The 52,202-nt window shown below is 37.9% G+C and overlaps 2 protein-coding genes and 1 pseudogene across 2 annotated transcripts; all 3 read right to left on the reverse strand.

Annotated features, from left to right (window-relative positions):
- Positions 1 to 644: 644 nt before the first annotated feature.
- On the reverse strand, positions 645 to 1,460 carry LOC144648754 (histamine H2 receptor-like; annotated as a pseudogene).
- Positions 1,461 to 5,491: 4,031 nt separating this feature from the next.
- Positions 5,492 to 8,402, reverse strand: LOC144647917 (uracil-DNA glycosylase-like). The gene has a single exon (XM_078507594.1). The coding sequence runs from the start codon at positions 8,400 to 8,402 to the stop codon at positions 7,437 to 7,439; it is 966 nt and encodes a 321-aa protein (XP_078363720.1). The 3' UTR covers positions 5,492 to 7,436.
- Positions 8,403 to 13,843: 5,441 nt separating this feature from the next.
- Positions 13,844 to 25,189, reverse strand: LOC144648755 (uracil-DNA glycosylase-like). Its single transcript, XM_078508218.1, has 3 exons — positions 25,135 to 25,189; positions 17,160 to 17,247; positions 13,844 to 15,478 (listed from the first exon to the last, which is right to left on the reverse strand). Exons 2-3 carry the CDS (start codon positions 17,218 to 17,220, stop codon positions 14,700 to 14,702), a joined length of 840 nt encoding a protein of 279 aa, XP_078364344.1. The 5' UTR covers positions 17,221 to 17,247; positions 25,135 to 25,189; the 3' UTR covers positions 13,844 to 14,699.
- Between the last annotated feature and the right edge of the window lie 27,013 nt (positions 25,190 to 52,202).

Consider the following 52,202-nt stretch of genomic DNA (forward strand, 5'->3'; position numbering starts at 1 on the left):
CAATGAAAAATAATATTTTAACACTTATGCTAACCATAAAGGAAAGAAATTAACCGTTAGCGTAAAAAAAAAGCCAAAATTCTATTAGTTTTCGGTAAAAGCACAAAAAATTTATTAAGCGCCCAGGGCACTTAATTGAATAAATACGGTATTCCCTTATCCACTTCTAAAATACTTACACCCAAAATTACACACTATATCTGTCAGGATAAGTGTTATCGGGAGTACACTCCCGACCAAACCGAACTTATAATGCTCTTGCAAAAGTTTCGTACTTTTTAAAGATGACACAAAAATTTCTAGTTCGATAATTTTATAACGTATCCGAATGTTATCCTGAAAAAAATTGAACACTTTCAACAGCATGACATGTTTAGATAACTTCCCTAAATCATTTCAAGTTATGACTTTTTTTAACTCGTCGAATTTAAGAATTAGAACTGCAACACTCTTATCATAAAGCGTACTTCGACGCAAGGTTTTAATCCAGATGAGTTCTTCAGTATATTTTTTCAACTGAAACTTGAACTGCGCATTCCTGGCCTGCTATACTAGCAGAATCTCTTAGAATGTTCTCTTAGTTCCCATGAGCGGAGAAACCGGGCCCTTGCATGATTATAAATTTCCCAATGTCTGGCACGGGTTCAGTTACAAGAATTGCAACTGAAAAATGTTTCTGAAACAGTTTTTCTGTAATCTCTCATTCTTGCGCAATAAATGATAAAATTAATGAACGAATTACTGTACTGAAGGAGCTTAATTATGTAAACAACTACAATGGGTACACTCCTACATGGCACGCACTTATTTAACACAATTATTAAAACTTGGAATGGCAGCCACGTCAGCACAAATGCTCCTGTCACTAAACACAATGTCTTCGCTAGCTTGGCCTCCCTCCTGGCTCTAGCTTCATGTTGTAGCTGAGAAGCTTGCTTCCTCCAAATAACGCTGTAAGCAGTGCAAGTCATCAGCAAAGGGGTCGATAGGCTGATAATGATAACGATTAAGAACTGGTGATCTTTCATGACAGAAAAGCCAAGAAACACTCGAGTCAAAGTCACAATAAGGGAGAGGATCCATGGCGTTACCATGGCAATGATGTAGCTATGTGAGGATATCTGCCGATGACGTAGTGGTCGAGCGATAGCGTGGAGTCTTTCGAGAGACATAACAGCCAAGGTGAAAATAGAGGCAAAACCTGTAAACATATCCACGCAATCAAGCACGAGTACTGGTACTAGTTTGTCTCCAGAAATGACATCGACCATATAAATCGGTATTGCAAATAAACCCACCAACAAATCAGCAATGGCCAAATCGATTAACAGGTAATGAGAACGTTTGCGTAGCCTTCGCTTGAGAAGGATTAAAATGGACATGGAGTTACTAATGATGATGATAACTGCTGTCACCCCAAAACACACACCCTAGAACACGTTCCAGCTGTTGAAGTTCATGGTGAGTGTAAAATATGATATTTACCTGCAAATAACAACATCATTTTTTTTTTTATTAATTTATTGACTCACGTGCATGCATGCGTTTCTTCCTTCCTTCCTTCCTTCCTTCCTTCCTTCCTTCCTTCCTTCCTTCCTTCCTTCCTTCCTTCCTTCCTTCCTTCCTTCCTTCCTTCTGTCTTTTGTTCATTTGCAAGTATGCCAAGTGCATCCATACTCCTTTTTTTATTTTTACTGGTCTTTTTGCAGCATAATAATCAGCTTTTTACTTAGCCCTGTACTTTAAACTGCAAGCTGACAGAATTTTGACATTAATGGCACTAGATGGCATACGCGTGTTAGACTGAAATAAACCGTTCGGGGACAAGTTAGCACGTTTTTGTCAGTCAGTAAGTCGATATTAATGCCACCTTTTTCGCATCCTCTATGTATTTACCTTTATTTTGAATGGACCCACGATGAAAAACAATAACATGGTAGTACACTCACCGTGCCAAAAAAATCATCGAATAACTTTGCTGGTTTCAAAATAGCCCACGCTATTAACCAAAGGCATTATTCCGAGCAATACTTTCACTGGTTCTGCTTTAACTTCCTTTTTAATGTGCAGATTTGTCACTCCTTTATCTATCTCTACCTCTAGCGCTGTTTCAACAAGCCGAAAACAGCTTTAAACTAGTCTTAAATTTTGTCTCATTTTAATCCATCGAAACCTTAAAAATTGCCCTGTTTAAGTAGAAAAACTCTCTTATTTAACCTTATGCCTGATATTTTCAAATGAGTTTCATTTCTATACCTTGTTTAAATTTTGCGAATTTTTTCAGTGTATCCCAAAACACAGGCATGGAGCATAAACAGAAAAATAAAAGGGTGGACCACCACGCAATTGTTTTTCATGCTATAAAATGATAACAGCTTGCACTGTCAGTGTAGTTGTTTCGAATTAAAATTTGAATCAAACTGAGCAGACACCGTTGCCTGGTCTGAAATTCACTAGTTGGAAGTAATTTCAAAAAAGGCACGTACGTTTCATTTAAAATAAAAATTTCGATACATCTTACCTTAACTTTTGTGAAGTCCCTGCTATGATCGAAAGAAAACTTGAGTCTTAGAGTAAAGAGACAGCCACAGACTTAAACACCCAAACACTTTTACGCCATCCGGTATTAAGCAACGACTTTATCAATTAATAATGTATGCTAATAATCTTATACACATCACGCAAGCATAATTATAATTATTTATTTAGCAGACAGTGGGCTGCCTTTTGAATTTTAAAAGCACTAGCGTCTTATTGGCTGTTCGCTTATAGAAACCTCGGGCTATAAGTCGTATTGTTAATTAGAGAATGATAATAATCCATAAAAAGAGATGCGTTATTGCAAACAGCATTTTTAAGTAGTATGATTCTCAGTTTCCTTTTCCTTCCTAAACTTGGAAAAGCCAAAAATAGAGTTCTGTGTGTGACTGGTTTATTTAACGAAGTAAAGGTGTAGAAAAGACAGTCTCTTATGCTGCTTCAAGTCATCAATATGGTGATATTTTTCAGTTTGCGTGTCATTCCCCGCTTGTTTTAATATTTTAAACAACTCTTAGTTGTAGTATAAATTAAACAATTCCATCTGCGCTTATTAATTTTATCTGATTATTTAGCTGTTATTCCAACAATTAGTCCACATATACACAGCTAGCATTGCATATAACACACAACGCTTCTAAAATTATTTTTCCATGCTTTCGACGCTAAAACTGTAAACCGTCTGGAAATTAATAAGCGGTCACTGAATTGAAGACGTCTTTCTTACTATAACGGAGGAAAAAGCGCATTTCGACTCCTGTAATTCGTACCCAACCCACCGAGTAGTTTTTAAGTTCTTAGCCTCAAAAGATAACTCAGAGATTCAAAGGACAGTGCAGAATGCATTATGGCCAATCAATCGACAGCATGATAATAATTTTCCAGGGTAATTTCGCTTGAGAATAAGTCAAATGAGTTCACCTTTCAGTTCAGTATTGAAGCAGCAAATGTGATATTTGTGCTTTTCGCGCAAAGGTTTGTAACATGATACCTTTGTTTTTCTCTTAGACTGCTATTATGCGTTTAAGTCTAATTAAATTAACTCCACGGATTCTACAAGAATCATACCGCATTGTCTCATTCAGCATTTTAGAAAACGACCTAAAAAATTACAAATTTTCAGAACAGTACACGAATGTAGAAATTGCGACTTTTTCGCCGAAATTGTCGCTAAAAATTGCGACTTTTTCCCCGCAATTGTCGCTATTTTCGTACGCCAGATCATGCTCTCGCCACGGTCTGGTGAACACGTCACACGCTCACTCAAGCATGAAGCCGAGAATCACGTAGTGTGAAGATTTCTTTCAAGAAATGTCGGAACCGTCACGAAAGCATGTTCAAACAACTTAAGAGGCAGAAGTTTTACAAAATAAAACGGAGATTAGTTCAACCGATGGAGAACAAATCAAAGGAAAGGAAGTGACGGATGTAATATGATACTGTTGTTTTTCTCGCAGATCGCTGTGATGCCTTTTAAGTTTAATTAAATTAACGCCACGGATTCTATAGGAATTCTACCGCATTGAAAAGCACACCACGTTAGGCTTTAATACAAAATTTCTAAACACGTCCCTGTTATTTTAATTTTCGATAGCTTGAATTTCAGTTTGATATTGAAACAGCAAACGAGATACTTTTGTTTTTGTCAAAAACATGTAACATTACACTTTTGTTTTTGTCGAAAACGGATGTAACATGATGATATGGTAACGTGATTTATTTTCTGCAAACAAGGCGACATTGATTAACACAGATATTATCATTGATTATGAGATGCTAGATCACCTTTTCTAAGAAAACAGCGTTGCCATATCAAGAATTATTTCACATGAACTACTATGACGCCTTAGTGTTTAATTCAATTAATTTGTGGTTTTAACTTGGCGCCACGGAGTCTACACGAATCCTTCTGCAGAAGAAACACGCAATGTTCGTGATGTAGACTGATCTGCGCATGCGTTTAGCACAAAGTATTTTGTTCCAGAAAGAGTTGTACCACAAGGAGAGCATAGTGCTTTCTGAAACAAATATATACCTTGAGTTCTTCAGTTGTATCGTAAATATACTCCCCGTTTTATCAAGGACACAAGGTCAGGCTCTCTCCATCCCCTGCCCCCTTAAAGTAATTAATTGATATTAATTAATTAATTGGTGATTAAAAGTTTACACCGCGTTAGCGGTTTAGTGGTTTAGTGGCTTAGTGGTTTAGGGGTTTAGCAGACGCCAACCCACCAAACCATCACAATAGTGCATTCCGCACTAAAAATGGTAACGTTGGCAATGCTACCTAAATTTGTTTATTAGTAAAATTATTAAAATTTGTTTCAAACGTTTTTCCTCAGCGTTAATGATGTAGCTGAGATAAAATTCCGAAGACAGTAATGTTAAAACCAATATGAGCCACCTTTAACTATCTTGCTTTCGTTTCCAAGATATCATTACATCTCAAAATAATCCACCTGAATTGCTTAACTCAAAATTTCCGGATTTATTTGTAAATGATTACCAAACAATATAGCACGACGATAACACCGAGCTATGGCAGCGATCTTTGCAAACTTCAGTGGAGGAAGCTATTCGGAGAAGAAAATGCATATGGCTAGGTCACACCTTACCGAAGCCTGGCTGTACCATTAAAAGGCAAGCTTTGACCTGGAATCCTCAAGGGAGTCGAACGAGAGGTCGACCACGGAACACTTGGAGACGTTCGCTAGAAGCAGAGATCAAGTCCAAGGGCAAGAGTTGGTATCAACTAGGGAGGGATGCACAGGACAGGAGGCTATGGCGAGAGACTTTTGATGGCCTATGCTTCTGAGAAGGAGTGAAGGGCTACTATAGCACGACGATATATGATAAATACCAACTTTCTAAATTGTAAAACGCCGAATAAACACAAGAAACAGCAAACGAAGGGAAAAATGAGTTCAAGGGGAACTTTATTAGACATTTGGTACATATCGAGCAAAAATCCCGAATACAATTTTAGTAACGACGCGTAAAATTATTAACTACAGCAATGTTTACTAATATAATACATATGCCGAACTACTTTCATCTTTTTTTTCGCTGTTGTTAGATAGTTAGAATATCAGTGGTATGGTTTGTAACGATTATTTTGATAATGTAGATGTTTTGTATATAAGTCAACACAGGCAACTATGTTGCTAAGAAAATACTACACTAAAGACTTCTGTAGATACATATTAATTTATCAAAACTGTAAAACTTACCGGATAGCAATAAAAATAGCACGTTATAAATAGATATCAACATCATCATTATCATCATCGCCATCATTATTATTTCACAATGTATAGCTCACTGGAGCTCGTTTGGAAGACGCTCAAACGTCGCTGTGAGTAAAAGAGCTAATCTCGAGGGGTTCACACGACCTTTGCAATTTTCTCAGTCAAGTCTATTGGGGGTTTATTGATCTGCAGACCAGTGCAGGCTGCAGACAATTCAATGCCTGGAACTATGAAAGACAAAATATTTGTCTTTTAATTACCATGTTTAAACTTGCTTTAGAGGAAAGCAAGAAAGAAAAGTAAGAAAAATATGCCGTGTAAGTTAAGTAACTAAGTAACTAGTTGGCAATTTGTCATTTCATATTTAACGCGTTTCTTGGAATAGTTGTTAAAGGTCACATGAACAGAAATTTCGATTTTTATTTTTTATTTTTTGCCCATGTGTTTATTAAGAGCCAAATAAACATATCCCGAAGTATCAAAGTAATCGGACATTGCATAGCAGAGATATTGTAAGTTGAAAAATACTTTTTTTAGGCCTTCATAACAGTAGAGTGCTCGGAAAAATTTTCGGAAAATTGTCCGAAAAAAAAACTTGTGATGTCATAATGGTTGTTTTTGAAGACGACCGCAGACCGATTCTGCAGACCGCACATTAGAATTTAAATGTTTCTAGTGACATTTCAAGCAGTTATTTCGTTCTGTTCGCCCTTTTTCAGTTGATTGATTGTTGGTTGTTGTTCAGAGACGCGCATTTTTTCAGTAAAATAGCTAAAGCTCAAAAATAGCTTAAAGTTTTGTTTGCTGTCGTTTTGCATAATCATGTGAGACAGATAGAATGTACGCTGGTATGAAAACAAATCAGGAATCTATATTGTTCTTCTCCTTAGCATTTTACGTTAATGAGCAGAAATATCTGCACGTGCGTTAACTATGCACGTGCGTTTTGAATCTTGGTACACTTCAAAGCCGTTCTCTGCCGAATAACAACGCGTAATGACAAAATTCTGCGTATGTTGTACAACGTCAGCCACGACGGCTAATATTTGGTTTTTCTATTTGGGGTTAAACGCTCTCTTTGAATATTCAGCGGGAGCTATTCTTATACCAATAAATAAGCAAAATACGCCAGGAAAGTTACGAGATTCTCAAGTAAAATATAAATTCATTTTCCACCATACAATTTCGTTGACGTTGCCGTCGGTGCGGTCTGTGGAATTGGTCTGCGGTTGTCTTCAAAAACACCAGTTATAACGTCAAAAACTCGTTCCATTACTTCCATTTCAGTGCGCAGTCATTCAAAAACGTTTTCGTGAAGCCTTCGGAAATCTTCGTATTTTTTTGCTGTTATTCACACTTTAAGGCTCGGAAAGCACAAATTTTTCTTAATTTTACCCAATAATGGATAATTTTAGCGTTTGGTTGGTTAAAATGGCATTTTGAAATTTATGTTCATTTGACCTTTAAATAGCTATATAGTTGGCGTTACTTGAGAAAAAGAAGCATATTAATTTTAGGACAAGGTTATTGACGGGCGTATCTGATTATCTTCTGACAACAGAAATAAATACATCTGTCAGCACATCAACAATTGCGTCATATCGGAGTACACCCCAACTCCAACGAAAATTCTAATGCTGTTTCATTGAGTTAATATTTTACTTTTTTTCCTAAACGCGGAAGTCCTTTGCCCTTGTAAGGATTCTTTCGTGCAAGTGGCTTAGGCTCAGGGGGACATGGCTTCATAACATTTTTCACCGGTAATCCAAAATGCTTCGCTGCCAGCCCCCAGTCTATTCTGCCACGAAGTCTATTGGACAAAAATTGGTTAGCGCATTGGAAGTATCTGCCACCAATGAATTCATTGGTACCAATTCCACCCAAAGCTGAGGGGTGGCCTCCCGTAATGACATAGTGCTTTTTGTTGTCAATGAGGGGTTTATAGCCCTTGGCCACGTTTCCCCAAAGTAACCAGACAGATGGTTTAGCATTTTCACTGATATATTCTATGAGCAATTGTGCAAATTCAGTCCACCAGTGCAACTTGATATGCGATCCTGCTTCATCTCGTTCAACTGTTAACGCTGTGTTTAACAGAAGAACGCCCTGTTTTGCCCACTTACTAAGATCGCCACTAAATATACTTACACTCCATCCTTCCAGAGCGACCTCTAGTAATACGTTCAATACTGTTCCAACGGACAACGGATCATTAACGCTGAACGCCAAGCCAGTTGCCTTGCCTGCTTGTGGGGTTGGGTCCTGGCCCAAAATAATCACTTTGACTTCGTCTGGGTCAACCATATCCAAGGCCCTGAACATCAATGGCATTGGGGGCTCAATGGTATATTCCTTGCCGTCTTTTAACATAATTGGGGTAAGCAGTTTGATGTGGTCTTTTACTCCGTCCAGTTCAAAAAAGTCTTCCCAGGCTTTTGGAGCACAGTTTCGCACAAATGTATCTAGTCTGTCTACACTATACTGTGCTTTACCGCATTTGTAACGCGGTCTGAATAGCGATGGCAGGACACAACCTATGATTAAGGAAAAATGCAAGATGGAATACCTCTCGATTTTAGCAGCATTAGCAAAAAATAAAGCTGGCGAGGGCGGCATCTGTAATGATATTCGATGTTATGGCGGGCGTTTGGGGATACAGTAATTTTTAAAAACACGGTTATTTTTGATATGCTGTCACAGGCAAGTCAAACCGGGTAACGTTGTTCACTGTTAAGTTATGGACACGGATCTTTTCCTATTGACAAAAGGCTGTGGCTTTGGCTCTATATGACTCATGTCAAATTTTCGCAGTTACAACATGCATATATTATCGTAGTCTAAGAATACCTTTTCAAAGTAAGTGAAACAAACCGAAGCTGTTAGTTTCAGAAGAGACTTTTGTGCTTCGTCGGGGAATGGTAATTGCGGGAAACACTTAGTATATTACCAACTATAGATAAAGCTAAATCAACTGCCGTAAGAAATTTGAAAATCCGACGTTTTGAGTATTAGCTATACCCCCACATTGTGGTTAAGTGTTCCGAGGAAGGGCTAAGGATCAGCCTAGTGAATAATGAGCACAAGCCATTGCCAGAAACTATTTTTGAGCTGTATACACTTGCAATTAGCTTCACGATAAAAGGAAATAATAAGCAGGGAAATGTTGGTAAATCCATCGTGTAACATCAAATCAATACCTATTTTAAATGTTGATCTTAACCTCTCACCCTCCCAAAAAACGCAAGTCATTCTTAAAATTCACATACCTATGTTGAAAGTCAAGAGTAGAAAAGCAAGCACATTTATCTGAGCCATGATGATGATATGATGTCCTTCTAGAGCTAACTCGCCAGTTACTAGGAGAACTAAAATATAGAAATTCTATTTTAATGAATATTTTTATTTATGGTAAATAATAACAGGTAAATCTTGCCCTCCATAGTGTCGCCGTAGAAGAAATTTAAGTGAAGAAAAGTTATTAGCTTCTGAAGAAACTGTCGTGCTGCGTCGGTAGACGAGCGAAATACTTACAAAGTTATTCACCAGAAGATGATAAAGGTAATATAACCGCCGAAGCGACGTCGCTAGAGACAACTAGAGACAGTTTAACTAGAGACAATTTCTGACCGATCAGACCATCTTTGCAATATTGGATTAAATGGGGTCAAAGCGCTGCGTCAGCTAAGTGTGTTTAAAGTGTCTAAATGGTTTTGCTCTGTGACAAAGGCTCAACAAAACCGATTTAACTACTGAACGTGGCACATAGTATGTAGAGAAAAACATATATCGACATATGTATATCCCTGCTTTCTAAAGCTTGATTAACCAAATAAAGCACAATATTAGTTAAAGAGAGTTTTCTTTCCACAAAAGTTGTATTTAAAGAGGACTTTTTCGCTTAATTGTAAGATTTTAAATGTAAGAACATAATACCTGTTTGCTGTGAATTGGAGGGCGTCGAGAGAAGACAAGTAAAAGGTTGGCTGCCTCTCTTTAGTTCGTATTCGACAAAATAAACTTTTAAGCTAGATGTCATGATGTCACCGTGGGTCAGAATTTATATTAGTGGGCGCATTAGGCCGGAAGAAACAGGTTAGGGACTGATCTTAAACCCATTAGCAAACCTTGGTAACTCTATACTCGGCGCTAAAATCTTTCGGTTTTCATAACTCTCTGTTTTTAGTTAACAATCATGAAGTAATCCAGATAGGCGCCGATTAAATAATACTTATAATGAGAATGGAAGTATAGGGTCTATATTTATTTCAGGAAATAATTTTAAAGGAAGTTGGAATATCTCATTAATAATGGAAAATACAATGACAAGCAATTAGCCCGTTTGCTTGTGGACACATTAAGGTCAGTTAAGGGATTGATCGAAAATCATTAGCAACCTTGAAAAGATGATCATTGTGACTAACAGCTTTTAAAATTTTTTTCAAAACTCATAAGTTCACACTTGACAATGAGCACTTTACACTAAAACCTTTAAATGTTTTTTCTTTCTATAGTATCGATTAATAACGTAATAATCGGAATAATAAAAAAGTAATGGGAATTTGCATTGGCATTTCCACAAAGTGGGCTCTTCATCGACTGACACTTTAAATCTGAGGAAACAAATCTTGTAATACAAACTGACAGGAGGCCGACCACTGCGGAATATATTCCGTGATCTGGAAAAGGATAAAAGAAAACCTGGTGTAAAAAGCTCGCGGAATGTTGATAACATCTTCTTAGATCCTTGCCCCCGGGTGGGGGATAGGGCCGGAAATGTTGATAACATAATGACTGTTAACCCTTGAACGTTAACCCTCAGTACTTGTTATTCGACCAACCGACAACCGACTCATGTTCGCAGAAGTTCATAACTACAAGTCTCCATCTCGAATTAGAATGCAGCTCATCAGATGAGTGAGTAGACTACATTTAGAAACGAAGAAACTAAGGCTCGGAACACATTGGCGACGTTAGTGACCTATGTAGCTTAACACAGGGATTGGCTTAAAACGTATAGGCAACATTTTTAAGTTGACACTCGAAAATATTATTTTGAATTTTGAATGTCTTCATTTGTAGTGTCTATTTAATATCATTTTATATCTCAACCCACCATATTTTATTTTTTGATCTTATTAAGTTGTATAAAATTCAGGACCAGCTGAAAGTTTCATGACTAGATATTTAAGCCAATCAAATAAACTAAAGAAAATATCAATATTTCGGTTTTATCGCAAATCTATTATCAGGTGTAAGGTATAGAGATAAGGCAAGGATTATACAGGCTAAAGGGTGCGTTTATAATTTAAATAAATACTAGTTACACAACGCTTTCGAGTGGTATACTATCAGGAGCCCATTACTAAGTAATGGGCTCCTGATAGGGACTCTGTAAAGTGCGGATACGGACGGCGGATGCGGACGGCGGATGGCGGACGGCGGACGGCGGACGACGGACGGCGGACGACGGACGGCGGACGACGGACGGCGGATGGCAAAAAAAAATTCAAAAAATAAAATAAAAAAATAAAAAATAATTAAAATTATTTTTTCTCAAAGGGTTCTTCTGATTGGTTCACAGCGCGGGCAAGGTTCTCCTATCTCTTCCCGCAGGCCACGGTAACGCTTTCGTGAGTTTCATTTCGCGGCGAGACGAACGAACCCATGACAGTTTTGCTCTCCAAAATCGATGTAGTTGCTCACAAACCGATTTTTGAAAGGGAAAATAAGCAGTGGAATTGAAGGCCTTGAAGTTCTCCAAAAGGCGAGTATTCATTCTCCATATTGACAAAGTGAAGTTATAGTTTTATGACCGTGGTTTGTCAATCGTTGTTTGTGTATTCGCACTGATTTCACGCCATTGCGGTTAACTGCAAGTCGGCGCTTTACAGACTCGATTTATCCTTTCAAACGCCTTGCTTCTCTGCTACTTTTCTCCAAACTCGAATACTACTTATCGCCATTCAAGAAAATGAGATGCTTTATTTAAAAACAGTCAAATTAATTCTCGGAATATTGTGCCTTGTGCAGGCGACCGAAGTACATAAGCTTATTTCAGCTTCATTCAAGTTTCCCTTTGCAAATCTTGATCAAGATTTGTGCCGAATTTGTGAAGAAAATGCTCTTTTTTTCGACTCGAAATGACCCACACGCTAATATAAACTTTATATTTTTTTCTGTGAATTTTTCAGTGAATCAGTCAATTTAAAAAAAAAAAATTTAAAAATTGACCCCAACCTCGGCCCCGGCCCCGACCCGAGTCGGCGTTTTACCGACACCCACGTTGAATGGTTTACTTGTAAAACGCGACAGTTTGTCTAGACAAACTTGAATGTTTTACACGTGAGAAAACGCAAAAAAAGTTTGCCTTTCACGGTCGCTCCAAAAATGAAAATGGTAGTATATATATTTATTTGCAAGCTGGGATTTGTATTTAACGAGTCAAAAACGTCAATGTTGATTTCCACAGTATTTTGTTTTGATAAATAGTTTGCAAAGGGAAACTTGAATGAAGCTGAAATAAGCTTATGTACTTCGGTCGCCTGCACAAGGCACAATATTCCGAGAATTAATTTGACTGTTTTTAAATAAAGCATCTCATTTTCTTGAATGGCGATAAGTAGTATTCGAGTTTGGAGAAAAGTAGCAGAGAAGCAAGGCGTTTGAAAGGATAAATCGAGTCTGTAAAGCGCCGACTTGCAGTTAACCGCAATGGCGTGAAATCAGTGCGAATACACAAACAACGATTGACAAACCACGGTCATAAAACTATAACTTCACTTTGTCAATATGGAGAATGAATACTCGCCTTTTGGAGAACTTCAAGGCCTTCAATTCCACTGCTTATTTTCCCTTTCAAAAATCGGTTTGTGAGCAACTACATCGATTTTGGAGAGCAAAACTGTCATGGGTTCGTTCGTCTCGCCGCGAAATGAAACTCACGAAAGCGTTACCGTGGCCTGTGGGAAGAGATAGGAGAACCTTGCCCGCGCTGTGAACCAATCAGAAGAACCCTTTGAGAAAAAATAATTTTAATTATTTTTTATTTTTTATTTTATTTTTTGAATTTTTTTTTTGCCATCCGCCGTCCGCCGTCCGTCGTCCGCCGTCCGTCGTCCGCCGTCCGCCGTCCGCCATCCGCCGTCCGCCGTCCGCATCCGCCGTCCGTATCCTCACTTTACAGAGTCCCCTCCTGATACTATGGATTATGAAAAACTAGCAATGGTATATTGCAATTCCTGCGTTTTGATTGGTTAACAGGAAATGGTATATGAGCTCATATACCATTGACACAAACATGGTAGCTGATACGCGCCAACAAAAACAGCAGGAAACTCAAATATTGCAATTTTTGGGCGTTTTTAATAAAACAATTAATCATTCCACTCGCGCTTGCTACGCGCCTCGTTGGCTATCTCAGTACCATGTCATATCCAACGCGCGCTCGTGGAATAATTGTTAAATATCCCACGAGTCACTTGTATTTTCGCGGTGTACAGGCCACAAATAACGACCCTTTATTTGGGTAAAAACGTCCTTTTGGAGTCTGAAACGCTTGTAAACCTGATAAACTGAATACAACACAAATGTGTTCAAAGTAGAACTTTATTGAGCGTTTGATACATTCATAAGTGAAAATAACATTCAACACAATCTTTTGTAATAACGCGTCACTAATTTTTAAATATAGTATGGTACTTTAATCTAAAGATACAAGCTATATTAGCCTGGAAGACCTCTGCTAGACTACTTATAGCGGAAATAGTTGATTTCCACAAAGATGCGTTCGTATCTGTGGATATATATCATTTTTCTGCTTACCATTTACTGTGTAAGTTAGATAGTTTTTAAACATGGTATAAATGGTTTTTTATGTTGTGCACGAGACTATAAGGTATTTAACTTACTTAACGTTACATTTCGTAGGTAAGAAAATAGAAGACTAGCCCCTTGTTTAGAGTTTATGGGGTTAGGCTTGGGGTGGGGGTGGGGAGGGGGGCTTAAAATATTTTACTTGGGGAGGATTTGCCCCAAGGTTACATACCAGCGATAGAGAAAACTGCTCTTAAAAACTAAGACACTTGATTTGAAAAAAGCACCCCTTTCGGGCGAAGCCTCTCCTTAAATTAACTACGTCTAGGACAACGCATCTTGAAAAAATTGGCAATTTTTTCCAGTTTGTCGTACTTAATCTATCTTAATCTTCGTCAGTCAATACCATACTTGTTTATTCTTTGCTTTTTATTTCTTCTCTTGTGTTTTTCTATGTGAGAAAGCTGTTATTTCGAGGTTTCATTCAATTTGAAAGTAATCAGACAAATAAATTAAAATACAGTGACATTGTTCCTTTAAAGTCTACCATTTGGAGTAACGTCGGGACTGGATGATATTCAATGTTCCTTCAACTTAGAAATAATCACCTCGTTAACCTTTTTGCCCTTTAGTGAAACTGAGCTTCGCCTCGGTCCACATGAACAATAAACATTTTTGAACTTTCCTTCAGCTAGCATTGTTATTTTTTGTAGGAAAGGCGAACAAGAAATAATCTTAATCCTCGGACGTACAAGAAAGGCTTTGATACCACCCCTTGCGTTTTTCGCAATTTTGGAAAAGGGATTTACTCTAAAACTTTTATTAGCTGTTCATTCATCCCTCGCGGAAATTTTGATTTGTCAACGATGTGTCCATAATTTTTGATGTTGCCATGGGAACTTCATAATTACATGCAGGTTTGGCTAAATATCGTCTTTGTTGACATAATTCTTTATTTTTTTAGTTTATTAAACATATAATTATACATCTAGTTAGCAATTTTGGTTTAAATTCTATTAATTTCCGTTATTTTATGACTTTTTAAGAAAATAGTGAAATTCAAGATGGCGGATTTAAGATGGCGTAGTAGGAACAGCTGGTTTATGGACATGGGTAAAAAGGGCTTCTTACCGCTAATCTTTCATCGTTTAGTACTGCCAATCCCCAGTCTATTTCGCCACGACCTTGTTTGTTTAAAAACTGATTGGCGCAGTGAAAATAATTGACACCAAAAAATTCATTAAAGCCAATTCCACCCAAGGGTGAGGGGTGGCCTCCCGTGATGACGTAGTGCTTCTTGTTAATAAAGGGTTGGTAGCTTTTGGCCTCGGCTCCCCAGAGTAAAAAGACGCATGGTTGGTCATTGTCGCTAATATACTTTATCAGCAACTCTGTAAATGGTCTCCAGAGAGGTAAATGAGATCCTGCTCCTTTTGCAGGTAAAACCGTTAATGCTGCATTAAGGAGAAGAACACCCTGATTTGCCCACTTAGTCAGATCACCATTAGTAATATCTACACTCCATCCTTCCAGGGCAACCTCCAGTAGTACGTTTAATACCGTTCCAACCTTTCGGGGGTCTGTAACGCTGAACGCCAGGCCGGTAGCTTCTCCTGGTTGTGGAGTTGGATCTTGGCCTATAATAACCACCTTGATATCGTCTGGATCTACCATGTCCAGGGCCCTGAGCGTCCAAGACATTGGAGGTTGAATGTTTTGGTTTTTTAGGGAAAGGCTTAAGGTTTTGACTTCTATGTTGACTTTGGGGAGTTTAAAAAAGGCTTTCCAGGCTGCAGGAGCACAGTTCTCCACAAACTCGTCAAATTTGTTTCCTTTTGTACCGAATTTTGCTCCTGCGCAGTCATACGCCATCATTGAATCTGTAAAGGAATAAGACGTTTTCTTTACAAATTTTCTTCCTTTAGCGTATGTGATTGAATAACCTGGATTTTACCAGAATTGGATAAGCACAATCTCGTGAGAGATTGCACACAGCGATTAAACGCAAAAAATCAACCACTTTCAGTCGTCATTACAAAAAGCTTGTTAGAAAACGTTACATGAAACCCCGTAATTTTTTTTATTGTCGAAAACAAGCCATGATTGGAACGATCAGTTCCCACCGCTCTTAATTCCTAGTTCGATCTTTGTTCGGAGTGCGGGCATATTTTGCCGAACAGCTTCCGGTCATCAAAAAAAGAAAAGCAACCAAGAGAGGAGAAGGGTAACAAAAAGAATCGTATTGAACACGTTCCAAACTAAAATTTGGCGTTCCAATTTTTTATAAATTTAGGGAAAATGAATTGAATACTTTGAAAATTACTTATTTTTATTGGTAAAATTAAACCCGTGTCGGAAAATGATTTTTGCGCGTTGCAGAAACCCAAGTTTTTTTTGAAAAAAGTAAAAAACTGACCAATATTGATCTGTGCAGTTTTTACGGAAAAGCAAAATTACCAATTTATTCAAAGTATTATTTTCAGCATTTGCCCTGAATCCAAACATTACGCTTAAATTAAGAAGAAAGACAACTGTGTTTGCTCAGAAGTACAAAATTCTTCCGAGTGGATTTCTTTGCTGTATTTAAATTTCTGGTCCAACCACAAGAGCCTAGAGATGGCTTGGTTTTTCTTAATTTGTCAAGAAAGCCTGAAAAAAAACTTTCACTGAGAAATATCTTTGGGCCTTTGCAGGTAGCCAAGGAAGCAATAATCGAACTGGATTGAAATTAAATCTTATTTATCATATAAATGCAGTGTTTTAAAAGGATTTCCAGCCCCGAGAACTCTAGTTTTCAATTTCCTCTCATCTACTAGTTAATCTGTCCATTATTTTCCATCTTTTTTCACTAAATTTTTAAGCCTACTTAGATTATTTTTGTGTGTTTGTGTGTTGTGTAGTTGTGTGTTGTGTAGTTGTAATAAACACTAAGTATGGCTGCCCAATCTTGTTAGCCAATGGTGGTTATTTTGGGCAGCCATGCACTTTACTTTATTTTTATTCTTATATGTATTGTAAATGTAATTCAAATAATGGGTGCGAATAAAGCTGTTGTTGTTGTTGTTGTTGTTGTAAAGACAAGTTTACTGTGGTAATACCTATGATTTTAATTATGTTTCTCTTTACTTAAATTTGTTGGTGTATAGCAGAAACATCTTCGGAGCTTCCTCTTCGAGTTGAAAACACGAAGAGAAATTTCATATCTCCAAGCAACCAGGTATTTTTTTATATACCTTATTACATGAAATATTTAGGTAGGTACTTTTTAGAAGTAATAATACCTTACAGTGATCTAAAGAGCTTTTAAGTTTAAGCGAATGGTATTGATGGAAAAATCTAATTTTTTTATTGCTCATTTCCAGGGACAAACATGTTATGTTGTGAATTGACTATTTTATTTTATTTTCGCAATAACTCGGTTGTGAAAAAGATGCACAGCTATCATTTGGTAAAGCACTTTGATCTGCCTGCTCTAAAGGCTCCTAGCTTTGTGATTTTTTTATGCAAACCAACACTTTTTATCATTGATAACGTAGTTATCTTACAATGCAATTCACATACCTACGTAGTTTTCGATGAAAGCCACAAGAAGAACAACAACAAGCAGAGTTGTCTGAGCCATTAGTATAGTGCGATTTCCTGGACTTTCCTGGGTGGAGATACAATATAAATAACTGGTTAACATTTACTTAAGCAATAGACCACACTTTCTAGGGCTTTACTGGCGTAATAAAACCACGCGGGATGTTGGGAGAACACGAGAAAATCTTGTAAATCTCGAGCCGGAGGCGAGGGATTTACAAGCTTTTCGAGTGTTCTCCCAACATCCCAAGTGGTTTTATTACGCCAGTAAAGCCCAGAAAATGTGGTTTATTGCTTTAATGAACTAACTATAGAAAACGTTCTTCAAAGAAATAGGAATCTGTTTTATTTTTCGTGATCAAATGTCTTCTTCTCAACAAGTTCATCGGATGACGCGGCAAACCAATCACAGCGGCCGAAAGAGTAAAACACATGTTCAGCTCCACACACAAAATCCACAAATCGACGCGACAAAAACGTTTAAAAGTTCTTTTAAAGCTATGAAAGTCATTAGAAAGGAAAGGAAAAATACAAACTGTCACGGTATAAAATGCATTCAACGATTTAAAAGTTCTTTGACGTGGAAATCTAGCAAATTATGGCCGGAGTCATTCATCGCGAAAGTAAAAGCGGGTAAAAGAAACACGAAAACTTTGGAAATTTACAAACTTCACAGACTGACGAAGGTATTGAGAATAAAGGTTAGTTCCACAAACAGTGCTTTAAAAATTTGTTATGAATTTATTTATTCCATATTCTTTCGTTTTCGCCGAATAACAGACTTGGGAGAAAGCACTGAAAGCACGTAAAACTGAAAATATAAGCTTAAGCTTAATTCAAGCGCGTACAAGAACTCAGCGTGAGGTTCTGCCATCAAAATAATTCATGTTCATCGCGACCAATTTGATCAGTTTTAATTCCTTTCATATAAAGTTTTCGATTTAATGTTAATGGAACCATATCCATGTTTTTTAATATTTTTCCAGTCCAGTGAAAGCGTACCTGTTTATTGTGTTTCTTCTCATATGTTTGTCTCTGCGTTTTCGTTTTTTCTCTAGTTCCTTCGTGGTGGGCGGGAAAATTCAATTTTGTGATCCGACATCAGTAAATTTTCATGATCATTTACGAGAATCATATATCCTCCGTTTTAACCATCAGATAGACCAAAAGAATACATTAAACTAAGTTTAATTCTTCTTCCTTATGCGTAATCGAGCGTAGTGCGGCAATGTCGGGACAGAAGCGGGACTTTACCGGTACAATAGTACATAGGTTTTTGACCAATAAGAGCGCGCGTGGTATCTGAGTTATTTTATAAAGTTCTATAGTTAACTCTAAGTATGAATTAAAGTCACTTTTTAAGACTTTTAATAGCAACATAGACCCATCTTAAGCTATTAAAGAAACAGAAGACACTTTAATTTTTCGCAGTCCGAATTGGTGAAACAGGCGCCTGCAATGGGGCGATAAAATAACCAACAGAGCACGCAGGGCCGATATATATTTGGCTAAAATCACTTCATATCCTAGAAGAGCGAGAAATACTAATTCACGGATATTACCGAAAGAACAATCGCTTCACTGATTTGTGGACTTTTCGGTTTGACTTCAGTGATGCTCTTAAGCTTCAGCAGCGGAATGCAACCCGTATACTTGGTTTTATACGAACTTGTAAAATAACCACGATTAGTTAATGGTTGTGGGAAAATATCTAGAAATTTCATTGGAAAAGTAGTTTTGTCTGTCGAAGAAGCTCAAAGAGGATCCGTTTTGGCAACCCTTTCATTACTCTGTACGCTGGTATATTAATATAATAATATGAATTCTTTAAAACCGCTGAAAACTTTAAGTGTTATATCTAGGCGCCCTTTTAATTACTTCTAAAGTGAACATTATTTGTGGGGTGGTTACAATAAACATTGATAAAGGGTCCCCCATGCATCAGCTTTCGAGAACTTTGCAAGCGCTTTCGCGATCTAAATTTATGAGACTAAAAATCTTTTCCGATATTATTCCAACAACGAATAAAAAGAGGGAAGTTAATTTACATCGTAAATATTACCTGAATACATGCGAAAGAGCAGTACGTTAGAGAAGACTAATCGCCAACAAATGATCGAGTCTTTGTTGTTTTAAACCAACAATTCAAATTAGCGACTTAAAATTGCTGTACCGTGATCACATTCTCATTTAAAATGGAAGACCAGGTGACTAACACGAATTTCTTGCTTGTGTACCCATTGAGTCCAGTTCCAGAAATGGAAAATCCATTAGCAACATCAGTAAGTTGATAAGCAAGAGCAAAAGCTACACCAATATCGATTGCGATATTTTTTAGGTTTCCTTATTTCCAAAGTTAAATATGCCTAAAAAAAATTTCTTCACATAACGCCCGACAGCCGTCAAGTCTCCAACTCGAATTAGAATGCGGTTCGTGAGATGCGTGAGTAAGCTCATTAGAAACGAAATTTCCCGCGAAGAGGCCAAGCCTTGGAACACATTGCTGACGCTTTATTTTATTTTGTAGTGAACATTATTATTTTATATCTCAGCCCACCATATTTTATTATCTGAATCAGTTATACAACGAGGAAGGAAAGCTAGGAAGGGTACTTATAGTTGTCTTTTTCGTAGAATCCTTTTTCAAGAAGTCAAACTGTATTATTCAAAATAGAAAACAGTGAGGAACGGACCATTAGAAAAGTGATGGGGGAGGGGGATTTTCGGATCACACAATTTTTTTTTCTGCCATTGCTTGTGCAGGAAATTTTTGATTGTTATATCTGTAAAAAAAAATTAAGAATAGCTTAAATCAACTGCCATGTACTGTTTTTTTATACCATGATACACTGATTGTTTTCTTCACCCTATGCACTTGTTAACGGCAATTTATACCGAATCTCTGACAAATGTTGGTGAATTTACTATTTACATTGGCGTATGGAAAGAAATGTTTTGCTTGTCGGGGAGCCAGGCTTAATATAATTCGCTTTAATGAAACTAGAAGTTGAGCACTGGAGACGCTTGTCTGTAGGGGGGTCTGGGGCAGGCTCCCCCAGAAAATTTTGACATTTCTAGGCTCGGAAATGCTATTTCAGCATTCTCCCTGATATATTTCGTCGAAAAATTCGATCTCATCAAGTATAAAATTACAAGTGAATTTTTTATTGGTTTCCCCTGAAACTTGGCTATGTTATGTATTAAGAGAATATAATTTGGTTACAGAAGTTTAGTACAAATATATCGGCAAAATTTTTTACAGGATGAGATTTTGTTCAAAAAGTGGGGTACAGTTAAACGTCAATAACATTAAAAATATTTTTCTCCAGTTAAATCGAAATAAATCATATTATTACTACTTGAAAGGCAGTTAATTTCCCAAAGTTTGTTTGCATGCACGTCGAGAGAAGACTTGTTTAGGCATCACGCTAAAGCCGAAAAATTTATGAAACAAAGTTTTTCATGGACGAGTGAGCCTGGAATAACTACGGAGCCACCTTAAATGGGATCTTTATCATTTCTTCTTCTTAAGACAAGGCTTACCACATTGATAACATCATGCAATTTAGCGGGTATATTGATAATAGTTGAGATCCAAACGATGCTTATTGAACACCAGGATTAGGTAAGAGACTGAATTCCGCATCATCCCCTCTCCGAGAGCTACCCATCAGATTAGGGTCCAGAAAATATTTGGAACAAAAAACCTTTTGATTTGCGGAGAATAGAAATAAAAATGGCTGGCAATGTTGCTCAGAAACAGGATATTGAGAACTTTTAAAAATTTGTTGAGCGTTATAGGGTATTCAGATATTTTAGTCTATAATGGTGCTCTTTAGCCTCAGCACCGAAAGGTATATCTAGAAATTTTATTGGAATAGAAAATGTAAAAACCTTTTGTCTAAAAACAACAATTAGAAAACATAATTGGGAAAATTTGGAAGCCCACCAACAGGATTTAACGCCACACCGAAGCACAAAATTTGCAAACTTTTCGAAACAATTTCCAACGGATCCAGCCTTTTCATCACTAGACGTATTTACCGGTAACTCAAGTTCATTGACTACCGAACATTCAAGTGCCTGAATGTTCAAAAAATCAAAACTATTTCCTTATTTCTCCACTCTTCTTAACCTGGGTTTTTCTTTGTCTGTCGAAGAAGGTCGATGAGAATCCGGTTTGGTAACCCATTCATTATAAACGCCGGTATAATAGAAATGCTTTAAAACCGCTGGAGACCTTTTGTTTAATATCTAGGCGTCCTTGCAAGCGCTTTCGCGATCAAAATTAATGAGAATAAGATTCTTCTTCTTTTTTTTTTCAGCGACGACTAGAAAGAGGAACGTTAATTTACATCGTAAAGATTACCTTAACACTTGTGAAAGAGCAGCAAAGGCACCAGTTTCCAGTTTGCTTCCGTGCTCGTCGAAAGAAGACTAATCGCGAACAAATGGCTGAGTCTTGTTGTTTTAAAGCAAAACTTCAAATTAGCGACATGAAATTGTATTACGGTGATCAAATTCTCAGTTAAAATGGAAGACACGATGACTAACACTTGCTTGTGGATCTATTAAGGCTAGTTCCAGAAATGGAAAAGTCCATTAACAACATTAGTAAGTCGATCCTTGGTAAATAAAGCTGCTCCGATATCGATTAAAGTTTAAGATATTTTTGAGAGTTCTTTATCCCTAAAGTCGATTTTGAAAAAGTTTTTTCACATCACGCCATATTTTAAAATCGTGTTATCGAAATAAGACTAATCGAAGTTAAATAACGAGAACAAGGGAGTAGAAAAGAAATAAAAAATATCCAAACGAAGGCTACAATATGTCATTAAAAATGAATACAGTGTGACCAGGTTATACAGTTCCTCTCGAAAAATATAGCGTTTAATCTTGCTAGCAAGGACGTTAGGAAAGCTATTCACCCATTTAGTTCTAAAAATCGCAGAATGAAGGTTATATCTATAAGTCTGTTTCTCGTAGTCGAGATGGCATCCATCAGATTCTCGAGAGGCCACCTTTATTGATACTCTGGCTTGAGTAAAAGATCGTGAGTTTAAAGTGACTAAAATTCGTTGGAGAGTTGGTTATTTTTAGTGTGGATTATAGTTATCATTCAAGGTGTTTTCCAGTCCCTAATGCGCAGAATCGAGGTTTGTTTTCTCTTTTGTTTCGAATACGTTGAAACGTTACACTCAACCTCGTTCCCAGAGAGAGACCCTGGGAACGAGGTTACACTTCGGAAATAGCATGCACGAAATGTTTTTTAGTCCGCCATGACGGGTCGTTTCGTTCAAGAATGCTCAATGAGCTAAAAAGTCGGTTTAAAATAGCGTTGAAATTCTTCTACTCGTTATTATTGTTTGCAAGAATATCTGGCTTTAGCAATAAAGAAAGAGTTTTATCTTCTTGACTTTTAGCTTATCATTTTAAAGGAACTTTAAGTCATCTCATTTAAAGTGCAACTGACAGCAACTAACGGAAATTTTGCGTGTGGTCTTATTAAAAAAAGATAGGGTTTATATACTGATTTTAGAACTAATTCCAAAATACACTGAGATACGTTTGAAGGTTCGTTTTAAGGTGGCTCGTACCAGTTTTCAGGTTTTTGACTGTGTGACCTTTGGAAGAAAATGGCCAAAAAATCAATTAAATATCGTAACAAAATTTTTGTATGATTAAAAAACCCATTGTGTTGTTGTTCCAAAATACCAATAATTACGTCATCAGTGGTTACCATGTCAACGATAGCCAATGATTTTCAGGACCCATTTTTCAGCTTCTAGTGCTTTTATCTTGAAAACTAACTCGATGACCCCAATTTTTTTTTCTCGTGATAACTTTTGGCATCTGAAAAAGAAACTGTATAATGAATTTAAAAAACATTATACGAAGCGGATTTTTTTGCAAATGCAAAAAAGGGCAATTTGCAAGTAGTTAAAAATTCCTTTCGTATAATTTTTTTAGATTTTTTCTGACGTTTCCTGTATATAAAAGGAAAATATTAGGGCAATAAAAAATAGGGGTCATCGGGTTAGTTTTCTTGCTAAAGCCTTCGCGAACTCGATAATTCCCACGCGCGTTTCCGCGCACTTCAAAATTTCGATTTTATATGTTTGGCATTTACTCATGCTCAGTTCTGACTACCGCTGATCTTTGCGGGCACATACGCGCGCAACACGCGTGGACTTCCCCTCGCTTTGTCTGCGAAACTTTTCGGCTCAGGATTTCATGGTATTTAGCCAGTTTCAGTTGGCGCCAGTTGTGCTTCTTAGGTCTTACTTTCAAGTATTTCTTTGTCTGAATAATCATGTGTTTGACAGCGAACTCAAAAAGGCTAAAACGAAAAAAGTGGAATTGACTCACTCGCGGAATTTTTTCTTCAATTGAGGAAAAGCAACCTCGCACTGGGCCGCCATGTTTGTTTTCCTTGTGCTTGTGGTGCCATTTATCCAACCCATAAGCAACTACGCTGTAGCGTCAATCACAATTTTAAAAGGTCTTCATACCTCGCCATATTTTACGATATTTAATTATGTTATAAAAACGTTATGGTATAATTGGCCCTATATATGGGTTTTTGTAAAATCTTATTATTTAAAGGAAAGTCAAATTTCCTCTGTTGAAATACAACACGCAACTTAACAAAACGTTTGCTTGTGGCCCCATTTTGTTCAAACCCACTGAAACCAACCAATTTTAATGTAGTCGAAATATAGACAACTTATTATCCTTATTACGGATAAGTGCTGAAGTCCCGGCGAACACGAATTACTGAGATTCACTTAGTAGCAAATAGAACAAATTCTCAAGTATATGCTGTATAATGAGAATTAAGGCAATCGAAAGATGTTTGATAAGTTCTTTGTCGTAGGTCTTTTTGAAGCCATACAGCCACAATATCCACCACATAATGACTGTCAGTTGGTATGTAAAACTTGCGATCCACATGTTGCTAAGTCATCAACTTTGAGGGTAAGTTAATTTTTGCCAGGAGAAAACTGATTTGCGTGCGCCAAAGAACATGGGCGAAGTTGTATTTCTGAATAGTTTGATACTCAATATTTTCAGAACCAATTTTCCTATGTTGCAAAACAATTACTCTACTCGCGCCCACTTAAAGCTTTTTTGGCAGTACTCCAACCACCACATTGTAAGGTAAATGAACCAAAATAGGACTCCAAATCGAAGTTATATTCAGTTAGTAAGACTACATGCCAACTTTGACCGTTGAAGTTTTAAAAAGTTCTTTCACACTTTTAAGCCTCAGCAGCGGAGGGCTACCCGTATACCTGAGTTTCACACACACTTTTAAAATAAACACGACTGGCTAAAAGTTACGGGAAAATACCTAGAGAAGTCATTACCGAAAGTAGGTTTAAAGCTCTTGTGTCAAAAAAGCCGGAACTTGGGAAAACTCGGAAGCTCATCAACAGGACTTAACGATACACCGAAGCACTTTATATATTTGCAAAGATTTTGGAGCAATTTTGAATTCGAAGAATGCAACCAATTCATCACGAGATGTATTTAACTCATATTTATTGATTACCAAACATTGAAGTGCTTGAAGGTTTAAAAAATCGGAATTTTTTTTCTTTATTCCTTCACGATTCGTAACCTTGGTTTTCCTTTGTCCGTCGTAAAAGCTCGAAAAGTATTCGGTTTGGCAACCCTTTCATTACTCTGTACGCCGGTATATTTAATATAAAAATGCGTTAAAACCGCTAGAAACTTTATGGTAACTGACCTAGGCATCCATATACTTCTAAACTAAAAACTATTTGTTAATTGGTCAATAGAAACATTGATAAAATATCTCCCTTGCATCAATTGCCGAGATCTTTGAAAGCGCTCTCGCGATCTAAATTGAAAAGACCAAGATTCTTCTTCAATTTTTTTTTCAACGAATACTGGAAAGAGGAAAGTAAGCTTACATCGTAAAGCTAACCTGAACACTTTGAAAGAGCAGCAAAGACACCAGTTTGCTTCCGTGCACGTCGAGAGAAGACTTATCATGAAAGAATGGCCGAGTCTTTGTTATTTCAAAGAAAAATTCAAATTGGCGACATGAAATATAGTGCCGTGATCAAATTCTCATTTAAAATGGAAGACACGATGACTAACACGAATTTCTTGCTTGTGGACCCATTTAGTCCGGTTCCAGAAATGGCAAAACCCATTAACATCGTAAGTTAGTTGATACTCGAGAACTAAAGCTACACCAACATTGATTGAAATACTTTTTAGGGTTCCTTATTTCCAAAGTTGAATATGCCTGAAAAATTTCTTTACATCACGCCATATATTAAAATCTAGTTTTCAAAATAGGACTAATCAAAGTCAAGTATCTAGGACAAGGGAGTAGTTTGAATTTAAACGAAGGCCACAGTATGACATTAAAAATAAACACAGCGTGACCAAGTTCTACAGTTGCTCTCGAAAAATATAGCGTGTAATCTTGCCAGCAAGAACTTCGACCAACTTTTCAACTATTTAGTTCAAGTCACCTCTGGTACTGATGACTAAAAACCACGGAAATCAGGTTTTATCTAAAAGTCTGTTTCTCGATTCGATTTTGTATCCAACAGATTCTTAAATGGTCACCGTTGACTTGTTGACACCCTGGCTTGACTTAAAGGTCGTTAACTCTTCACAACACGCCATAATTCATAAGTTATAACATGCAATTAGAAGATATCAGTTAGAATATAGTTTTTTCCTTTCTTTATTTTTTTAAAGTATAATAAGTTTAAAGGAACTTTAAGTTATCTCATTTAAAGAGGAATTCACAATAATTTAACGGAGTCTTTGCGTTATGGTCTTTAAAAGAAAGATAGGGTTCGTAGACTGATTCTAAAACTAATTAGCAATCTAGTTTAACTTTAGCTGATATTTGGGCCTAAAATCGTTGCCAAAATCCATTTTAATACGTTTGGAGGCTCGTTTTAAGAAAGTTCAATTTGTCGTATTTGAAATATACCGTACACCACAACGACGAACAATTGTGCTTGTGCTTGTGGTGCCATTTATCCAACTCATTAGCAACTACGCTGTAGCGTCAATCACCATTTATAAAGGTCTTCATACCTCGCCATATTTTACGATATTTAATTATGTTATAACAGCTATCATAATAAAAACGTTTTGCTATACTTGAATCTATGTTGGCCCTATATCTGGATTTTTGTAAAATCTTATTATTTAAAGGAAGGACAAATTTTCTCTGTTGAAATACAAAACGCAACTTAACAAAACGTTTACTTGTGGCCGTATTTAGTTCACGCCCATTGAAAGCAACCAATTTTAATGTAGTCGAAATATAGACAACTCGTTATAACGGATACGTCCTGAAGTCGCAGCGAATAAGTAATTCCCTCGCTATTACGGAATCACTTCCTGTCGTAACAACCAAAATAGAACAAATTCTTAGTTATAAGCTGCATAATGAGCGTATAGGCAATCTTAAGATGTTTGATAAGTTCTTTGTTGTTCACACAGCCACAATATTCGTCATATAATGACCGTTAAATGGTGTGTTGAAACGTGCGTCCCACATGTTGTCAATTTTGTTTGTCGTTTTTGAGCACTCAGCAACCGGCTTCAATCCCAAAGGAGCTCATAACTAGAAGTCAACAACTCTTATTGGGATGGGACCTATCAAATTTGGGGGTAGGCTATTTTTGCACGGGAAAACTGATTTGCGTGCAAAAGAACGTGGGCGAACTTGATGCAGGCGTTACTGGTGATCTATGTATATATTGAATAGTTTGATTCTCAAAATTTACATAACCAAAAAAGACAACTAATCCAGATCTAGTCACCTTGTCGTTCTCCACTGATACTGACTGGGCCGGAATAAGCAAAACCGCATCAAGGGGGAGGCATCATTCAGCCGGTCAGTGGAAAGGGGTGTGTAAGAAGCGAAAAACATTTCAAACGGTTGGTTTGTTAGGATAGGAAATAAAAAACATCCATCTTGTTAACGTTCATTTTAAAACTAATGAAAAATTGTAAAACAATGGAATAAATTCAGAACTGGATGACCCCCCCCCCCCCCCCCTCCTCGGGCGCGGCGCGAAGACTCAAATGACCTGTTTTAAATAACTGATGCCAGTTTTTTCCACCCTTTCAACTCAACTGAACTCAAACTCAACTCAATTTTGTTTTGTTTTTAACATACAATTTACAGACGTGCTTGCCTCCGCTGCTAGTTACAAAACTAATCGAGGTGGGGCAAGAATTAAACGGAAAACAAGGTGTATGCACAATTATACAGTAAGAAATAAGAAGCCTATTCTAAATGATCAATCGTGAAATCCCTACCCTTTTATATACCTCTAGTTTGAAAAAAGGCACCTCTTTCGAGCGCAGCCTCCCCTTAAAGTGCACCAAAGGAAGTACCCCCGAGCCTGGACGATAGGAAATCATTTCTTTCAGAAATCATCAATTTTTTGAAATCATGACCTCGTTAATCTTTCTGTTTTTTAGTGGAATTCGATTTCGCCTCGGTCAACATGAACAATTAACAATTATTTAAGTTTCTTCCAGAAAGCATTGTTATTTTTGTTTGCAGAAGTGGCAAACAAGAAGTAATCTTAAGACACGTGAACACTGATCCTCATCCAGCTTGAAATAACTACAATGAAATAAAGCCACTAGCATTTGGGTCCAGTAGAATTAGTCGGCGATCGCAGTTAAAACAGGCAGCTTTTCTAACGTCTTGCCATTGTAAACATAGTTCTTTCGTTGTTCAATACATTGAGTATTCTGCTTATAGAGCGATTTTCGATTCAGTATTGTGAAACCAAAAATAAAAGTAATCATTCTGACCGCCAATCACAAAGGACGCAGACAATGCATTGAACCAATCGAACTTGAAGCAAATACGTGTAGCCGGTGTGAAGTGCGAGAAAACGTGTGTGAGCGGGTCACGAATGATTTTGGTTTTACTTTTGATTGGTGCAGCCGTGATTATGAGTCGTTACCATCAATCAGTAAACGCTAATAACTTTCTAATACTCAAGGGAAAATCGCTCTTTGGGTGAATCTTTATTGGATCAGAATAGTGCGAATTTATACAAAAACAGTTAATACTAATAATTCGTCTGCTGCAACCTGTGCGGCAAGTGCGTGTGGTATAATTATTACAATAAGAAAGTGTTGCAGCATTCCTATTATTAGCGTATTTAATGGGTAAATACCAATAAGGATCGCTGATGGGAAAATTTCGTGAGCGCTGAAATACTGCCTGAACTTTACTAGTAAACGAGTTTATTTGTCTTTACTTTTTTCTTCGTTGACGGAGGTGTTCCCTTGAGAGTCGGGCGTTTGGTAGTTGGAACTGCGGGTTCAGGTGGACATGGGTATAATCGGCTTTTTACCCACAATCTTTTATCCTTTTCAACTGCCAATCCCCAGTCTATTTTGCCACGACCTCTCTTGTTGAAAAATCGATTGGCACATTGAAAGTAATTTCCACCAAAAAATGTATTAGTGCCAAGTCCACCCAAGGCTGAGGGGTGCCCTCCGGTTATAACGTAATGCTTTGTCTTGTCAATAAAGATTTGGTAATATTGGGCCTTTTTTCCCCATAGTAACCAGACAGATGGTTGAGCATTAGCGCTAATATACTTTATCAACAACTCTGTAAATTTTCTCCAGAGAGCTAAATGAGATCCCGCATTATTAAGTTTAACTGTTAATGCCGCATTCAAGAGAAGAACACCCTGATTTGCCCACTTAGTAATATCACCATTAGTAATATCTACACTCCATCCTTCCAGGGCGACCTCCAGTAGGACGTTCAATACCGTTCCAACCTTGCGGGGATCTGTAACGCTGAATGCCAAGCCTGTAGCTTCGCCTGGTTGTGGAGTTGGATCTTGGCCTACAATAACCACCTTGATGGCACCTGGAGGTACCAATTCCAAAGCCCTGAACGTCCATCGCATTGGAGGTTGGATGGTTTTGCTTTTTAAGGAAAGGCTTAGGGTTTTGACCTCACTGTCGACTGCGGGGAGTCGAAAAAAAGCATTCCAGGCGGCTGGAGCACAGTTTTCCACAAACTCATCAAACTTGTTTTCGTTTTTACCGAATTTCGCTCCTGCACAGTCATACACCACCATGGAATCTACAAAGGAATAAGACATCTTCTTTACAAATTTCCGTCAGAACCAAAATTTCTCGCATCGAAAGGTTACCAAAATTTCTTATTCATGGTGCTCCAGGACATCACAAAATTCAAATTGCTTTATTGTTTTTCGACTTTTCAGAGATTCAACCATCATATATTGAAGGAATCGTAAGTTATGCCGCGGATTGTTTTGCTTAACAGGGTTTATCCTGTTTTCGTGCTCTCATTTGGAAGAGGGTCTGGGGCTTAACTGGTAGCTGAGGATTGGTCGAAATTTTAATTGTCAGCCGACGCGTTATTTTTAATTAATAGCTGAGATCTGAGATGTGTAAAATTTACTAATAGCTGAGAAATGGGCCAAAATTTAAACTCATGGCTGCGAAATCACTGAAACTGATTTAACTGACAACTGAGATTTTAGGAACCACATAGAAACCTTATTTAACTTCATTACCCCGAAATAGAACTGAACATAGATTTTTACCAAACTTCGCCCACTGGTTTATTACTTTAAGGGAACTTGAATTATGAAATAAAAAAGGGGGGGGAGGTCACCATATTCGTCTAGGAGCAGGAAGAACTTGTCTATTCCAAATAATTCCTTTATAATTGCTCTGCGAGAACTGGCAAAGTACACGTTTTTAGCGATAATTTATTTTTCAAACATAGGAATTGATCTGTTTTCATTTTACAGAAATAATGTGTTCGCTACACTCTAAATATGAGAAAAAATCGATAGCTCACCATACTCGTTTACAAGAAAGGGACAATTTACTTCTCTCGTGGACTAAGCCGCAAAGAAAAAAGCCGCCATTTTGTTTGTGTGCGTGCACTAATTACGCGTAAAATTCTGCGCAGTAAGGATTGCGCAATGCAATACAGGGTAATGACCTTAAAGCTCTGAACAGGGTACCAGCCAACGACACCGGCAGACCCCTGTTGAGTCCTTTGGGTGTCAACGCACTTAGAACAGGTCATGGAATATCGGGGAAAATTGGTCGCACATACATCAGATATATCATCTCTCATAGGTTCTTCTATTGCCTCTGGTTAGATGGTAAAATGAGGGCGCTTCATAAGAGAAGCCCCTTGAGGATGATACCAGAAGTAATGCTTGATGCACTTTATGAAACCAAAAGAATGAAATGCGTTACAACGAAAGGGATACTTTTTTCACTCTTTCATAGGAACTCTAAATATATGGACGCTGAGTGTAAATAATATCACGATACAAGTATAAATGAACAAAAAGCCTTGAGCCGAACATTGGCTTTTCTTTACCTTCTTTGGTACTGACGCACAATTGTCACTAGAAACAAACGTTATACTTCGTCGCTTTTTGACCTTGTTCAGCGCAATCGGTTGAGGTGATGTGTGAATGGTTGTTTACGTTAATATTAACCAAAATAAAACTATATCCTGGCATATTGAAAACGATTTAAAGCGATTTTACTTTAGCATAAAATTTTCAGTCACCAAATAGATCAGATTTTGGTGAAGTAGTAACGGCGAGATACTGATTAAAAACATAGATTTAAATTTCGCTTTCCGCCGAGAGCGCATTCTTGAAATGAAATATTATTGCGCGCATTGAGTTTCGGAATCATACTTTTGGAACTTGTTACAATATTTTCTATAAGCATCAAATTTAATGCATTTTACCGCTAAATTACAATTGCATGATGATAAACAAACCTATGGAATTTTCGTTCCAAACCAGCAACAGCAAAATAGTGAACAAAACTGTATGAGCCATGATCCTGATACGATATCCTTAATGAAGGAACCAACAGTTCTGCAAAATTGGGAAGAAAGGATCTAAGCAATCGTTCAACTATTCTTGATCTCAATGCCAATTCTATAAATATTAAGTTTAAAACGCTCTCTTTAGGGGAAAGAAAAAAATCGTTATACACTCGCCGCCAAATAAAATGAAAATCTAATTTAAAGAAATTAAATTAAAATAATGAGAGGAACCACTATAAAGTGGCAACAGTCAGCTTAATGACAAAAAGCATAGATTCGAATTAAATAAGTTAAATTGAAAAAGAGTTATGTTTATTATAAGCTAACAAGGGTAATAATTATATCAAAATATAAAACTACAAAAATTACCTGAACTCCGATGACAGGGTAAAACGGATGCAAGTTTGCTTCGGGAGGAAGTCAAGAAGGAACTGAACGACTGGAGTTAAGATGAAACCACTGGGAGTCTTAAAATATTGATACCCGGTTTTTCTTATAGTTAAACAATTAAATGTCGCTCAAAAGAACAACTACTTTACTCAGGCACGGGTGTAAAATTTTGTTTAATTGAAAGGGCCTGGGTTGCATTTTTGTCGATAATTATCATTTTTCTCAGGTTACTGTTTTGAATTACGAACTACAAATCAAAGTAAGCAGGGACACTGAAAGAGCAATTTAACCTTGAACTCTCAGGTAATTAATTAACAATGATTGTTCTGTGGAATAAATCTAGCTGACTTATCTTATTTTGATCACCTGTATTTCTTTTGTCCTTATTCCACTTCTAATCCATTTCTCAGTTAGCATCTTACGATATTTCGGGTAATTTCATATTTTTATCAGGTGGTTTGTTCGAAAATCTTGTTTTCGGCGTGCGTGACTTGTGTCTTTTTGATACATTTAAAGACATTTGTCACTTAGTTTCATGATATTTGTATTGATTTCTACGAGTATATTTTACAATTATTCTACGAGCCCGCGTTGAATACGAGGTGGTAAATAGCCAACGAAGCACAAAGCGCCGAGTAGGCTATAACGACTCGTATCCAACAAGGGCGAATGGAATAATTGTTTTATTAAATTCTTCTTTAAGTTTAAATCGACTGGACATTTCATTTTGATGTAAACGAAGTGATAGTATGAGGAGGCGGGAAAATTTGTGGCGCGGTGTTCACTTCTTGAGTTGAATGAAACACACGAGGAAAGCGAGCGAGAGAGTTTTCTTCCCAAGATTTTCCTCGAACAATCTCCTCTAAAGTCGTCTACATATCCTGGAAATTGTGTTTACAGTTAAGATTTACGGCAAGATCCGAAGCAAAAGCTTTTCTGGAAACTACACGTCTTGTGCAAGTCGAATGAAGCAAGTGTTTACATTGTACTTGTTTACGGCTCCACGGCTGTCATCAAGACTGCTATATTATTTGAAGCGAAATTGAGCTCAAAGTGGAATAGGTTTATTGAAGGATAAAAGGACAAGGTCAAGATTGAAAGGTAACAAACTTTACAGAAGTGCTGAGCCTAATTTTATGACGTACAATGAATGAAACTGTGTCAGTTTGCCATTCTTTCGTAAATTATTTGCTTCTTTTCTACTTTATTCACTCGCTCTTGTTGTGCGTTAACAAGTATTATTAATCAAACTTTTCGCATCAATCCTTTTGTTTTGCGTAGTTAATTTTATTATGGAATTTCTGTGGTTTTTGTAGGCACCGCTGATTATTTCTTGTTCATAAAGCTCGCCAAATTTGCTGTTTTCAATCATTTTTCTGATGGAAATGTCGCTTCCCGCAGAAAAATTTCACTCTGTCACACTCATTTCCCATATAAGGTCAAACATAAGTATATGAGCTGATAACCAGGACTCAGTGAACCAATCAGAAAGCTAGAAATGCAATATCCGAGGTTGAGAATTTAATTAAGTGCCATATACCATTCATTGCTCAGGTGTATCACAGTGTACAGTGTTATAGCACGGTCCTACCTTTCCAATAGATAGATAGATAGATAGATAGATAGATAGATAGATAGATAGATAGATAGATAGATAGATAGATAGATAGATAGATAGATAGATAGATAAAACTTTATTTTGACACGATAATACGGCCCTCCTTTCGACAACGGCAAATTCACATTATCTATCGCTAGCATGGAAGCTGTGAAAGACTTCACTGTGAACATTCTGTTCAGTGACTGCATGAAAGTAAAGGGGGAGGGCAGAGGGGAGCAGTGTGAGGTGGAGATGGGGCTGAGGAGAACGCAGTAAAGATTGCGATAAAACTAAACCTTTACACCGAGTTTCACTATAACGGAAGTGGATAAGTCATTTTCAGGGTACCGGAAGTTATTGACATCTGTTTTTGTAAATGTAAATGTAATTTATTTACCCACGTGACACGGAAGAGCTCAGGAGCTCGTTAAGACGTGTACGTGCATCCAAGGTCGAATTGGAATTTGGAGTGTTGATTTTTGTAGAGGGAGGAAAACCGGAAAACCCGGAGAAAAACCCTCGGAGCAGGAACGAGAACCAACAACAAACTCAACCCACATATGGCACCTGGCCGGAATCGAACCCGGGCCACATTGGTGGGAGGCGAGCTCTCTCACCACTGCGCCATCCCTGCTCCCCGAGTACCAGCGGGTACCAGCTGTGTAGTCAGTAAGTACATACATACATACATACATACATACATACATACATACATACATACATACATACATACATACATACATACATACATCTAAAGAACATCCCAGAAAATATCAACAAACGACTAACCAGCATTTCATCTAACCAGAAAGTTTTCGACGAAGCCATTCCGCCGTACCAGAAAGCGCTTGACGAGAGCGGCTACAACCACAAGCTCACGTACAACCCTCAGCCGAAGCGCAACAGAAATCGCCAACGAAAAATCGTATGGTACAACCCCCCATGGGATGCTAACGTGAAAACTAACCTGGGAAGGAAGTTCCTAAACATCATTGACAGATGCTTCCCAAGCGGACACCCCCTACACAAGATCTTCAACAAACATACACTAAAGCTCAGCTACTCCTGCATGCCTAACATGAAAAGTATCATCTCGTCACACAACAAAGCAGTACTATCAGATTACCACCAGTCGCAAACAACGCAAACATGCAACAAAGAATGCAACTGTAGAAAGAAAGATCAATGCCCACTCGACGGAAAATGCCTGTCACCAAATGTAGTTTATCAAGCCACAGTCACAACACAAACATCATCAGAATCATACGTAGGCCTCGCTAGTAATTTCAAAGACCGCTACAGAAACCACACAGCATCTTTTCGACACGAAAGCAAGAGAAACGAGACTGAACTGTCTAAACACGTTTGGACACTCCAAGACACCAACAAACCTTTCAGTATCAAGTGGAAAATTATTAAGCAGTGTAGACCCTACAATAACATTAACAACAAATGTAATCTATGTCTTTTTGAAAAATTTGTAATCATTTGTAAGAAGAATTTATGCAGTCTTAACAAGCGAAATGAACTAGCAAGCTCGTGCCCACACAGAAACAGATTCCTTCTCAAGAACTTTGTGATTAAGTAACGCAATCTTTAGTATACGCAATTTCTGTTTTCAAACCCTATAGTTTTTATATATCATAGCAACTGTTTTTATATCGCATAGCAACCTTAAGTTAGCCTTTTATTGCCAGTTTATGTATTTTAACGGTCATTCGTTGATGTTGCCTGATGAGTGTGGTCATACTTTGATCACACGAAACAGCGTTGTCGCAATAAAACGATGAATTGAAATCTTCTACTTTTGATCATTATTATCACTGCTCCTCTCAGAGTTGAGCGCTCTACAAATTTATTCTATTCAAGTTCAAGAAGTTTCTACTGCTCCTTTCAACAAGTTGAGCGCTGTCAAGAATGAATTACCAAGTTAAAGATTTCGGTTACTCGACCAAGAACATCCCGCTGGCAAATAAAAGCAAGTACCTACAAACCCTGATCGAGAAAACACAGTCCTTGATACATCGAATGAGATGGAAAGCCTTCTACTTTTTGCAAAACCACGACACCACCAGCAACGATAAAGAAACCTACGGATTCAAATCAAAACGTCCACCGCCACACGTTAGCGCCCTCGATGAATTTGAAGACAACATGCTTAATATGATCCAACGAGTAGAGTTTAAAACCAACAGCACTACAACAAATAACCTCCAAACAAAACTCGAAAAAGACGTACAAGAAATTAGGCAAGATAAGAAAATCTATGTAAAAGCCGACAAAACTACCAACCACTACAAGGCTGAACCTCAAGATTATTCAAACCTCCTACAGAAAAACGTGACACAGGCTTACAAGAAAACTAACAAAAGCAACCCGGATTCGATTACCTCGGTCGACAAAAAGATCGCCCAAGACCTAACACTTGACGACCGCATTGAAGTTTCCGCGAGTAGAGACGCATTCATAACGTTAAAAGACCACAAGCCTGATTTCGTAAACAACCCAACTTGCAGACTCATAAATCCCACAAAATCAGAGATCGGCATTATCAGCAAGCAAATTTTAGACAACATAAACAAAGAGATTATCAAAGTAACTAAAGTAAATCAATGGAGAAGTACCTCAAACGTCATCGACTGGTTTAAAGCAATCCCCAGTAAATCTCAACACGCGTTCATAACTTTCGATGTATGTGACTTCTACCCATCCATTTCCGAGCAGCTTCTGACAAAGGCACTAGACTATGCATCCAAGTTTACGCACATCACCCCGCAAGACCGTCACATCATCACGCACGCGAAAAAATCGTTGTTGTACCACCAGAACACGCCATGGGAAAAGAGAAACTCCAACAACTTATTCGACGTGACGATGGGCTCATATGATGGAGCAGAAACATGCGAACTCGTCGGCCTGTATATGTTGTCCTTAATCACGCCAAAATTTAAAGGCCAAGTTGGTCTCTACCGTGACGATGGTCTGGCGGTTTGCAAAGCAACACCCAAGCAAATCGAGAAAATAAAACAAGAAGTTTGTGACATTTTCAAGTCAAATGGTCTCAAAATCACCATCGAAGCAAACAAGAAAACCATAAACTTCCTAGACGTAACCCTCGACCTCACAAGCGGATCTTACAAGCCCTTCATGAAACCCAACAACAAAATCCTCTACGTCCACCGTCACAGCAACCACCCACCCGCACTTCTAAAGAACATCCCAGAAAATATCAACAAACGACTAACCAGCATTTCATCTAACCAGAAAGTTTTCGACGAAGCCATTCCGCCGTACCAGAAAGCGCTTGACGAGAGCGGCTACAACCACAAGCTCACGTACAACCCTCAGCCGAAGCGCAACAGAAATCGCCAACGAAAAATCGTATGGTACAACCCCCCATGGGATGCTAACGTGAAAACTAACCTGGGAAGGAAGTTCCTAAACATCATTGACAGATGCTTCCCAAGCGGACACCCCCTACACAAGATCTTCAACAAACATACACTAAAGCTCAGCTACTCCTGCATGCCTAACATGAAAAGTATCATCTCGTCACACAACAAAGCAGTACTATCAGATTACCACCAGTCGCAAACAACGCAAACATGCAACAAAGAATGCAACTGTAGAAAGAAAGATCAATGCCCACTCGACGGAAAATGCCTGTCACCAAATGTAGTTTATCAAGCCACAGTCACAACACAAACATCATCAGAATCATACGTAGGCCTCGCTAGTAATTTCAAAGACCGCTACAGAAACCACACAGCATCTTTTCGACACGAAAGCAAGAGAAACGAGACTGAACTGTCTAAACACGTTTGGACACTCCAAGACACCAACAAACCTTTCAGTATCAAGTGGAAAATTATTAAGCAGTGTAGACCCTACAATAACATTAACAACAAATGTAATCTATGTCTTTTTGAAAAATTTGTAATCATTTGTAAGAAGAATTTATGCAGTCTTAACAAGCGAAATGAACTAGCAAGCTCGTGCCCACACAGAAACAGATTCCTTCTCAAGAACTTTGTGATTAAGTAACGCAATCTTTAGTATACGCAATTTCTGTTTTCAAACCCTATAGTTTTTATATATCATAGCAACTGTTTTTATATCGCATAGCAACCTTAAGTTAGCCTTTTATTGCCAGTTTATGTATTTTAACGGTCATTCGTTGATGTTGCCTGATGAGTGTGGTCATACTTTGATCACACGAAACAGCGTTGTCGCAATAAAACGATGAATTGAAATCTTCTACTTTTGATCATTATTACATACATACATAATAATTACATACATACATACATACATACATACATACATACATACATACATACATACATACATACATACATACATACATACATACATACATACATACATACATACATACATACATACATACATACATACATACATACATACATACATACATACATACATACATACATACATACATACATACATACATACATACATACATACATACATACATACATACATACATACATACATACATACATACATACATACATACATACATACATACATACATACATACATACATACATACATACATACATACATACATACATACATACATACATACATACATACATACATACATACATACATACATACATACATACATACATACATACATACATACATACATACATACATACATACATACATACATACATACATACATACATACATACATACATACATACATACATACATACATACATACATACATACATACATACATACATACATACATACATACAAACCACAGTGTTCAGAATACCGACTCACCTGACAGGTTACTGGACTAGTCAGCTACGACTATCAAGAACTTGACAAGACGAGCGCAACTAGTCAATGACACACCGGGTAGTTTATTTACAGCCCTTAATATCCGTGTAGCTGACAAACCTATAACTACATTACGACTTTTACGGATCGCAAACAGAACTACTTAATTTGAATGACAATGGACATATCGAAACTGATCAATTTATTACTGTTGAGAAATTTTACACAAGTCTTACAGCAAATTACATCACGGAAAAACTGACCAATCAGCTTTAACGGACCAGACTTTCTAACATCATTGAGCGACTTCAACTTAACCTGACTCTGAAGATGACTTTTGCTTAGTTTTTCAAAACGTCAGTCACCAGCAACAGTTCTTTTCAGAACAACCCTCATCCAGACGAATAAGTTACTGGGTTCTGGGTTCAAACCATTTATTATGTTGCATTCAAACTTCATGGAAGTATTGATGAAAGACGGTTTTGTCCAATAAAACTTCATTTATAAAAAACTGACGTCACGATGACGTCACGGCACTAAAATACTTATATTAATTTCATTCGTACTTAAATCATCATGTAAAAACCTGAAAAACCAAAAAAATACCTGGCTTTACATATCTCGGCAATCGCTCAAAGCAATGTACATTTACATGGGTTCGGGTGGGCATAATTTCATAACGTTTGGCACCGGTATATTCCCATTGTCTACCACCAATCCCCAATCTATTTTGCCACGATTTTTTCTTGACAATCATGATGGAATCATCCTCCTTTAGGCTTTTAAGCCCGTCTCGCATTTCTTTCGTGATGTTAGGCTCTGGTGGTTCTGCCTGTTGAAGAATGCTGTTGACGGCTCTTCTGACAAGGTCTGCTTGCCCGTCGAGACGTGCTTAAAAGCCTAAAGGAGGATGATTCCATCATGATTCTCCCAGCTGACAAAGGGCGTGCTAGCGTAGTCCTGGACACTGATAACTACTGCACTAAGATGTCTACCTTGATCGAGAACGGACCGTACCAGCTCCTGAACAAAGACCCGACAGACCGTCTGACCAGAAAGCTGTCCGAAAAGCTGCTTACCCTGAAACGAAGCGGAGATTTATCAGAGGTTGTTTACAACAAGATCATACCTCGACACAAACAGCCACCAAGAATCTACGGTTGCCTAAAATCCACAAGGCCGACGTACCTTTAAGACCTATTGTATCATGCGTTAACACCTTTGCGTATGATTTGTCCGCCTACCTAGCTAACATCTTGTCTCCTTTAACAGGTAACTCGGATTTCGCAGTGAAAAATTCAGCCCACTTCGTATCCACCATCAGCAGTGAGACGATCCTAGACAACGAGATCATGGTGTCGTTTGACGTGGAGTCGCTGTTTACAAACGTTCCTATCGACGGCGCTGTACAAGCCGCGCTACGGAAACTAGAGAACGATCCCAGCCTTGCCGATCGCACAACGCTAACACCTGCTCAGATCGCTGACCTCCTGAATTTCGTATTGAGATCCACATACTTCCAGTATAACGGATCAATTTACGAACAACGGGAAGGCGCAGCCATGGGAAGTCCGTTTTCCGCTGCTGTTGCTAATCTCTACATGGAGAGCTTTGAGGAGCAGGCAATAACTTCATCATCCTGCAAGCCTAAGATATGGAAACGCTACGTGGACGACACCTTCACCATTTTGGATCGCGGAAGAGTCGACAGCTTCTTACAACATCTTAACAACCAGCAGCCTTCCATCCGCTTCACCATGGAAACAGAGAATGACTGCAAAATCGCCTTCCTCGACACCACAGTTTCGAGAGAACCAGACGGCCGGCTCACCACCAGCGTATATGGGAAACCAACACACACTGATCAATACTAAGCGTATGATTCACACCACCCTCAATCAGTAAAACGCGGTATTGTTATGTGTCTTTACGATCGTGCTAAACGCCTCGTAACTAAACCATCTATTATATCCAAGGAGAAAAAACATCTGTCATCTGTTCTTGTTTCTAATGGTTATCCTTTTTCTTTCTTGCTGAAGATCACCAAGACCAAAAAGCCGAGCGCCAGTGCTGAGCCTACGACCGAGTTTAAATCTACTGCGGTTCTACCCTATGTCAAAGGTCTTTCTGAACAACTTAGACGCTGCCTACAACAACAGGGCATACGCGCTGTTTTCAAGTCGGAAACTACATTGAGATCACACCTAGTACGGCTGAAAGACGCCGTTGATCCGACTAAGCAAGATGGCGTTGTTTACAGAATTCCCTGTGAGTAGGGCAAAGTTTACATCGGTGAGACTGGAAGACCTATGCAAGACAGAATCAAAGAACACGACCGGGACATCCGACTCGCCCGTATCAACACCTCCGCCGTTTCAGAGCACACCCACAACACCGGACACTACCCGCTTTGGAATGAGGTAAAGTTTATTAATCGTGAACCACACTAGTACACACGCAGGGTCAAAGAGGCAATTCACATAAGACTTCACCCTAACAATATCAACAGGGATAGTGGAATTGAAATTCCCGAAGCATGGATGCCCACGATCAAAAAACACAACACCAGGAGAACTGAACGACAGCGGACCCCTGAGGGAACAACAGCACACCGGAACAGCGAGGATCGAAATGCACCAATCACAGCTGTTGAAAACCAACCAATCACAGCGCAGCAGCGTGCTTTATAAGGTTACACCAGACCAGTCGACCTTATCGCCTGATAAAGACTAGCAGTGTGCAGTCGAAACGTCGCGATCTACATCACAAGCGACACTACGTCGTGAGACAAACGGAAAATACTTTATTATCATTGTACTCTACCACGATGATTAACCACAACTTTTTTTACGTTTTTTGTTTTTCAGAAAATCGTATAAATGGATTAAAACCCCCCGAGGAATCTCTAAAAGTGGAACCTTTAAAAGAGGAAACTCTGATTTGGGGATTTTCTAAACGGGGGAAACGTAAAAGAGAAATTGCCTTTACATTTCAGATATATCCCTAATAGAGCATTTTCCAAAAAAAAACAATATCAAAACGTTGACGAGATTTTAATGTTTTCTAAAACCGTTTTTGTTTATAGTTCTTTTATCTAGACATGCAAAACATCGGTAAGATGAGATTAAAACATTATGAAGCGTGTATTCCATATACCTAGCCTTGGGCTACATATTTTTTACACCTACAGAATCAATGTCGCTGCAATGAGAAAATCCACCGCATTACAAAAGCATGAATAACGTTGGTTTCTTATACTTTAGTTTTGAAGTCACAATCTACTCTTGGTCGCCTGACGGTGTCATTAGTAACTATTGTCGATATAATAAGTATCGATTGTAAAGGCGGGGTGAAATTTGCAACTGTTTCGTTGGAAATATGACGGCCTTGAAAGGTAATCCAGTTCATTAATTAACGACATTTATCAGCAATATTTAGAAGGATTTGAAATATGATTAAGATACCACGTTCATAGAATTGAGAATCAGGACACCATTGATGTAAAAAAAAAGCAATAAAAAATATTCGGAAGCCTTTTTTTTTTTTCTAGTTATTATTACTGAACAACTTTTATGGCATTTCGTGCGTCTGTAAATTCATGCGGTTACTTGCAATGAACGTACAAGAGAGAAAGAGGGAAATATTTAAAAGATAAAAGGATGGTGGGGGGAGGGGGGGGGGTGAAACATGAAGCAAAGCATTTCATGTGAATCCGAAGTAAAATGTTTTGTTTAAAAAAAAAAACTTACAGAGCCGTAACCAGACATTTTCCATATACGAGGCATGCTCTTGCTAGGGGGTTCTGGGGCGGCTTCGCAAAATGTTTAAATTTAAAAGCTCTGAAACTCTTTCTTCAACATTTTTCATAAGTTTTTTCTTGAGAAAAAGAAATCTTGTTCAGCTGGAGATTATGTTTCCGATAAAGCATATTTTGTTTTTAATTTTGGGTAAAAATCTAGACAAGGCAAGTGCCTCATTTTGCCTCTTGCAAGTTACGACCCTGCCTGAGATACGTTGATAAGCCCCCTTTGTTTTTTAAACCGTTTTCTATTTTTAATTCCTTTAATCTTCACAAAGAATCAGCATTGATGTGATTTCAAAAGATGTCGAAATGAAGGAGCGTGTATATATTCAGCTGGCATAGCCATAACCTTGGGTTTCATGTGTTGTTTTCACCTGCAAAATCAAATTTCGCGAAAATGAGAAAATCCAGGACACTTACAGAACCATTTATGAATAAAAGCGTTATTTCCTGAAAATCAGAATCTATTCTTGCATTTTGGTCACCTGCCAGTCTCATTAGTTGACGCTGTCGATATAACAGATAAGAAAAATATGAGATTGCAGCTGTTTAAGAGGACATATGCACAAATTTCAAACAAAAATTAAAATTCTTGGCAAGAGCCCTGTAATGGATTTCGCTCATTCTCTTACCATGGGTAGGCCTTAATATAAAATAAATCACAGTATACTTTGTTTGGCTAAATATCGATTTGTTTTCGAGAAAATCGATAATTCTAAAATCCAGCAAAATTGACGCTTTCGGAGCTCAAAATTTATGCCGAGTTTGTTAGCTTCGCGTCGAAAAATAAAGCACTCTGGAAGAAAAGTACCTATTTAATATCGAAGAATAACATCAAATTAGTACGTCGAAAGCAATTTCTGCTCTTAAAGTCCTTTTATTTACAAAATATAATTAAGTTTATTCGACACACTTTTGATTTAATTCAAAATAGGTCAAACTTATCGCTTTATTTAAGTATGAGCGAAGCGAAATAAATGGCCGAAAATTTGGTGTTAGACAGATAAATGATTGTTCTTTTCGATACTAAAAGGATTTCCTGGAGAAATGATTTAGTGCGATGCTTTCAGATCTCAAAGTTGCTTAAAATTCGTTAATTTAACCGACCGTGACATTGTTGATCTTATCAACATTATGTAAACATTCCACGCAAAGGTTAATTTTCCCCATGTGAACTTCAACTGAGTAAAATAAAAACATAGACTTGCTTACCGTGGTGTTCGCTGATACATTGTAAATCCTGTTTTCCTCATTTACGACAAAACCTAAGCCCTCGGCGAAGCTGTTATCCAATTTTCTTGACGCGCCATTTGTAACTGATTTCCACGTCTTGAAGTGACAGTTCTTTTCCATGCATTCTTGAAAACAGTCCTGAGTCTTAACTGATCAGTGTAAACAGGAATACGAAGTACTTTGCTTTAAATCAACTTAAAGCTTAGCAGCAGTGGTAGATAAATCGATACGGCCGGCGAATCTTCGTTTCGAAAACCGCCGGCCATTTGAGATTTGTCGGCCCTTTGTCCTGCGGTATGCAGATAATTAATTCACACTTGAGTAACTTCCGGCACATGAAATCGACAACCACCGTGACCAGAAAGCACCCTGCTTTTTGGTGATTGGTTGAGGCACTATTTTTATCATTTTAACATAAGCTCTCAATGAAAAACTTTTGGGCTGAGAGAGTTGTTAAATGGTTGTTAAATGGTTGCATGAAAGCGCTTTTAACTTCCGGGTCGAAAGTTCTTCTGTTGCGTTGCTTCGCTTTGCTGCATATTTTTTATCCAGTTCTTACCCTTGTTCAAATTCTTGATTAGGCTAAGGCAAAACAGTTGTAGAGTCAACTCTCCCTTATTGAAGATCTCTATAAGACGGACACCTGGTGTTAGTCCTGACCTTGCCGTTTTTTCAGTCATTTTTATACTCTAACCAGCTAGGCTACGTTTACACGGGACCGGACCGGAGCCGTTCCGAACTGGACCGGACCGGATCGGCCTCTGTTTACACGGAAGCGTTTGGCACCGATCCATGTGTTTACACAGGACGGTTCTGGAACCGGTCCGGAACGGTTCCATAACTTGACCTGCAAAATAGCAGGTCCAGTTTTGGTTCCGTCCCGCACCGGTTCCAGAACGGCCCCGTGTAAACAGAAGGCCTATCCTATCCGTGTAATTAGAAGGCATATCCTATCCGAAAATCGGACCGAAACGTTCCGGACAGTAGCAGTGGTTGATAAATCGATTCGGCCGGCAAATCTTCTTTTCGAAAACTGAGATTTGTCGGCCCTTTGTCATGCGGTGTGCAGATAATGTATTTCACACTTGCGTAACTTCCGCACATGAAATCGACAACCGCCGTGACCAGATCCCAGATAGCACCCTGCGTTTTGGTATAGTATTGGTTGAGGCACCATATTATTGCTATATTAATATAAGCTCTAAATGAAAAACTTTTGGGCTGAACATGTAATTAAGTTTCACTTTAGGTAGCTACCGTTTGTGAAAGTTGCTAAATAGTTGCATGACAGCGCTTTTAACTCCCGGGTCTAAGGTTCTTCTGTTGCGTTGCTTCGCTTTATAGTTTTTTTTTGTTCTTACCTTTGTCCAAGTTCTTGATTAGGTCAAGGCAAAACAGGTGAAAGCAAAATCTAAGATGTTATCGTTGGATCCGTCTTCCGTGAATGTTAAAAAATATGACCATATATATATTCTGTTGGGGTCCGGCGTAAACAAGGGAAGGTGCCCCCCGCCAGAGCTTGCGGGGAGAGACAAGCGCCTCGCCGTCAGGGAACCCAAATGTTTTAAAAATATCATAGTCATTATATAAATATTTTGTTTTTAAACCTGTTTTCCGGTGTGTTTTTGAGTTGATTTGGAAGCTATTAGGGGAAAACGGTTTAAGTTTCAAATATTATCCGCAGTCTATTCCTTCATAAATAAGACGGTTATAATTATAATACGACTCAAGTTTCCAAACAACAAGAGATATAAAGTAATAACTTTATAATGACCTTAATTCTCAATTCAATAGGCGAACTTTATTAGGAAGGAGTTGTCGAAGCTGGGGTATTCCCCAAAAACGGCTCTGTGCCGTCCAATGAGGTCGTGGTTTTGGGTTCCCGATCTAGAACGGGATTTTCAATATCAGACGATATCTAGAACGAGATATGGTATTTTGAACACACAAAAGTTCCAAAATATCAGCAGCCAAAACGGGGTGACTTGTTTCTAGAACGCGGTATCTTTTGAATGCAAGTTCTTTCTAACTGAATACCAGAGGCCCTTCCAATTACGCTGGTAAAAAGGGAATGTTATGCTTCTAACAATGCTTGTTTTTTGTCCGATATAATGCTCAACTGTAATTATGCTCATTTTTTTTTAATAATGCTACTTTGGTATAAATGCTTTGTTGTACTTTGCAGAAATAAATACAAAATATGGCATCACGTCAGAAGTCCATAACAAACTTCTGATCACGTGTACTTTTCTTCACCTAGCTTAATCTAATGAAGTGAAAAGCACCCTTTCCTTAATTTTTACACCAATAATTTTTTATACAGTCATAAATTTTCAGCGTTTTATTATAAATTGTTTACCGTGACTGGTATTACAACTGCATATACATGATATATGGTCCCTTTTTTCCCCAGCCCTTCCCCACCTTTCCTTCCCGCTTTTATTTCGCCCAATCCTCCACAGGAGAAAGAAGGAGAGCTTGTTTACAGGCTAGACTACACAGCGGAATATATATTTTTAACTGACATTCACGGGAGACGGATCCAACGACGCCATCTAAGGCTTTGTGTACAGCCAACCTTCTCTTAAACGGGTACCTTCGGGACCGGCTCCAACTCAGTTCGTCTAAAAGAGATCTCCGTCTTATAGGGATTTTAACGTCGTTTCAAATTTTCCACTGAAGAAGAGACAAGAATTTGAACAAGGGTAAGAACTGGATAAAAAATATGAAACAAAGCGAAGCAACGCAACAGAAGAACTTTCCACCCGGATTTCATGCAACCATTTAACAACTCTCTCGAACGGTGGCTAACTGAAGTGAAACTTTATTACAAGTTCAGCCCAAAAGTTCTTCATTGAGAGCTTATGTTAAAATGATAAAAATAGTGCCTTGACCAATATTTCGAAAAGGAGGGTGCTATCTGGTCACGGTGGTTGTCGATTTCATGTGCCGGAAGTTACTCAAGTGTGAATTAATTATCTGCATACCGCAGGACAAAGGGCCGACAAATCTCAAATGGCGGTTTTTGAAACGAAGATTCGCCGGCCGTATCGATTTATCTACCACTGCTGCTAAGCTTTAAGTTGATTTAAAGCAAAGTACTTCGTATTCCTGTTTACACTGATCAGTTAAGACTCAGGACTGTTTTCAAGAATGCATGGAAAAGAACTGTCACTTCAAGACGTGGAAATCAGTTACAAATGGCGCGTCAAGAAAATTGGATAACAGCTTCGCCGAGGGCTTAGGTTTTGTCGTAAATGAGGAAAACAGGATTTACAACATATCAGCGAACACCACGGTAAGCAAGTCTATGTTTTTATTTTACTCAGTTGAAGTTCACATGGGGAAAATTAACCTTTGCGTGGAATGTTTACATAATGTTGATAAGATCAACAATGTCACGGTCGGTTAAATTAACGAATTTTAAGCAACTTTGAGATCTGAAAGCATCGCACTAAATCATTTCTCCAGGAAATCCTTTTAGTATCGAAAAGAACAATCATTTATCTGTCTAACACCAAATTTTCGGCCATTTATTTCGCTTCGCTCATACTTAAATAAAGCGATAAGTTTGACCTATTTTGAATTAAATCAAAAGTGTGTCGAATAAACTTAATTATATTTTGTAAATAAAAGGACTTTAAGAGCAGAAATTGCTTTCGACGTACTAATTTGATGTTATTCTTCGATATTAAATAGGTACTTTTCTTCCAGAGTGCTTTATTTTTCGACGCGAAGCTAACAAACTCGGCATAAATTTTGAGCTCCGAAAGCGTCAATTTTGCTGGATTTTAGAATTATCGATTTTCTCGAAAACAAATCGATATTTAGCCAAACAAAGTATACTGTGATTTATTTTATATTAAGGCCTACCCATGGTAAGAGTATGAGCGAAATCCATTTAAGGACTCTTACCGACATATGTTTGACCGTAGGAAACCTGTGCTCTTAAACGGTCTGGAAAACTTATCCTGCTCATTAAGATCATTCATCAGCAACAATGATTTTAAATGTCATAGTTTAGATACCCAAACCATAAAAACAGTAATCAGTACAAGAAGTAAAATGAAGCATTCTGTTCGGAAACTGTTTGTATTACTAGCTATTACTACACTAACAAACTTTAAGGTCATTGCCCCGAAATAAAACTGAACATAGATTTTTAACCAAACTTCGCCTACTGGTTTATAACTTTAAGGGAACTTAAATTTTGAAATAAAAAAGGGGGGTCACCAGATTCGTTTAGGAGCAGGAAGACCATGTATATTCCATATAATTCCTTTATAATTCCTCTGCAAGTACTGGCAAAGTACACTTTTTTAGCGATAATTTATTTTTTAAACACATGAATTGATCTGTTTTCATTTTACAGAAAGAATTTGATCGCTACACCCAAAATATGAGAAAAAAATTGATAGGTCACCAGGCTCGTTTAGGAGAGAGTGACAATTTACTTCTCTCGCGGACTAAGCCGCATAGAAAAAAGCCGCCATTTTGTTGATGTGTGCGCGCGCCCGCGCGCTAATTACGCGTAAAATTCTGCGCAGTAAGGATGCGCAATGCAATACAGGGCAATGACCTTAATTGGATTTGTCGTGTCTGTATTTTCTTGTATTGCAAACGTACAGAGCCGCTATTTACAAAGAAAACAGACAGAACAACTATAACACTAGAAGATGGGGTCTTCAAATTGATATCTATGATAAGGTTCTTGAAACTGAGCTTGATTTCGCCGTGATGAAAAAAAAAAAAAAGAAATTCAGTATATTTCGTCCACATGACACATGTAACCCCAATCAATTTTTGCGATCTTTAAAGTCCTGATAAGGTTCTTTTATTTCATTAAAACTCTTCTGGAAGTACACGCACTGGCTAAAATCAATTCCATAAGAGAAAAAAAAAACAATAACTGGTGTTTAGCGGAACCACGGGTTAAATCGTCTTACGAAAACTAAAATAAATATATTTCGCAGCAAAGAGAAAACCAAACACGTGAGAATAATCAGCTTGAAAAATATTAGTACCAGTTTATCTAGATTTGAAATCAAATTCTCATTGCCATTTGTAAAGAGTGTTGATTTGTACATTTAGCTGGTCTTTTTATGCACAGGCAACGATAACATAACAAGGATATATGAATATCTTCAAACAGTTGCATCCCCATTTTCTATTTGGACTACGGACAGGAGGTGTGCACCCAATAAAGAGGGTAAGTGAACAATTTCTTCATAAGCTTCAGTTGTTTGCTAAAGTTATGCCGCCGAGTCGATATTATGCGTCGTTGCCACTGTCATCGAAAATCAGCCACGAAGGTACAGTAGAACTCCGGTAACTCGAAATCGGATAACACGAACAACTCCGCTAACTCGAACTAACTTCCATTTCCCTTGGATTTGACCCCAATTTTCAGTCATTTTTACTCGGTTAACTCGAACTCGGATAACTCGAAAACCCCGCTAACTCGAACTCAATTTTGCTTCCCTTGAATAAAATTTGAGTCAAATTTACCCCGATAACTCGAATTCCGGTTCTTGCAACTCGCCACGGTTGCCCGGCATTTATTAGAGCAACGAACAGATCAAGTATTTGACAGCCTTTTTCCACTCTTATCACAAGAATGTAAGGTCATGTTAGAGTATCTGACAAGATAAGTTCGATTTGCACTGTAGTGTATACTGAAGTGCTGAAAAATCAGTAGACTATCAGTTATTAACTTGGCAAATTAAATATTCAATCGACCCCGATAACTCGAAACCCCGCTAACTCGAACTGTTTTTCGTTTCCCTTCAGAGTTTGAGTTACCGGGGTTCTACTGTGTTTACGCGGCACTAAAAACTAGAGGTTACTTATGTATGTATAATGTATATCAGTAAGAAATCACTTGCAATACTGGTTGCTACGAACTTTTCTAGATGTTCACAGTCTTCCTTTTTTCTGCAGCCTTATAGTTGTTCCAACGCAGAAGAGAGACATGACACCCTTACCTCTCTGCTTTATGATTCTCTTCATAATTTTTCTCCACAAACCTTCCATACTTGTTCAAGGAGGGGAGGTCATAAAGCCTCCAGGAAAGTTAAACGGGAAAATGGCTGACGCAGGTAAGCAGAACTAATATTTCTTGAAAAAAAATTCTAACGGATTAAAATTTGGTAAATTTAATAATAACAGTAGACCTTTTACACGAAGACGGCACGAAGTGAGGGATATTCGTACATACGTGTCAGGACGTAAAAAAATTGTTACAGTCATTAGAAAGATGTGAAGAGGGATAATTCTCCTGACAAAATGACAAAATGAAAAAAGTCGACCGCGGAAATAGTCACAATTTCCTGCTTGTACTTGAAAGATACAGCGTTGAAATTCCGGAGTTGGTATACGTTTTTTAGTTAAATCAAGCGTCCGACCAACAAAGCGCATATAATAAAGCTAAGATAATGTACAAGACACACATTTCCTCTGCTGATGAAAAAAAAAATCGCTTTCAGTAGTTTTTAAGGAGTCTTCTAGTTTACCAATAATGCAAAACCAAACATAATACAAATTACTGTCAACATTCAAGAGAAATTACACACAACATCCCTTAACCTTTTCAGTCGTGCGGTGATTTATCCCAAGAAAACTCATGTGATTTCTTGATATTACACATACAAAAATTACTGCAAGTAGATGATAAACAAGACTTGTTCGACCGCTTATCTTTCCTATTTGTGGTTAAAATATTACGGAGTTACCAGGCTTTCCAGATACCGCTACGGAATTTAAAGCTCTCTGTCGTGCATTATAAGCTGCTTAAGGCATCATTTAGTTATACAAGTACGGGCTGAAATGTTTAACTTCGCTTTCATTCGTTTAAAAGGAGTCTTCTAGTCTACCAATAATGCAAATAATTACTTTTGACATTCAAAGGAAAACAATTTTATGTACGTTCTGAGATAGTGTTTTTTTATTACTGACATAGCAATCCCTAACTGCTTCAGTAATGCTGTGGGCGTTGCCAGCTCGAGTAAGATCCCTGATAAACAGATGACAGCATCTACTTATTATTCCTCCGGATTCAAACCTGCTAATGGACGACTCAATAGAGGCAGCTCATGGTGTACGAGGACCCCTAGCAGGACCGACGAATGGCTTCAGGTCGACCTTGGACAGATTTTTGAAGTGTGTGGTGTTGCTACTCAGGGAGCGAAACGCTACAACGAGTGGGTCATTGAATTTAAGCTGTCTTACTCGCAAGATGGAAAATACTGGACATTCTATAAGGACGGAAAGGTGAGTTTAATTTTAATTTTTGACAATGGCACAATGACAATTTTCCGTTGTACAATATTGGAATATATTTTGGTAAAGGTTCTATACGACTAACTTTAACAATACAGTAAAAATCCGCGAGTAAGAACCTACATTAATCAATTGCATGTTATGCTGCGCTTTCGAAAACTTATACCCAGGGGCACCCTACTCAAGCTTTACAAGGCGTACATTTACCACATTTCTACTATTGCTCCTCTGTCTGGCATTTTTGTAGCGCGCGCGATGCGGATAAGCTAGAAGCACTAAATAAGAGAATCCTTAGATTTATACTTGGGGATTACTCGTCCCCTTACAGCAGTCTTCTCAAGAAAGTCAATTCCACCTCATTAGCTAATAAACGCGTTCAAAATTTCCTAATATTATTGTATAAAAGCCTGTTTTTTCCCCATTTTCTTGTTTACATGAAAAATATGTTCTCACTTCGGTCCTCCTGTTACGATCTACGCGGCAATAACATTTTGTCCCTTTGTAAGCCTAGAACAACGAGCTTTGGCCTTCATTCATTCTCATACTTCGCAGCTAAACAATGGAATGCGTTACCTGACTGTATAAGAACATGTGACTTTACAGAGTTTAAAAGAAACATTCAGGGAATGACTTTTGTTTAGTTGCACATAGCCAGAAATTCCGAACCACGACCGAACCGCGACCCCCCACGAAGCGTGACAATTGTGTTTGCATGTGCTCTCAGGTTTCTAAAAGAAAAATATATAGATATCGTATTTCAGTCGATCGCTGCAAAGACCGAGGTGCTTGAATTTCACTGTTCCGATAAAAATTTCTTCAGTTGTGGTGATAGTTTTGAATTGGAAAGGGTTTTGTAGCTTAGCGAAGTAAAATTCTTTCGGCTTTTTCCACTTGAAAATTTTACGAATGCTAACAAGGATCCGCCATACTAACCTTTGTATATTATGTCTTGTTTATGCAAACCACTGATCTTTGCTTTGGGTTGCTCTCTCTTGCTGAAGATTAGAATCTCCATTCCAATGCAGAACTTGAAGACCACATCCAATACTTTAGTTTTCGATAATTTTTGGTTCTCTTCGAGTTGAATTCATTGCGGTTTTTGCTTTATAAAACTCCCGAAATCTCGCAAAAATTGTCCGTCTTTGACTGCACACTTTCAAAATCGCTCGGCTGAAACTCTTGACGAACGCGAGCTGTTTTATTCACCGTATGTGTTGTTTTCATCACAAAATCTAGCCACCATTTTGAAAAATAGTTCAAGCTGTTCTCCAGGCTCTTTTCGGCGTTTTTAGGGAAGAGTTAGAGCCTGGGACTTGAATTCCCCTGAGGGTTTTCGTGCTGCGTGACATATCGGTCACGGATCGAAAATGATTTTCGATCTGATTTACGGCGGCTCAAAACCGCTTGGAAAGGCTTCTCATTGTACGAAATCGGACCGGAGAAAACAGAAACATATCAGTAGAGTTTCTACAGAGCTTATTTCAGGGAAATCTTCTTAGACAAGTGATAATATTTGCCAGATAATCTTTATTTTCTCGGCTGAAAGTTGGCTTGTCAGCGCCGGCGCTGGCGTGACTTGTTTTCTTGACAGCCGTGAGCCAATCAGCGCATTGGATATAATGACGTATGTCACGCCTACTATGGTTCGGAATTTCTGGCTATGATTTACTATTTTTTTTTCACATTTTGCATTTTACATTTACACTTTTTTATATTATTATTATTATTATTATTATTATTATTATTATTATCATTATTATTATTATTATTATTATTATCATTATTATTATTATTATTTATTTTTTCTCGAAGATATTAGCTACAATATTAATATAATATTTAAAGCTACTCTAAAATTCGAGTGAGAATAAAGTATATGTATGTATATGTATGTATGTATGTACATATTTCAACGATAGCCTAAACAGGTTCTTACATAAATGGTGGTTAACACAAATTTAGACTATGATTTTCGAATCTTAATGGGTCCTTATTTTTTAAGAAAAATGTACT

The sequence above is a fragment of the Oculina patagonica genome, chromosome 4 (genome assembly GCF_052425735.1).
Source record: "Oculina patagonica isolate OP01 chromosome 4, crgOcupat, whole genome shotgun sequence".
In the NCBI taxonomy this organism is placed as follows: Eukaryota; Metazoa; Cnidaria; class Anthozoa; order Scleractinia; family Oculinidae; genus Oculina; species Oculina patagonica.

Coding starts and splice junctions, on each gene's coding strand:
- LOC144647917 (XM_078507594.1), bottom strand. CDS start 8,402: ATGCCGCCCTCGCCAGCTTTATTTTTTGCTAATGCTGCTAAAATCGAG.
- LOC144648755 (XM_078508218.1), bottom strand. CDS start 17,220: ATGGCTCAGACAACTCTGCTTGTTGTTGTTCTTCTTGTGGCTTTCATC. Junction 15,479..17,159: donor TTTCATCGAAAACTACGTAG/GTATGTGAATTG, acceptor ATTCCTTTACAG/ATTCAATGATGGCGTATGAC.